The sequence below is a fragment of the Haliotis asinina genome, chromosome 4 (genome assembly GCF_037392515.1).
Source record: "Haliotis asinina isolate JCU_RB_2024 chromosome 4, JCU_Hal_asi_v2, whole genome shotgun sequence".
NCBI lineage: Eukaryota > Metazoa > Mollusca > Gastropoda > Lepetellida > Haliotidae > Haliotis > Haliotis asinina.
This window is the reverse complement of record NC_090283.1, coordinates 45,281,791-45,353,879: the sequence shown is the minus strand read 5'-3', so window position 1 is coordinate 45,353,879 and position 72,089 is coordinate 45,281,791. Positions and strand designations below refer to the sequence as shown.

General features: G+C 41.5%; 1 protein-coding gene across 1 annotated transcript; it reads left to right on the top strand.

Moving 5' to 3' along the window:
- The first annotated feature begins 51,183 nt into the window (after nucleotides 1–51,183).
- Nucleotides 51,184–63,562, top strand: LOC137282510 (monocarboxylate transporter 12-like). The gene is made up of 6 exons (XM_067814265.1): nucleotides 51,184–51,234; nucleotides 58,882–59,090; nucleotides 59,504–59,647; nucleotides 60,328–61,113; nucleotides 62,218–62,268; nucleotides 62,645–63,562. Exons 2-6 carry the CDS (start codon nucleotides 58,907–58,909, stop codon nucleotides 62,968–62,970), a joined length of 1,491 nt encoding a protein of 496 aa, XP_067670366.1. The 5' UTR covers nucleotides 51,184–51,234; nucleotides 58,882–58,906; the 3' UTR covers nucleotides 62,971–63,562.
- Nucleotides 63,563–72,089: the final 8,527 nt, after the last annotated feature.

The following is a 72,089-nucleotide window of genomic DNA, read 5'->3' as shown; positions in this document are numbered from 1 at the left end:
CAACCTCCCCGACTTTTCAAGGTCCAGGTTAGAAAGGGCCTTTAGCGACCCATGCTCGCCATAAAAGGAAACTCTACTCTAACGGGACCGGGTGGCCAAGCTCGCTAACTTGGTTGACGCGTGCCATCGGTTGCCATTTGCGCAGATCGATGCTCATTATATTGATCACTGGATTGTTTGGTGCAGACTCGATTATTTACAGACCACCGACATAGTTACAGCTGGAATATTGCTGAGTGCACTCATTTTAGAGACTTGATGTTAGTCTAACAATGGCGTAATATCAGACCTTTGGACAGGTCGTTAGTAGTAACAGCCATCATGTGGTCAGTCGGACAAGACATAAAAACTGTCTCTGGCATATCTTACCTTCTATAGACTGGTACTCTGCCTATGCTGCGCTCAGCAAGCTGGCTACACAACTGTAGTGCAGCGATAGCGCAGCGCGGAATAGGGCAGGGGAACCAGTCTATACCTTCTACGGGCGGCCTGAAGCCGGTGACGTCAAATATGCAAACATGACGTCATTACCCTTGTCCCCACATCTTGGCAGTGACTCAGCTGACTGTGGCAGACGTCAAATCTCAGTGTGGCCTGGAAATCGGGGCATTATTGAAATCTTGTTTTCTAAAGGGTGACTGTTTCAATGACGGGTTTTGGATCTAGATTCCATAGATCCCTTTGAGTGAAAGGAATACACGAATGACCAGGCATCATTACCTGATCCTGGGGAAGTGGCTTACCAACCTTATCAGTTACAGCCATCTGTGCTGTGACCACCAGTGTTGAGGGCTGAGCGTCGGACTTTCAAACATATACAATCTGCAGTGCTACATCTTAATCCCGCATGGCTTTACTGCAGTACTACAAGAAAGTGTGGCCACACAGAAGCAGCGGAGGGCGGTAGCATTTAAAAAAGTCCGGCCGTCTAATATTTTTGGAAGTAACCCTCCGAGGCCACAAGCAGCAGCTAAAACATTAAAATAAGAGTGATTGTTTGCTGCTTGCTGTCCCATCGCATTAGGAAATCCCCTCTATGTAACATCTCTATGCCATTAAAGTTTGTTTGTTGTTTGCACGGCACTCAGCAATTATCCAGCTTTATGGTGGTGCTCTATAATCGAGTCTGGACCAGACAATCCAGTGACCAACGTTATGAGCATCGACCTAGACAGCTTCAATGTGATTTGAAAACTGTGTGTTTGCTGCAATGTGATGCAGCCTTAAGCTCGTTGTTCAGCGTCGTACCCAAGTCAGCGAGCGAGAACACACGACCTGTTTGTCCCCTCATTGGCTGCTGAAGATCGATTCTTTCCGTTGTCTTCACGGACCGTTGGTGATACTACTAAACTTAGTATTGCTTGGATTAAATGTGCAGTTTTAGCGAGTCCGTGAATTTATCGTTAATTAAACTAACTAAATAATATGGAATAAAAACTAGTTAAAAAAGTGACTTAGTTCATTTTCAGAATCTGTAGCAATCTAGACTTGTCATATATTAGAGACTTGCATGGGCTTTCGTGCATATATTCGTTTGAGGACGTCTCACTTACATTCACCAATTGCTACGAACTGCCCAAGTTCTATAACCTGACCGAGGTCGCCTGAACATAGGTATCGGAGCCAAACAGCTTCAGGCGCTTGTCTACAGTCTGCCCAAGTTCTATAACCTGGGTAAGGCCGTCTCAACATAGGAGTTAACTTCTGCCCTGAGTAGGTGCAACTGTGTTGCACGAAGTTCACGTGACTGAAATTGACACGACACACCGGGACAGACAGCACTGGAGAGATAAAGTTTTAAATTGTGTGCTACTGTGGTCTGAGTACACTGCATCTAGCCGCAGAAACGGAAGGGGTACAGTAGCATACATTGTACTCTCCCCATTGTATACTCTGGCAATCGCTTTAAAGATTATAAAGCTTTCGAATCCTCACTGATTTATACCCCTGCAATGCGCCCATATGTATTGTCGTTGAGCTTTAAATAAGTAAGGCAGAATGAAATATTTAACCATGGCCTCAACAAAATCTGATCAAATCCTGCCACGTTTTGGTGCTAAGTAATCTAATAAAAGCTTCGGTAAGCTTTAGTCTAATTGTCTGTAAATCATCGACCAGACAATCCAGTGTTCAACAGCATAATAAGAATCGATCTACGCAATTGGGATACGATAACCTGTCAATCAAGTCAGCCAGCCTCACCACTTGACGTATTTCTATAAAATCATTTTTATGTTTGGCATCTGTATATTTAGAGACTATGTTTTAAACAAGTGAGTGAACATTTAAAGGCACATGGGCAATATTTCCGAATATGAAATCTATGGACTAATAAGAAACTCAATCTTGAAAGATATGAAAACCTGTCAATAAAGGACAGAAAAATAAGTAGAATATCACAACTTTACACACATTAAAACTAGAATGTAACCAACGATACTGACATAATAATAAGGTCATATTCTACATGCAGGTTCATTGGGTTTAGTTAATGTATGTTCAACATTTATCATCCCGCACTCGATCCGCTTTAACACCAAGATGGAAAAAGCAAGCCGATATGGCCACTGTGTGAGTAAGCTATTTCTGCTAGGAGTGAGTGACTTTAGTTTTACGCCGCACTCAGAAATGTTTCAACTATATGGCGGCGATCTGTAAATAATTGAGTATGCACCAGACAATCCAATGATCAACGACATGAGCATCGATCTGCACAGTTGGGAACCAATGACATGTGGCAACAAAGTCGGCAAACCTGACCACCCGATCCTTTCAGTCGCCTCCTATGGCATAGTCGCCTTTTATTGGCAAACGTTGGTTGCTGAAGGCCTATTCTACCTTCAGGGGTCATTTCTATTAGGAAGCAATGTGACGAGAGTGATGGACCAAAACTTACTCACCAATTCACTCTCTCACTCAGCTGCTCTCTGTGTAAATTAGCGAGTTTCGACCAGACAAACCGCTGAATGATATTTGCACATGGGATTTATGGTTACTACAAGTATGAGCTGTTCAACATCAAATCTAACCCAAATCTTGACGGGTCAATATCTATATAAATCTGTATATGGAAGTTGATGTCTCCCATGAAGGGAAACTGGTTGTCTCCACACAACATGAAGCCCCGACCTTCTAGTTTGTTAAAAGGTTATTGGTTAAGGCCGCGCCCAGCACTACTCCAGCTATATATAGCACGGTCTGTAAAATTATCAACTCTAGACAAGATATACCTGTCATAATGAGCATCGGACCTGACCACACTATAGCTCAATCGCCTTTCATTTTAACCCAGATCTACACGGGTGAGACCCTGTAGTTTACAAACACATGCGTAGAGTAGAGTTTAAGAGTCCATTTGACGTGGCTATATAGTGCTACACATCTGTACCTATAGATGCAAAACAAAATTCAACTTCCACCCATCTATGTCATTTGAACTTTCAAATCAAACAAATATACTGATTTTGAGGCCCCATCCAGCGGCCTTGTGTATGGACCAGACATTCCAGTGATCGACACCACCAGAAGTCATTTAGCAGCCTCTCGTGCCGAGCTTCCAGCCCCAAGGGAGAAAACAGCTTTAGACGCCGTGGTCCCAGGGCCACCCTCCCCGATCGAGTCTTGAACCCAATGCATGTTTGCAAATTAAGAAGGTCTCAGAAAAGTCACTGACACGGATATATTCATACCTGTTTGTGTGATTTTAACGGAGATCGCGAGAGTGTGATATTAGTAACGAAAGCCAGAGTCACAAGGTATATGCGTGAGAGAAGGCAAATAAATGTTGGACAAGACCTTGTGGGTAGGGATCTTTACTTCTGCCAGGAAAACCACAGATCAAGGGTGCATGGCTACAGTCCCGGCATGGTGGACAGAAAACACAGTGACACCCACACGCTCAACATTTCACCCTAATAAAAAAAACACATCTACGCAACATTCTTGTCGTCCGCAAGTGTTCTTGAACGGATCAGACAACCCAGTGATGGGCATCTTGACCATCGATCTAACCAGGTATTCAACAAGGTTACAGTGATCTACATACATCGCCCTACCCATGCTATCGCTACTTATAACAGCCATATATCTCCAGGCACCTAAATTCGAAACTGGAACCCTCACAGGTTACCCGTTGTAAAAACACTTGTGTGCCAATTCCATTGTTTACACACTCGCTCTCGAGATATCTATCTTTATTTTGACGTCCTTGAAAACAGAAGTAGCCTAGTGGTTAAAGCGTTCGCTCGTCACGCCGCAAACCCGGGTTCAATTCCTGTATGGTTGCAGTGTGTGAAGCCCATTCTAGTGTCCGCCGCCGTGATATTGCTGGAATATTGCTAAAAGCAGCGTAAAAATATACTCACTCACTCTCTCCCTGGAAAAAAAGAATGGGGGCAGTGTCGTTCCCTTTGGCACAGGCAAACATCTGATATCTAAAATTTCAAAAATTTACTGAATAACTATCAGTCTTTAAATTCACTTAATGAAAAAGAGCCAAGAGACTCTCTTCTCGTATTCAGAAAAGGCAGTAATCTAGAATTGCCACATATTTTATAGAATTGCATGGGCTTTACATCGGCATCAGAACCAAACACTTTGAGGCGTGTATCTACAGTCTGTCCAAGTGTTATAACCTAGCTAAGGCCGCTTAGTCATAGGCTGCTCGTCCCCCGTGAGTGGGAGCGACTGTGTGTGAATGGTCGCGGTTGAAACTGACGCGGCAAGGTGAAACATGCAGCATAAGAGAGCCGACACTCACGAAGTCTACCTCGAGCATGCCACTTAAATGGAAGGAGTGATTTTGAATATCACTGTACTCTCCCCATTTTATACCCTAGCATTCGGGTTTGTAAGGCTATATAAACTTTCGAATCCACATTCTTTCATACCACTGCAGCGCCTGTGTTTTCAATCTGACAAAATTTAGAAATTTTATTGAGCTTAAATAAAATATTTTAAGACAAATTGAAATGATTAAACAACGGCTAAAATAAAGTACAAAGAAACTAGGTGTAATTTAAACAGTATATTAAATTTATGAATAAGAACGCATGACATATGAAACTCAGTCACAATCACTCGCCCAGTATTTCACCCCGACTGCAAATCACCATATATAAAGGATCTATGAATTAGCATAGGTTCTTGTTTATTTAGAAGTTAGCAATTTAGAATTTTTGAAAGGAAACAATATTAACTGATACGTTTTGATATATGTAGCTAAATACTCCATCAATCGAAAGGTTTAATTTTGTAGAAACCATTTGTAATATTCAGTTTCAATATCATATGAAAAAGGCACAGGGTTGTAAATGATACTGAATCACGTTCAATCACTTCCGACCACCGCTAACCACGCCCCATGTACGAAGAGTGCAAACTTAGACTCACAATCCCTGAATTGCATTGTTTCCTGTTCCTGCAATGCTAGAGACTTAAACGAAGCAGTTCGTATTTCCTCTCATCTCGCTTGGGCTCCGGTTCAGTTTAAATATAATCGTATGTTTTGTTATACCAATGCCCCCAATACTCTGACCCCAATACTTCTGCTGCCTTCAAGGTTTGCTTTGGGTCAAAGTGTCAAAGTGGTCAAAGCGTTCGCTCATCACCTGGAAGGTTCGATTCCCACATGGTTACGTTGTAAGAAGCCCATCTCCAGTGCCCTCAGCCGTGATATTGCTAGAATAGTATCAAAAGCGGTGTAAAACCCAACTCACTCACTCACTCACTCACTCGTGCTGCTTCATGCATGATTCGACCCGTCAAGGTCAGGAGTGGATTAGGCCTTCAGCAACCCATGCTTGCCGTAAAAGGCGACTATGCCTGTCGTAAGCGGCGACTAACGGGAGGTCAAGTTCGCTGACTTGGGTGAAAGATGTTGCCACTTGCGCAGATCGATGCTCGTGATGGTGATCACCGGATTGCCAGGTCCAGGCTCGATTATTTACAGACCTCCACCGTATAGCTGGAATATTGCTGATTGCGGCGTAGAGCTAAACTCGCTCACCCATCTCACTCACTCACTCACTCCTACATGATTCCCAATAGGATTATCGTCATTACTTGGTTGTATGCAGAGCTAGGCAATACTTTTTTAAGAAAGCTGTAATCGAGTAATTAGAAAACTAATTCATGTTACATATGTCATGTAAGTTTTTACTTTGACACCTTGAGTGGAAATACCATCAATTATCTCAGTAACATCACACAAAATTCAATACAATTCAAATATTCAAAATTTTGTCAAATATTTTATTTAAAACTTTAAAAAAGCATTATTTGATAGACAAGGAAAACTATCAAGGCCCTTTGTGCACTGTAACGTGTGCACATTTTCATGAAACATTTCTGCTGCATTGGTTGCAGATTTTTTAAAGAACATATTCTATTGTCTAAAATATTCTGTTTAAACTAAGTTTGTAAATTTGTTCAGTTTAAAGTGAGAGTGGTGTTTGGTAGGTGTCACTACAAGTTGCTTTATAGATTTTGTTGCGATTCTTTCACTGTTGGGGGCGGTGGGGTAGCCCTATGGTTCGTCACACTGAAGACACGAGTTCGATTCCTCACATGGGTACAATGTGTGAAGCCCATTTCCGATGTCCACCGCGTGATATTGCTGGAATATTGCTAAATACGGCGTAAAACCATACTCACTCACTTTGACTGTTGTTTTACGCTGCACCCAGCTAAATTCAAGCTACATGTGATGGTGTTTTGTGGAAAATCAAGTGTGGACCAGACAGAGATGCCACCATGAGAAGCCAGCAAATTACAACTGTTGACTGACTATACATGTGTAACAACACCACACAAGACATTTATCAAAATAAATAAATTTCATACCTTGTGGCCACAACATATTAACATCTCTTTCCAAATTCCTGGCTGGTCTGCGTAGCTGTCGACCGGATGGCTCTTTGTAGGTCATCTCCATGGAGACGTCTCGATGGTTCAAAAGTCCCCTGAGCTTGGGCTATGGCGGGATATTTATTTGCGTCATGTTATACGCAAGGGGAATTTATTTAATAATTTACACAAATATTATATAAAATAAACTTACGACATGAATTATAAAAACTTTGCAATAATTAATATATGGAAATAAGTGAAATGTTGTAAGGAATCAGATATTAACAGAGTACAAAAGTAGTAGATGTGTATACATCAGAATCAAGTAAAGTAGAATGTCTGTGTAATGTTTTGATACCAGTTGACCTGCCTTTGAATCCCTCACCACATAAGCACATTTACTTTTTGTTTCACAATATTGAAGTTCCTGACTTCATGTCCCGTCCATATGCCTAAATATGACGTTGCAATATTGGTGTGCAAATGCCCCGGCTGTGTTCCAATGGCGACAGACATCGTACTTGACTTTATAATTATTGTTATGGTTGTGTAAGGCTTCAGTGCAGTGTTGTTTACATTACGGAATTACAGAGATTCTTTTATACTTCCATTTTCAATTTGGAGGATTACGGTCATGTTAAATTTGTAATACGGGATTTAGGGGAGCTTGTCCCTTTGTGAAAGGAGCCAAAATAATTTTAGATTTGCTATGGGAGCGAAAAGAGATTTGTCCTACTGCCTTTACAATCACAAAGGCATTTTTTGTTTTTACTGGAGGGAGGGGATAATTCAAAAGCATTTAGTAATGATTACTTATGTCATATGTGTCCTGGTGTAATTAGTGCATCAGACGATTTTTAAAACCAGATGACACAGTCCACATTCAATTTCGGTTTTGATATTTTATCACCATTTACATTTATGTTTCGTTCTATAAATGTGCTGTCGAACTCCAGGCCTTAAGTCCCCGTACTCCCACCGCATCTCCGCACCAGCTCTTATCCCCGTCTTGGTCACCATGCAGAACCTCGGCCGGTCCTCACCCCTCCTCCCCACTATCCGGGTTAGTTTACAGTCGTCGTTATTCCTAGAGTGGTTCATAGTAGCCCCCAACTTTGAGTTAAGGTCGATCAGATCGCCCTGTTCATTTCTATGGCCATCCAAAACAAGTCCAGGCAGCCACCTAGGCATTGTACTCTGCAAAGAGATCCAAGGCGGGGATGACACTTGATGGCATGATGCTAGTGTCTTCGACAGAAAGAGCAGAATGGTGCAATAACGCAGGTGCTTTCCTTTATAGTCCCGCTAAAAACTGTACCGATTGATAGGCAAACGCGACAGAAATATATGCCATGGTCATCACTGATTGGCCAGCTGTATTCACCCGACTTTACATAAGAAGTTGTTTCCATGAAGAAAATATTATTTGTTTTTCGGTTTGCAGTTCTAAATCTTTACAAGTAAAAAAATTGAAGACATTTAGATGAAAATGGTGACCAAGACGTTGGGGAGGTGGTTTACTATTGGCACTCGCTAAACCCCTCTACAGTACCACAAGTGACTCAGCTTGGCATCGAATTTGTGATGGTTTAATCTGTTCATTCAACCGGTAAATGTCAGACGGTGTAGGACACACACCCAACCACACTGACCTCCAACCGCAAGAAAATACCCTGCCCCTGGGCCCTGCACACCAAAGTGACCATAGCGCTCCTTCTAACCAAGTATTCCCCACCCCCGTGGATAGCTCACGAAATTCACACTGCACAGTCCCTTCGTCTTAAGCCACTCAGGAACCCCCCGGACATATCCTTGGGGGCACACTACATGGATTTCCAACCCCGACTATGCCATTAAGTCTGTCGCCACTCTCAGTCCCCATGCATGTCACAAACACACACACACACACACACACACACACACACACACACACACACACTCTCTCTCTCTCTCTCTCTTTCTCTCTCCCTTTATCCCCCCAACAGGCTAGTCTTGTGGGGTATTAGTCTTCTGTTGCGCTTGTTTCAGTAATAGAATAATTCTGGTAAAATCGATTTGTAGGAAATAGCGAAGGGCACAGATAACCGAAAACAAAAATTCTTCGTTTCAGGCCTAACCCAGCACGTGTCATTTTGCAAACTTTGGCTGCATGGATTTTCTGCCAGACGCAACAGGGGTGTTTGGAACACTGTTGTCACGGTTCAGGAACGGCATCTCACTTCTATCAACTTCCAGGAGCGTATAATGTATGAATTTGAAACTATTTCACATGACAAGTTATGATATGTTTTCTGCTTGCAAATGTGGACGAGGATAATAAGTTTCTGACGTCTGCTAAATATATTAAGAGATCTGGGAACATACTCCAGTAACAACGAGCCAGGCGTTCAAACGCAGCCATATATGTGATAAGTAATACAGCCCTGCAGGGTGTAAAAGTTTAGAAAAAGACACATTTGAAATTTGGTTACTTTATGTTACATTATGGAATATTCTTTACTTAGAATTACAATGACCTTGTACAAATGAACTTATTAAACAAACGGACTTCGTTGTGTTGACGGCCTTTTGATAACAATCTGACATTACAGAATTTAAAGTGAACAACGAGGAGAAATCTGTAGAATAAATAACTTTTTTACCATTATTAATATATATGTAAATACCTAAAACGCCCTCGTTAAAAACACGAACTTCTAAATGCCACTCAAAGAATACGGAGGTTTCGAGTTATCACTCTTCTGCGAGTGCAACCCCCTCCCTCCCTCCCCCCCCTAAAAAACAAAACAAAACAAAAAAGTAAGCTGCTGCCTTTCGAACGCACTACCGTCCTTATGTGAGCAAAATCAAACAAAACAGACAGCAATTGATCTTCAGTAACTCAAGATAGTGGCTAACTAAAATAGAGGCGACTCGTCAGGCTCTCTGTCTAAGTTAACAGTCACCAGTTCCCAGTTACGCAAATCGATACTCATGCTGTTGAGCACTGGATTGTCTGGTCCAGACTCGATTATTTACAGACCACCCATATAGCTGGAGCATTGCTAAGTGCAGCGTAAAACTAAACTGGCACACTCACTAGTTAAGTCGTACCAGACAATCCAGTGATGAGCACCATAAGCATCGATCTGTAGGAAAAATTGGGATACAGTCTAGTCAGCCGTTTGTCGCCTCTTACGACAAGCGTGGGTTGCTAAGGACCACCTCTAACCAGAGTCTTCACGGGTCATTGGAAATGACACTTTGATCCATAGATGAGGCAAAAGGATTTACAGTCCCATTCCTACTATAAACAGTAAGAGAATGAATCTTAATACCGGAGATTCTGAATGAAAGAATTACTGAAACTATGAATACATTGATATTGCTGACACAGAATTGTAAAAATATCATATTTTGTAAGTTGTAACACTCATGTTTATCTGTAAATTTATAAATCCAGAGAATACCTTTAACAAATCACACTGAAGACACCCGGTAATCTAGATCTACCCAAGCCAGCATGTATCTTTCCTCTGACTGAGTGAGTCAGTGAGTGAGTGAGTGAGTGTATGTTTATGCTGCACTCAGCAATGTTCCAGCTTTACGGAGGTGTTGTCTTAATAATTGAGTCTGGACCAGAGACAATCCTGTGATCAATATCATCAGCATCTATCTGTGCAATTGGGTTATGAACTTTGATATGAATACATGTATGCTTGCATGCGTGCGTGCCGCTTTCGTCAAACATATATGATGAAACATTTACATGTTCTATAAATAATGGAATTATGGTCGTACAGGCAGAGAGATGAATGAGCGCAGATTATGAAATATTTCATTTCCTCGACCAATATATGATGGAAGGGATAACAGTTCTGGCTTCACACAATATTTGTCAGGATCAATCTGGGCAAACCAGCTGATCCAGCCAGCACCTTAAACACTAGTCTGCTACAACTATCCCCTTGTGTCTCCAGCGCAGGAACTTTTATCCATATATAAATATACATTAAAGATTAGTTTTGACAAGGGAACAGATTCGGTTAATCAAGATTCATAATGAGGTACTCTCCAAATGATCAGCAGAACTTCTGCTGGAAAACATGTGTATGATCGGCATGTGTGATCGCCAAGTGATGTGGGGTTGGGGTGGGGTAGTTCAATCTGCAGTAATACATAATTACATGTGGCGTGTGGTCCTGCGCAGAGCGCCTAAGCCACAAATCAGTTGAAACTACGCAGCACTGGTACTGGGTGTGGGAGTTTATTTTTACGCCGCACTCAGCAGTATTCGAGGTATATGGCGGCGTTCTATGAATAAGCGAGTCTTGACCAGACAATCAAGTGATGAACAGAATGAGATCGATTGACAACCACTTTCAGGTGTCAACCAAGTCAGCGAGCCTGACCGCCCGATCCCGTTAGATGCCCTTACGACATGAGTTACTGACGATCAGTATTCTAACCCGGACCTTGACGGGTATGGTCACTGAGAGCCCTTGAACTCTTGAGACTTCTAGGACTTCGGTCCTACCCCACAACGAAGCACGTGATATATGTGGTATCACCTTAGGCAAGTGGGTGTGCTCCAGATCTTTTCTGTTTTCTCAGCAGAAAATGGGTACCTGATGGGATATGTCATGTGACTATTAACCTTCTAATGTCTATCATGCAGCTGGGGTTATCCTCGGTATTATTGTGTTAGAGCGTTATAAAGTATGTCAACTTGCTGCCAGATGGGCGGGAGATCTGGCACACGCCTCTATATCCGTCAATGAAAAGTTTATAATCTTTTAACTGAATGCACCTGACGAAAGAAACCTTTCTGGAACTACTTCTGTCTTAACAAATTGACGGCAGTTTTGAGTGAGTGAGTGTGTGAATGCTGCATGAGTGGATTGGGGAGGGGTGTGTGTGTGCGTGTGTCTGTGTGTGTGTGTGTGGTGGGAGGGGAGGGGGGAGCGGAGGGGAGGAGAGCGAGCATTGAACGGCTGTTATTCCTGCCTTAGTAGGCCGTGGACACTAGAACTACTTGATATTGTATACCTTAGTACCTGTCAACTTTAACTTCTAGTCTGCCTGGCCGTCTCATGGAGGTTTTAATCTAGTTATTAACAGAACTCTATGTCATGTCAGTAAGTTCGTTAGAGCTGTTAGCATTATAAAATTGAATGAGTTAATCACTGATTCCACTTTCAAGTCTCGACAGAAAGCTCCATTCAAGACGGATAATAAAGTGCCGTGTTTAATGCATAAACAACTATCCTCTATTACAGCATCTTGTTTGAACTACATCTCCACTTACAAATAATATGGATTATTCATACCATGATGCAGAGGAGGAAAATGATGATTGTGACAACTTCGACTCGGCTGATGCTTGAATTTGAACTTTCTGTGAAAGAATTAACGGACACAATCTTTACTTCACAAGTTAATGCTTGAGAGTTCTTTTAATCATCCTACTCCATAGATTTTGTTCTTCCATTTTATTTAAACTCAGCAAATGACTAGGGGCGTTAGAGAGACTCAGAAATGGAGACTGCTGCTAGTTTAAGAGGCTACCAAGAGATCAGGTGGTCAGACTCGCTGACTTAACTGACATATGTCACCGTATCCCAGTATGTGTAGATTGAGCCCCATGTCCTCAATAACTGGATTATCTGGTCCAGACGTGATTATTTACAGAGAGGCGTAATATTGCACATTGTGGCGTTAAACAACACATAAGCCGTCGGATATACTGTGATGGAAAAGATGACAGATTGTGTCGATATTGCAAATAAAGGGGATGTACAGATATATATCTAATGATAATTGTATTGGTAGTTTTCTTGAATGTTTACCTCGCATACTGTAGCTACTCCTTTTCCAATATGAATGAAGATAATGAATTAATCTATCACACTGGCTTATTTCTGTATGATCTCTATAAAGTTATCTATGCTTCAAGTAGTTTTAACAGACGGGGGATGTTTGTTAATAAAACTAAAATATTGAAATGTTTTGAGACACTTTAGTCTCTGGCAATGGCATATTTATGAAAAGAATGAATAGAAGTAAATAATTTTTACGCATAGATTACATTTTCATTAGTGCTTCCCTTATAATGTTTATCACTACTTTTCTTTGGAGTCCAATGATTTTTTTTTGTAGGCTTAAATTGTTTGTTTTGTTTTGTTTGTTAGTCTATTATTATACTTTGGCATTGCACTATTTGAATATTTATTGTATTGAATTCATATAATCATAACAGTAAGCTACACCACATAACCTATCTTTTGGTGCAGAATGACAGAGGGTACATGGCAGTATTCACTTCTCAGGTTTAGGTGTATTGCTGAATGTTCCCCTATTAATTCCATTAGTGTATTTTCAGAAAACATGTTGGAACCAGTGCTAAGTCCATGGAAATTAAGGTTAGAACTGGCGTCCAGAAACTGTCTTAAGAGACAACTAACTGATTTGTGTCGTCAGGGTCACAAATGACACTGTATCCTAATTGCATTGATCGCTGCTCTTGATATCAATCACTGGTTTTGAGGTTAATACACAGTTATTTACAGAGCACGGTGATATATACATGCAGCTAGGAAAGCGTAAAACAATAAAGCCAGACAGACAAAACAGTCTATTCATGTTTCACTTGAATGTACATGTCAAATAAAAAGGCAGTGACAAAGAACCCCGAAAATACAAACACCAGGCCAGGTGGGATGATACCTTGCACCAATACTAGTTTACCTAGAACTCTATGGTGCCATCTTGGCAGTGCAGAAGTTTTGTATGGTCTGGAGAAACAATTTACTTACATTGTCTATTAAACAAACAGAACTCGAGTAAATCAGATTACCCATGTTGCAGCGTCATCGTCATGGCTGTATACAAGCAAGATCGGAAGAACGTTCAGGATCAATGGTGATATGTCATACACCTTGACGTATATCTTCAATAGAAGGAACAAAACTCTTTCCGCAGTCATTCAACATCTGTGCCCAGTGTCGATTGTACAATTGTGACTACGTGGCAGGTATGAAGTCATGCTTCTTTCGAGTGAGTGAGTGAGTGAGTTTTAGTTTTACACCGCACTCAGCAATATTCCAGCTATATGGCGGCGGTCTGTAAATAATCGAGTCTGGACCAGACAATCCAGTGATCAACAACATGAGCATCAATCTGCGTACTTGGGAACCGATGACATGTGTCAACCAAGTCAGCGAGCCTGACCACCCGATCCCGTTAGTCGCCTCTTACTACGAGCTGAGTCGCCTTTAATAGCAAGCATGGGTTGCTGAAGGCCTATTCTACCCCGGAACCTTCACGGGTCGCTTCTTTCGAAGTTGTCATTGTCTATAGTTTTAACTCAAGTAGTGTCCTTTTTAAGTGTTAGACTATGGTTATTTTTAGACTGTGCTTAGTCCATTGCAGGTATATGGGGTGTCAAGAGATTGTGTCATGGCTTGTGTTGTGTCCTCTGACTTGTTTGACCCTTGTGTCGATTGGTTCTCTTAAACACAAAAATACTACTTGCATGTCAGCCATTACACTTCACTTCAATTCGACAGCATCTCAGAGCAACAGACAGAGAACATCTCAGATCCAAGTTAGGAACAATATTCAAGTATTGTATATGTGTAATGCATTACATGACAATGTTATTAGTATCAGTCATACTCTTCATGATAATGAAATTACAGTACATTGGTACATTGTAAATAGTATGCACAGGCATTTCTTGTAAGTAGACTACCATGGTGTATTATTCACATATAAGGCCAATGCTTTTAGGTTTGATGAATTGTGTGTCTGTATATTAGTTCATATTGCATAGAAAAGTTTCAGCATAGGTTACTCTCAATGCTGAAGTTCAGGGTGTTATTTGATTTGACTCCACGTTGTTACTTCATAAGCTGGCCGTGCTAATGAAGTATTCTCATGCGGCACAACATTCAACTGTAATCACATCTATGTACGGTGTAGTTTGCATATATACATATTTAGAATATTGAGACTTTGGTTTGCTTGTCCTTGTAGCAGCCTTCTATTCATCTTGGGAAGCATGGCTTTTCTACATCCCAGTGTCACTCACCGAATATGAATAATATTATTGTGTCACATGTATAAAGTATCTATGTTTATCACATAGTTGATAGATTTTGTCTAATGTGCTTAACACGTTCATTACATTTGTGTATACGTTGGTACGACGTATTTGAAACGTTTGTATAGTGCCGGAGGAGTTATCGTTCTTGGCGGTTTCAGTCCTCGTGTTAATGGCAATATAACTGTTACCGCATTGCTTAATGTGCGTCTGTTCGTAGTGTTTTCATATTAGATTTATCTCTTATATGTTTGAAATGATCTGCGAGATGGAATGATTCTATATAATTATTTATATTTGTATGTTTATCCTGAATTTGGTATATATTAGCAAAACATGTGTTTCAGGGTGTCTGTCAATAAAGATATAGACTTCACAACCAGCAATCAGTGTCTGGTCGCCAATATAGCCATACACATCCCGGTTACAACTATACCATGGGCATAGATTTGTTTCATCAGTGTTACAACTCTATGTTGTTTGTAAACAAATCGGGTCTGAATCAGCTAATCCACCATGCCATACTATGACAGAGCATGTGTTTATGAATCACTATGAAATACTGATGACACCAGGTGTTCCTGAAAGGTGAGTGTATCCTGTCTGCCCCATGGGTGGCACCCGCTATAAACATATAGTAAGTCTTGACACGTGTTCGCCTGAAATACGAAAATACACCGAACATGAACATTTAATACTGAGAGATTCAGGACCATGGAGTAAGTGCCATGGATGGCGCTGTCTGTTAGATATTTATAAATACATAGTGGCAACATATGGAGCCTATGGAGTCACTTCATAAATACACATAATGTAAATAACGGCAAAAACATGTGTCTCTATATATCCAAGAGAATCATGATATGTAAACAAATACACAAATTGTGGAATACGCATATTTCTTGGACCAACCCTTGGATGTTTTACATTCATATGATGATCTGGATATCCTTGCAAGACTGGGGCTGATGAAAACTCAGTAAGCGAAAGATATTGCAGCGACACGTGGGCCATATTTACATTATCCTCTCAGGAGGTGGACATTTGTATAATTTTGGTAGAGCTCTTCTAAACTTGAGTTGTAACTTAACCACAGTATAGTGAATGGCCGTTGTGGCAACGATACATAGAAAGATGACTCTACATGTGTTCATGCAAACGGTACAGATGTAGCTGACTATGTAATATCATAAAATATGTTTACATCATGTTAACAGTTGGATGTCGTATCTAGGTCAGATTCAGAAGGCATGTCATTCACGTGTCGATTTCAGTCACGTGATTCCTCCGTTCACGGCCATGACAAGCAGTCCTTGCTTTGTGTGGAACGAAAGAGACAACTCATAGAGATTGTATTTATCATTTGACCGACTTCCGTGTTTGATAACTGTATTGACGTTGTTCATTCAGGACATGCTGATGGTGAGGATGTGATTTTGAGACGGTGTTAAAACTCACACAGGTATTGAAAGGCAAGAAAGAAAAGACAAACGGTTCTTTTTCAGCAGGAGTTATGCAGGATTATCATTGATAGAAACGATAACAGTAAATTGTTGTGGACTTCTTTGTAACAAGGGTAATCTGTTCAAGCCAGATATTACCATTCATCAGAAGTATACATATGTTAGGGAAAACAGAATCAGCTGAAAACGTTAGATTTTCATGTGAAATGTTTCAAGGTGCACGGGATATTTTAAATCCTGTCATGATGTTGTTCTTAACTGATATGCATAGTTCTGTATATTTCCGCCTCAGTGTGTCTCAGGGCGTTATCGTTCCTCTCTCCTCTCGACCTTCTGAAAAATGGCCAAGAAAGGGTATCAATTCATAAGGTACATAGGTCGCAAATCAATCGAGTTCGAATTTTCATACTGTTTCTATGGCTTGAAACACCAACTCAAAAAGTGATCATTAAGTTTCAATAAAATACACCAATTTCATAAGGAGATATAGCACTAATAGAAAGACCACCGTTATGTAGGTGGTCGGCTCGACTTGAAAATTGCCGAAAACAGTACCTATTCATGATGTACAGAGGTCGCATAGCAAAATGTCATCACTTTCTCTATGGCTTGAGGCACCAACTTCCACAAAGACACCAAAGTTTGTTTCAATACAGTACACTATGTCGAGATCAAAGATAAACCATTTCTGAGTTATTTTAACGCAAATCCTACACAGTTATGTCGTGACAGTAGTATCACTGGAAACTCTGTTTCGTCTCAGCATATACGTATATCACCTTCATAACTTGACACAATATAAAAAGACGGCGGCTCTAGGCCTGTGGAAAGTAACATGATTGGGAGTCCCTAACTAAGCGACATTCGTCGAGCTCGAATATAGACCATTTCTGTGCTGTTAGGCAAATCTTACCTACTTTCTGCGCAACAGTAGTATCACTGGAACCTCTGTATTGACTCAGTATATACATGCACCAGATTCATATTTTGACACAATATGGAATAATGCCCTATCGAGGTATGTCCTAATTATGGTTGTTGAAGGTCAATAATTATGTGGACTTCGTCGAGCTTGAAGATAAAGAATTTCTGTGTTATTTTAATGCAATTGCTACACAGTTCCTGCGCAACAGTAGTATCACTGAAAACTCGGTATCGTGTGGGCATATATATGTATCAGATTCATATTTTGACACAATATGGAAGGATGGCTTCTGTAGGCATGTGCTAATTATGGTGTTTGAGTGTCAATAATTATGCGGCCTTCATCGAGCTCAAAATAGAGTATTTCTGTGTTATCTTAAAGCGAACCCTACACAGTTCCTGCGGAACAGTAGTATCACTGAAAACTCGGTATCGTGTGGGCATATATATGTATCAGATTCATATTTTGACACAATATGGAAGGATGGCTTCTGTAGGCATGTGCTAATTATGGTGTTTGAGTGTCAATAATTATGCGGCCTTCGTAGAGCTCAAAATAGAGTATTTCTGTGCTATCTTAAAGCGAACCCTGCACAGTTCCTGCGCAACAGTAGTATCACTGAAAACTCGGTATCGTGTGGGCATATATATGTATCAGATTCATATTTTGACACAATATGGAAGGATGGCTTCTGTAGGCATGTGCTAATTATGGTGTTTGAGTGTCAATAATTATGCGGCCTTCATCGAGCTCAAAATAGAGTATTTCTGTGTTATCTTAAAGCGAACCCTACACAGTTCCTGCGGAACAGTAGTATCACTGAAAACTCGGTATCGTGTGGGCATATATATGTATCAGATTCATATTTTGACACAATATGGAAGGATGGCTTCTGTAGGCATGTGCTAATTATGGTGTTTGAGTGTCAATAATTATGCGGCCTTCGTAGAGCTCAAAATAGAGTATTTCTGTGCTATCTTAAAGCGAACCCTGCACAGTTCCTGCGCAACAGTAGTATCACTGAAAACTCGGTATCGTGTGGGCATATATATGTATCAGATTCATATTTTGACACAATATGGAAGGATAGCTTCTGTAGGAATGTGCTAATTATGGTGTTTGAGCGTCAATAATTATGCGGCCTTCGTAGAGCTCAAAATAGAGTATTTCTGTGTTATCTTAAAGCGAACCCTACACAGTTCCTGCGGAACAGTAGTATCACTGAAAACTCGGTATCGTGTGGGCATATATATGTATCAGATTCATGTTTTGACACAATATGGAAGGATGGCTTTTGTAGGCATGTGCTAATTATGGTGTTTGAGTGTCCGTAGTTATGCGGCTTTCGTCGAGCTCAAAGTAGAGTATTTCTGTGCTATCTTAAAGCAAACCCTACACAGTTCCTGCGCAACAGTAGTATCACTGAAAACTCGGTATCGTGTGGGCATATATATGTATCACATTCATATTTTGACACAATATGGGAGGATGGCTTCTGTAGGCATGTGCTCATTATAGTGTTTGAGCGTCCGTAATTATGCGGCCTTCATCGAGCTCAAAATAGAGTATTTCTGTGCTATCTTAAAGCAAACCCTACACAGTTCCTGCGCAACAGTAGTATCACTGAAAACTCGGTATCGTGTGGGCATATATATGTATCAGATTCATATTTTGACACAATATGGAAGGATGGCTTCTGTAGGCATGTGCTAATTATGGTGTTTGAGCGTCCGTAATTATGCGGCCTTCATCGAGCTCAAAATAGAGTATTTCTGTGTTATCTTAAAACAAACCCTACACAGTTCCTGAGCAACAGTAGTATCACTCAAAACTCGGTATCGTGTGGGCATATATATGTATCAGATTCATATTTTGACACAATATGGAAGAATGGTTTCTGTAGGCATGTGCTAATTATGGTGTGTGAGCGTCCGTAATTATGCGGCCTTCATCGAGCTCAAAATAGAGTATTTCTGTGCTATCTTAAAGCAAATCCTACACAGTTCCTGAGCAACAGTAGTATCACTGAAAACTCGGTATCGTGTGGGCATATATATGTATCACATTCATATTTTGACACAATATGGAAGGATGGTTTCTGTAGGCATGTGCTAATTATGGTGTGTGAGCGTCCGTAATTATGCGGCCTTCATCGAGCTCAAAATAGAGTATTTCTGTGTTATCTTAAAGCAAACCCTACACAGTTCCTGCGCAACAGTAGTATGACTGAAAACTCGGTATCGTGTGGGCATATATATGTATCAGATTGATATTTTGACACAATATGGAAGGATAACTTCTTTAGTGGTGTACTCCCGCTTGCGTTCGCCTGGTCTAGATTCGGATATATATAGACTGTCGGCGATCCGTGAAGGTCCGAGGTAGAACAGGGTTTCAGTAAGTCATGCTTGCCATGAAAGGCGACTATGCTTGTCGTAAGAGGCAGCTAAGGGGATCGGGTGGTCAGGTTTGTTGACCTGGTGGACCCATGTCATGGGTTCCCGATTGCGCAGATCGATGTTCATGCTGTTGATCAGTGGATCATCTGGTCCAGGCTCGATTGTTTACAGACCACCGCCATACAGTTGGAGTATTGCTGAGTGTGACGTAAAGATATGAGAGAGAGGTTGATGGAACTACATTTGACTTTACTGTCCACACAAAACTTCACGAATATCGAATATCCCCTGACACTGATACAAAAAGGATGCTCATACAAATACACTAATGGCGAATTCTGTTGTTTAAAACAGATTTTCTTTTCATGTGGCCATAAGGCAGCTCAGTTAAGTCAAAACATTGTTGTAGGTATTCCTACACTGTATTAATGGAGGGGTGGAATAAGCACTCATATCACATGTTTGGCCCTGTATAATGTTCAGACATGTTATTATAGCCATTTGAGCAGGATTCATCAACTCAGATGCCGATAGACTTCAATGTTTTTCTTGACAGAGGTGAACTTGTGCTCATGGTGTCCCTGAACTGTTTCTAATACCAACGAACAAAAATTGAAGGCGCAATGGACACTGGAACTTTATGGTACCTAGTAGTCCTAAACTGAATTCACCACACCTGACCACTGTAAACCATAAAGAAACTATGAGTCTAAGAATTTGTAACGGTTGACGTTTGTTTGTTTGTTTGGTTGCCTGATTGTCTGGTTGTCTGGCTGGTTGGTGGGCAACTTAGAAAACGTTTTGGGTTAGGTTCTGACGCTTGCTTGTGTTAGACGCTACACTGACACATCCCTCCCACTCTATCAAAGACCCTGTTCGTCTATATGTCTTTATCCTTCTTTTTGATCTAAATAAGATGTGGTGGACAGGTTCGAACCTGGTTCATTGTGCCTCATAGCTCCTATTCTGAAAACATCCAGGTTGTTAGAGGCTGTACTAACTAACTGAAGCGGCCTACAAATATCTGAAAAACATCCGTTCACGAAAACTAAGACGACGTGGCTTTCAGCCCGATATAAGTACGAAATGATTCATTTTTCGCAGCACAACAATAGCCATGATCTTGTTTATATCAGTGTATAGAAGTATTTTAGTTACTACATGTATGTCTATATACATGTAACCATATATTTTGAGCGTTTTGAACTAAGTTATTAATTAATGATGGTTAGTCATGACCGATCTCTTAAAATGCTAACAAACATTGGCACTTTGAGAATCTTTCGTAACCGTAATTGAAGTAATTTATCAATAAGGTATGTTTTACATGGTATGCAAGGTAGGTAGAACGACCAACGGTGCATATGGGAAGACAGCACCCTCGTGACATAAACTGCCGTTGACAATTACATGACGTCACGGTGGAGCGACTCAAACGTTGATGTAAATGTTCCTGATGGAAAATAAGTATCTTTAGTTTTAAAGCTGCTGTATCAATTTCTTACGCTAATTAGTCAAGGGGTATGAGTTAATGTGAATAATACTGGTGGTGTTGTTTAGAGCCGACTATGTTGACGATTCATGTTCACTGGATGCATTTCTTGACTGATGGAAAGAACTGTACAACTGTAGTCTTCACTTGGCTAGACTGACGGTAGTGTACGCTTCCGATGTGCAAATAGGGCTTCGTTCTACAATATACTGATATATAGTGAGCGTGCGTGCATGCGTGCGTACGCGGGAAGGAAAGAGAGTCAGTTAAAAAATTCAACGGCACGGCACGGTACGCACGCTGTACAGGGGCTCCTTTCATGAAGCAACCTCTACTAAGGTTAACCATTCTTTAGCAACGCACTAATTTAAGGGAACCTTAGTGACCTGCGATGACCTTAGTGCTTTGTGAAAGGAGATGAATTCATTGAATTATTTTTCAGAAAATGCAGTTATCAAAATTTTGAGATGCCAATGAGTTTACTTTTTACACAGTCAGCGAGCGACATAGCGACGGTCACGTGACCTGAGAAATACTATTTTATGTGTGCCCAAATCAATCAAGTATGTGTTGTTGATGCATTCAGGGTATTTCCGAGGTAAAATGGATGCTGGAATCAAATAATTAGAGCCATACATTGAAGATTAATTTGGGTATGTGAAAGGGCTATAAAACTGTTTCAGTCAAAAGTCGGTCGCCGAACGAGTTACTGAACAACTGGGTGCAAGTACACAGCCCAAGGTCGGGCCACTGCCATGACGTCACGTATAGTTAGATATGACGTCATGGCTCCAAGGTAGCAGGTCTGGCAGACGTCTAGATGTTCCTGCTGTTGTTTGTAAACAAGACACTTTTCTTTTGTGAACAGCAGCTGGGTGCCGAGACCGGGGATAGAGTCATGACGTCAATATAGCCAGATATGACGTCACGACGCGAGCACATCAGTTCTGGCGGCAGACGTTCAGCTGAGAGACTGTTTTCATCTCGGAGAGAGATAACAGTGGTTGGGTGTGTCATGTCAAAGCAATCGGTCTCTGGTTGACCACTCGTAACACTCAGATTGACACAAAAGAATTAGCCATTGAGGAAAAATGGTTCCAAAATTAAAAATTGGTGACAATATTAGCAAACAGAAGCATGCATTGTTACCCTTAGAATAAACCCATGTGTTTAGCAATTCCGTTTGTAGTGTCGTTTATTTTATTGCATTTAAGTACGCACGCGCACACGTGATTAAAGAAGGTGTAGTTTTTCGGGACATTTTTCATGAGTTGAAAATTATTTATATTTGAATTTATCTGATCGTTTGTTAAACAACATTTATTCTAAGTTGAGTACGATTCTGAGACTTAAATTTTCCTTTGGCCCGGTAAACTTATGAGGATTGTTGAGGATTGTTTGTTTAAAGTAAGCCATGCTATGCTATGCAACCAAAAAAAACATCCCCTCCCTTCCCCCAACACACCCCACACCCAACGCAATTGCATCTCATATCATATGGCTTTAGAAGACTGACTGACTGACGGACGGACGGACGGACGGACGGACGGACGGACGGACCGTTTGTCTCTGAATAATGTTGTACACTGTAACACAGGATATCCACTCCACTCCACACCACACCACACCGCACCACTACACTACACTACACTACACTACACTACACTACACTACACTACACTACACTACACTACACTACACTACACTACACTACACTACACTACACTACACTACACTACACTACACAACACTACACTACAGAGTTGCAAGGGTACATTGACATTACTTGTACACAGAGCAGTTCGCCTTAAAAATAGCATAGCCACAGCCAGTGATCATGAACAGTGCGAGGATGGGTGCCCTGCCCTGCCCTGCGTTGCCCTACGTTGCCCTGCGTTGCCCTGCGTTGCCCTGCGTTGCCCTGCCCGGTCATGCATGTTGTTAAATGAGTCTTGTAACAAACCAACCTCAGTGTATGCTGGCGGCACATTTAACAGATGTGGGATGCAACAACAGTAACAGACCCTGTTGAAAGACTTACACCATTGTATCAGTAGTAAAGAAGTATGATATCTTGGCTCGGTATTATGTTACAGAATGTTGGATAACGCGGACATAGTATCGTAGCCATGACGACCACATAGACATCTATGCTTTATTATATCAACTCGATTAATAATCGGAAAATACCATTCTTACTCAAAACACAACTGCACTTTCTGCAAACATGAGTCAATGAGCTGTGATGACCAAGTGCATGAAATAAGTGTTTTCCTTCCCTCCCTCCCCCTTCCAAACGAACTTCACTCACTCACTCATTGATCAAATGGAGGATGTTGTCAAGTAACTGGTGTTGTACATGGTCAAGACAGGCAATGAGGGGGATAAGGTCATGGGTGGTTCCTATTGCTTGTTTTTCACAGCATCGCTACATTTGGCCCGGGTGAAGCCACGAAATGTTTGCCGTCTCATGCAGTAGCAGGCGAGTATGACCTTGGTGCCACCTACGATTTATACAGACAATTTCATCAGCCACGAATGCAACACTGAAACACCTCCGTTCACATATTGTAGAAATAAGTGGTAGTGGAATAAAACTCATACCATATAGCCTTGGACTGCTGACTGGCTGTTTGTAGAGGGTAATGTTGTACAGTGTTGAACCTGAGAAACACAGTATGATAGCTTCAGAATCAGCAATAAAAAATCTTGTGCCCGATATTGCGTAGGGAGATGATTAACATTATTATCAGAGGATGTGATTAGATGCTGTTATTTATTTGTTTTGTTTGTTTGTTTCTTTAAATGCATGGGAATGTTTGAGAGGGAGAGCCGCGTGCATGAGAGTTACTGACTGACTGACTGACTGACTCACTGACTCCCATCCCCTACTCCTACACCCCCTTGCTTAGACACATGCACGCACGCACCGACACGGACGCACGCACGCACACGCACGTACATACACAAGCACACATAGCCATACTGTATGAACGGTCCGTAAACATATAATTAAAGACTTGTTAGCTATTCAACACTGGCTCCTCTCCTTTCGAAATTCAAACATGAGAAAACACTGTTGAAATTGTTGTTATTATCTACGCTTATCTACATTGTCGTAACGGAAGGGGTGAATAAAGCTAGTATCTAACGGAGGTAAGGCAGAATGGTTGCTTGACTCCGACTTACGTAGCAATATGTGTTGTCGCACATACTATTTACATTGTGTCACTGGCAAAACAGCCACACATGCTCTATTACTACAGCATGATAGGAATTTATAAGCTATGTATGTATTTGTTCTCTGTGCGTGCGTCTATGCGTGTGTGCGTCTGTCGACTGGCCGAATTAGTCGACTGGTCAGGCTCTCTCTCACATAGTTGACACATGTCATCGTATCCCAATTGCGTACATTCATATTCATTCTGCTGATCACTGGATTGTCTGGATCATTTACAGACCAATGCATAAAGCGACAACATTGCTGTGTGAGAACTACACCAAACCACTCATCCATAACGGGCTTTTTAACAAAAGCACATAAATAGAGTAATGCATACAAATCAATGAAAAGTGGCCAGCCGTTCGCCTGAACCAATTACTAGAGGCAAACCCTGGAATTAACTGATGTCCAGCAAGCAGGAGCTAGTTGATATACTTGTGACGGTGTAGTAACATTCAAAAACGTCTTTCTACATTGTATTCATGGAGGGTGTGGGAGAATGTTCATATCGCACGGGTAGAAAGGCACTCTGGCAGCTTGGTTCTCGATAATGTTGCACAGTTTGGAACATGGTATCAGCGGCCAAACATACACGAATGTTGTATTATGTCAACACGATCAATGCATGAAAAATACGATACCCGACGAAATCTTCTATTTGGCACAAACTGTAAGGTGTAGGTACTACGTAGCGGGTTTCATGAACTGCATGATGACATGGCTGCTCGTACAGGTACAATATATCAAGACTGACGGGGTGACTGCTTTTGCCCTTCTCTTCATGGCTTTCTGTTCGTGCTATCGACCACTGGTTTCCTTAATCCAGACTTCATGGGTTATCATGCCTGATCATCTGATTATCAGCATGCTTGGGGAGCAAACCACTGACGGAAATCGGCTAGCCGAGGGAGATGCTTTTTAATGGTTATTGTTTTTCGATTTACAGTTTTTGGGAGGTACATGTTCACATTTTGCAGTTGAGTGACTGTCGATGCTGATGTGTTAACACCATCATTCAACAACAGCAGTTAATATTAATGTAATTTACCCTGACATCTTGTGGCCGTGCCGTGCCCTACCGATTGATGTTTTGAGACGCTCGTGTATGCATGAAGTGTGACGAGCAAGGCAAACTCACTCAAGCGCCAGAGAAAGAGCCGTAATCTAAACCACAGAGCCCTCGTTTGAGACTATGGCAAGATGTCTGTTCAAACTTACGAGATGTGAAGATGACATGGCGTGCTGGGATATGGCAGGGTGGAATGTTGCATGGTGGGATGTGGCATGGTGGGATGTGGCAGGCAAATCAGGGAATCGGGATGTGACACCTCAGGATACAATATTTCTGGATGTAACAGGCTGCACAGAGCAGTATAGAGATGAAGTGCACATGGTGCCTCTTTGATGATTTGAGATTTAGACAAATACTGACTAGCAGTGTGTGTTTCCACAGTTAACTGAACTAAACACACAAAATATGAGGACATATACAGTCCTAATATGAGGTAACCTCTAGAGATGGTACAACAATGATCAGTGACCAAACACCCTGAATTACAAACGTAAGCTGACCTCTAGAGATGGTACAACAATGATCAGTGACCAAACACCCTGAATTACAAACGTAAGCTGACCTCTAGAGATGGTACAACAATGATCAGTGACCAGACACCCTGAATTACAAACGTAAGCTGACCTCTAGAGATGGTACAAGAATGATTAGTGACCAGACACCCTGAATTACAAACGTAAGCTGACCTCTAGAGATGGTACAACAATGATCAGTGACCAGACACCCTGAATTACAAATGTAAGGTGACCTCTAGAGATGGTACAACAATGATTAGTTATCAGACACCCTGAATAACAAATGTAAGCTGACTTGCTGTTAAATGTAAGGACCTTTGGCGAGACAACAGGCACTGAGAGAAAACAAGAGAGTAAGCAAAGATAGGTGATTGTGTTGTTGTGAAAGGGAAACAGGTGAGATTAACTGGTTAAGCTACTGAGACAAAGTTATTGACATACAAACTTAAATACACTTGACTGCGTAGTCCCATAAGTGTGGTAGAGGATTGTAATTACATCGTGTCTTGAGAGCAAATTTTATGGGTTCAGGTAAACATATTTCAGAGGAGTGGGCCAGTAGCCATATACACCATCAGGTTAATCACATTGTGTGTTGAGTGTGGTTTGCATAATTTCCTTTTCAAGACAAATGGACAAGTGGTCAGATGGACTGTGTTTGGTGAGCAGATTCCTGCCATGTATATTAATTACTGCGCTTTCTGTCATATGGACTGTGTGTAGTGATCAGACGCCTTCTATTATGGGTACCCGGTAGGTAGGTAGGTAGGTAGGTAGGTAGGTAGGTAGGTAGGTAGGTAGGTAGGTAGGTAGGTAGGTAGGTATTGACTACTGTGAATTATGGTGTAGGTTTAGGTTAAAGGCAGTCTGTGCAAATAGTCTAGTGGCCCATCAGACTGTATACAAAGACTAGATACACACCAGCACAGGGTTGTCAATTTATATACGTTTTGTTAAAGATTCTTCAATGGACATGGTCAAGTTGTCAAACACTCTGGGGAGGTGGGGTAGCCTAGTGGTTAAAGCATTTGCTTGTCACTGAAGACCAAGGTTGATTCCACACGTGGACAAACTGTGTGAAGTCCATTTTTAGTGTCCCCCGCTATGATATTGCTGGAACATTCATTCGCTAAAATCGGCCCAAAACCAAACTCAGTAACTCACTCACTCAAACAGATTGTTAAGTGACCAGCTTCATAATACCATGGATAAGTCTTCATTCAATGTATTGAGGATGCAGCTTCAGTTCAAAGGCTTTGGAACTGGTGACATGCTCATAAAGATACATCCAGTGGTGGAAAGCTTTATGTAAAGTGACTAATTACATGATACCATGGACAGATATTTATTTCAGTGGGGTTTGAGTGTCTTGTGCAGCTTCAGGTTAAAGGTTTTCTCTAAATAGTGACCAGAAAACTAGTTCCAGCGTGTGCCAAGTATGCCTTGTGTGGCCTCAGACTACAGGTATATCCCTGGAAATGGTCAGGTGCATAAAATACAATGTGTTCATTGCAAGTACATCATGGTAAGGGTAGATGTTATGTCTTTGTTCTGCCTTGAGGTTTGTTTGTGTAGCTTCAGGTTTAAGGTATTGCTCAAGTGGTCAAATCTCTAGTGACCAAGTGCATCATAACGCGGTGAATTTTAGCAAAAATGTAGCGGAAGTGATGTCATGAGATGGGGAATGTATTTTGGTGTTACCGTGTACCGCGATATGATGGAGTTCTCCCCTTTGGTAAACGTTAATCGACTCTGTTCGTCTAATGGCTTTCAATGAAACACTATCGAAGTTAAAATAATAATTTTTCCAGATTAAATGTCATGTTAATAGGATTCTACAATAAAAAAGGCCCCATAAGTTCAGACTTTCTTTTCCGATTACGGATATGTCAAGTACCGCGATACCACGAGGTCGCAGGCTATAGGGACTGGTCGAGGTGGCGCCAGTCTAATGGCTTTCTTTGGAAATGGTCAAGTGGTCAAACAGACCTCATTACATTGTTTGTTGAAAGTGGCTTTTGTAATTAACAGTTACAGGAATCTAGAAATGGTCAGGTGGTCAGACTCACTGTCTCCAGTGACCATATATTTATATGGGTATATCTTGACTGCAGTATATCTTGTGTACAGTATATCTAGATTACATTATATCTTGACTGCAGTATATCTTGTGTACAGTGTATCTAGATTACAGTATATCTTGTGTACAGTATATCTAGATTACAGTATACCTTGTGTACAGTATATCTAGATTACAGTATCTCTTGTGTACAGTGTATCTAGATTACAGTATCTCTTGTATGCAGTGTATCTAGATTACAGTATATCTTGTGTACAGTGTATCTAGATTACAGTATATCTTGTGTACAGTGTATCTAGATTACAGCCTATCTTGACTACAGTGTATCTAGATTACAGTATATCTTGTGTACAGTGTATCTAGATTACAATATATCTTGTGTTCAGTGTATCTAGATTACAGTATATCTTGTGTACAGTGTATCTAGATTACAATATATCTTGTGTACAGTGTATCTAGATTACAGTATATCTTGTGTACAGTGTATCTAGATAACAGCCTATCTTGACTACAGTGTATCTAGATTACAGTATATCTTGTGTACAGTGTATCTAGATTACAGTATATCTTGACTGCAGTATATCTTGTGTACAGTATATCTAGATTACAGTATATCTTGTGTACAGTGTATCTAGATTACAGTATATCTTGTGTACAGTGTATCTAGATTACAGTATATCTTGTGTACAGTGTATCTAGATTACAGTATAACTTGTGTACAGTATATCTAGATTACAATATATCTTGACTGCAGTATATCTTGTGTACAGTGTATCTAGATTACAGTATCTCTTGTGTACAGTGTATCTAGATTACAGTATATCTTGTGTACAGTATATCTAGATTACAGCATATCTTGTGTACAGTGTATCTAGATTACAGTATATCTTGTGTACAGTGTATCTAGATTGCAGTATATCTTGACTACAGTGTATCTAGATTACAGCATATCTTGACTACAGTGTATCGAGATTGCAGCATATCTTGTGTACAGTGTATCTAGATTGCAGCATATCTTGTGTACAGTGTATCTAGATTACAGCACCTCTTGTGTACAGTGTATCTAGATTACGGCACCTCTTGACTACAGTGTATCTAGATTACAGGATATCTTGTGTACAGTGTATCTAGATTGCAGCATATCTTGTGTACAGTGTATCTAGATTACAGTATATCTTGTGTACAGTGTATCTAGATTGCAGCATATCTTGTGTACAGTGTATCTAGATTACAGTATATCTTGTGTACAGTGTATCTAGATTACAGTATATCTTGTGTACAGTATATCTAGATTACAGTATCTCTTGTGTACAGTGTATCTAGATTACAGTATCTCTTGTATGCAGTGTATCTAGATTACAGCATCTCTTGACTACAGTGTATCTAGATTACAGCACCTCTTGAGTACAGTGTCTCTAGATTACAGCACCTCTTGAGTACAGTGTCTCTTGGGTACAGTGTATCTAGATTACAGCATCTCTTGACTACAGTGTATCTAGATTACAGCATCTCTTGGCTACAGTGTATCTAGATTACAGCACCTCTTGAGTACAGTGTCTCTTGGGTACAGTGTATCTAGATTACAGCATCTCTTGACTACAGTTTATCTAGATTACAGCACCTCTTGAGTACAGTGTCTCTTGGGTACAGTGTATCTAGATTACAGCATGTCTTGACTACAGTGTATGTAGATTACAGCATCTCTTGAATACAGTGTCTTTTGGGTACAGTGTGCTTTGAGCGCAACATATTTTGAGTTGAGAATCTGTGAATTCAGCATCGCATTTGTACAGTGTCATTAGTTTAGTGACTCTTGGGTACAGTGGCTATTGAATGCAGTATTATGTATTTCTTAAATACATTATACAGTGTCTCTTGAGCACAGTGTAATGAGTAGTGTCAGTAGTACAGTGACTATTGAATACAGTACCACGTGTCTCTTGAATACATTGCCTCTTGACTATACTGTGTATTGAGTAAAGAGTGTCATGAGTACAGTCTGTCTTGGGTATAGTTTCATGAGTACAGTGGCTCTTGAATACAGCGCCAGGTGTCTCTTAAATACATTACGCAGTGTCTCTTGAGTACAGTGTAATGAGTAGTGTCAGTAGTACCGTGACTATTGAATACAGTACCATGTGTCTCTTGAATACATTATGCAGTGTTTCTTGGCTGTAATGTGTATTGAGTAAAGAGTGTCATGATTACAGTCTGTCTTCAGTATAGTTTCATGAGTACAGTGATGATTGAGTACTGTGTGTCATGAGTATTTTGTCATGAGTACAGTGACTATTGAGTACAGTGACAACTGAGTACTGTGTGTCATGAGTATTTTGTCATGAGTACAGTGACAATTGACAGTGGCTTGAGGACAGCGTGTGTCGTTGGTGTTTCTTGTAGCTTCCAGTTTGAGGTGTATGTCTGGAAATGTTAGAAACACATCAGTGCACTGATTTATCTCAGTTAAAATAAAACATGGCCCCCTCCTGTACCTGTGTTTTATAGGTCACGGGGAAAGAGATGGTGGGTCCCTAAGAATAACCAGTTTTCATTGTCTTCAGAAGTAAATAATTACATTTGATGACATGGGCGGAATAGCAGTGAAAGTCAAAGTTTACACAGTGTTTTACTAAAGTTTACTAAAGTTTTGTGCAGTCGTGTGCATTTGAGCCTTTCATTTCACTGAACGTTCCGCCACATTACCATCTTCTAATCGTCCTCTAGCCAGCCTCCTGAGAGTTATCTCCCTTTACCCCGTGGCATTGCTCGCCTTGCATATTGCTAGAGAAGCTGCATCTATCTCCCTTCCATCAAATGTTTTACTAAACATACTGTACTGTACTGTACTGTACTGTATTGTGCTGTATCTTTCACAGTTTACAAGTATGTACCTGTAGGTAACAGCCGCTCTTCTTACCTAGAAAAGTATTTATAGCCCGACGTCACACCGTAGTACTCCACCACTCGCCAGTGGCCCGTAAACAAACTAGAAAGCCAAGTCATCATGGAGATCCAGTTTCTGTGCAGAAATTCCCATATTTTATTGTTTACAATGAAAATAACTCGGGGACTTCACTGAAAAAGAAAACCCCAAAGGTTTCTTTGATTTTAAATTGTAGAAACTGTAATCATTTCTGCATGGTATAGTCTACAGGGTCCCTAAACCCATGTTGTAATGAAACATGTATTATCACCAGTGATGCTAAATCCACAACTACGTCACAAACATATGACCGTCAACAAAATGAAATGAATGAACATACATGCGTAGCTCATTCCTTCAATTATGACACCAACTTAACATGGAAAGTATGACAGCACAGAACATCAATTGCCAGACACAATGCGTTATAGCTTTTCTTCAATTCACGGGAAATTAGTGAAATCTTGTCAATGTCCAAATTATTGAAAAGTAAGGGCACCAACTTATTTGTTAGTTACATGATCTTGGAATCTTTCATTGAAACGTATCACCCTAAGTGGACCTTTTTTCTATGGTTGCGTATGAAAACATGACAAAGAGCACCAAAACAGTGGAAACCCCCATCTCAGCACCCAGCTCAGTTAGAAGTCTTTCTAACTGAGGAACTCATGACAGTGGACACAAATAGTTGGAATGCCTGAGGACGAAGGTTATTAAAATGTGGCTCAGAAAAAAACGTTACATTTTTTGTAGGTGTCCTGTACAGCGGTTCAAATATGGGACTGTAGACTGTTTGTAAACAGTCTCTGCTGTTGCCGTAAGAGAAACAAATCCGAAGTCCATCAAAGAGGACACATTTCAAGTACTAGTGTTTGGGCCATTATTTATCTAAACTATTTGAAAGGCCGGCTCACTGCTCTACCAAGTAGGCATGATCATTGCTGATAGGCATATTAGCGTTAACAATCGATGGGATATAGATGGGCCTTTTTCATTTTTCTTGGCAGAACACAGCAAGCATAGAGTAAGATCACACAGGGTGCAGTCTTCCACTCACCATATCAGTCACTTGATTGTCTACTCCACACCTGATTATGTCAGTTCTAAAGTAGAATATACCCAGGAGTACAGGTGGAGTTTATGTAAGTGTTCGCTACACTACTATATACAGCATAGCAAGGGTCGAGTTAGATCACAAGTTGCAAGCTTTCACTCACCATATCAGTCACTTGATTGTCTAGTCCATACTTGATTATTTATGACTGCAAATAACCAGACGTTTGTGATTTCAGAAAATACCCGTAATTTAAGTTTGATTTGATCTGCAGGTTTGACTTAATTACATACAAAAAAGATGGCGCACTCAAAACACTCAAGACTGAATTTTCAACCACTACTCAGCTACCTTAAAAATTCTTTTAATTTAGTATAGAATGGAATAACAATAAATGCTTGTTTGTCTGTATGGTTGTTTGTTTTCTGCTCTCAGTAATATTTCCAGCTATATCATGAGAGTAAATATGTACGTCTGGATCAATCAATTCAGTGATTTAGACCCTGAACTTATCTAAACAAGTTGGACATAATGGTTTGCATAACACAGAAACAAACCTGTTCCACTTTGTTCTTATAACCAGCAGACCCGTGAAGGTCCCCGGGTAGAATAGGTCTTCAGCAACCCATGCTTGCCATAAAAGGCGACTCAGCTTGTCGTAAGAGGCGACTAACGGGATCGGGTGGTCAGGTTCGCTGACTTGGTTGACGCATATCATCGGTTCCCAATTGCGCAGATCGATGCTCATGTTGTTGATCACTGGATTGTCTGGTCCACACTCGATTATTTACAGACCGCCGCCATATAGCTGTGATATTGCTGAGTGCGGTGTAAAACTAAACTCACTCACTCTTATAACCAGCAAATGATGCTGGATAACTTCAAGACAATCACATCACTGGGATGAAAGAAATGTATTGAACGTGCATTTTCTTCAAATGGTCAAGTGGTTAAGTTGACTTTGGAAGTCGCCAGATATATCCTCTTATGGGTGGATCTAGATGACAGCCTGTCTTAACAGGCTTTGAGAAGTTACAAGATAGTCATTTTCTGTAAATGGTCTGGTGGTCAAATAGTCTTGAGAGTGACCAAACACATCAGAGACCATCCAAATAGTGAATTTGTAGAGTTTCTAAAGGGTTGCACGTATTCAAGGTGGTTTATGCAGCTTCGAGGAGAGTTGTGTGTGGCTTTGTACATGGTGGATGGTCAACATGGGGTGAATGGTCTCTGTAGGGTGAATGGTCTCTGTAGGGTGAATGGTCTGTAGGGTGAATGGTCTATATAGGGTATATGGTCACAAGAGGGTCCATGGTATCAGAAGGGTGGATGATGATATGAGGTAAGGATGCTACACTTGCAGAATATCTGAGGGATATAGTGTGTTGTGACCTTTGCACAGTGCAGGTGAACTGAATCTATAATTAAAAGTACTGTTTGCTAAAATTATGATATTTTTTTATTTGTTCACATATGTATGGGCTATTAAGTGTTGTGTGTTGGCTGTATTGTCTACAGGTATGGTTAACATTATGCCTCCATCAAATTCACACTGTCAGATTACATTAGAATATCTTCATTATTCCAATCTTTACTGTCATTACAGACAGGGACACACCAGCCACAATGACGTGTTGTGTGTTTGACAGTCGTATGGTGTCCTGGGAGGGAAATATATTTAAGCTGTGGTTTGGGTAGAGTTGATGAGAAATGATGTTAGTAAGTACATTACATATTGGTGGCGTGGACTTCAGAAATAAAAGCATTAAATTATTTGTTTGGTGGTGTTTATTGGACGTTAAAGTTAATCCTTGAGTTGGGACAATAAGCTTGCACACTCACTGCGATGTAACAGGTGACAAACTTTACACTGGAAACAGCCTGCTCACAAATCATGTCCCAGTTTATTTGAAGAATATGGCTTTAAACAGATATTCTTCCTGTGTATCTACTCCTCAAGTCCCCCGTTGGCACAGGAAATTACACGTATTTGTTCCACTTACGAGCACTGACAGCTAGGCTATGTTTTTAAAAAAAATTGTAAGAAAATACTTCTTGAAAATACGGCAACACTGAAATTACGGTTGAACTTGAGTTTGTATCACATGTCCTTGTTAAACATTGCTGGTTGCAGCAAAAACAAATGTGCTATATATTACCAATGTTCCAAATGTGAACTGGTATCATGTAACTAGCTGTGGCCCTCTCGCCGGTTCTCAAGTATGGCGCTGATCACGTGACTTGGTAGATCGAACGTTCAACGTAATATAACTCTTTTTCCAGATATGTCTCCCTTTGAAGAATCACCCGTATCTATATTAATACTTGAAAATTAGGAGAAAAATTATGGCAGTTGTTCAACTCCAAATGTGATAACATACACATACACGCTAGGCAGAAAACGTTTTCTAAAATTACATGTTTTCTGGCAGAGGCGGTTTGAAATTTGGTCACACTGAGTGACGCTTTCACCGGCCACTGCACCAAGGTTCAAGTACAATGGTCATGACGTCACCATCGCCTGTTCTGACGTCACGGGGTTCCAGTCGGCTGAGGGCTTGATTATTCTGGCGCAGCCATGTGGCCGTGCCCAAGTCGATGCTGTAAGCTTGGTTTGAAGCGTCCCAAATATCACTAGTTTCTAATCGACTCAACACTTTTATTTACAATTAATCGTTTGTATTGCAAATAAATCGCCACAGAACATAATACTTTCAAAACATTTTCAGGACATTTCGTAACAGTTTCGTTTTTTAAAATATCTGTAAGTACTTGTTGCTTTTCAAATAAGTTTCACAACTCTTAAAATGCTAGTGAAATGTTACGGAGAAATTCTAAAAATATTTTATCATGGTTAACAAAACCATTCTGGACGCTACCAAATCGTACAAATAAGATGTGAATGTCTCACAACTACTGATGTATTTGAAATCCTACATCATATGTTAATTGTGTCTTAAACCGTCCGAATTTCAATCTCTTGTATCAGTAATTTCATGAAAGAAAACCTTTCCTGAAAGAGAGAGCGAGTGTCAAAGACGATCCAGCAGACTGGAGTCTTTCCAATATTTTCAAGTCCAAGCACGTACTGCTGGGGATATACAACTATCCCATCCCAAACCCAAGCACCCCATCTTCTCAAGTTATTTGATTCCGGAATACAGCTGATTTGTCAGACATGTCTGTCGTCGCTCTCTGTCCGTCCATCAAGATTGTCACTTGGTGCCTTTTATTACCTACGGATCAAACAAATACGAAGCACGGCATCATATTATGAATACATAGGCGGTTAGTCGTGCTTCAGGGGTACCAGGCAGTAAGAATCCACGTACATGTCGCGGCAAAGAGGAAGTCCGCACGCTCCCGCGCATTAAAGCCAGGGCTGGTGTTCACACGTATCCCGGCCTTCGTGGCATATATACACCTCACCTTTCTACCACTCACATCCATCCACAATTCCCCATCCAAAATGACTGGTCCGGACAAACCAGTGATCGATATCATGACGATCTTTCCCAAACGCTCAGTAGCGATCCTTCTGTCAGCAGCAACAGCGGCCATTCTAAACATTCTCCAAACTATCTGTAAAGATTGTTTGCCCATATATCGTCATCTTCGTCAGGAACCTTTTATGTCTGGGGCTCTGCTGTAATATCATACATGAATGCATGTGATATTTGTTCCTCATCTGGTTGGTTGGCACCAGCACATGTCTCTTTAGTTTGGATCCTCTATGGTACAGCCCGGTGACTTCAACACGTGACTCCAACGTGGCTTCAAACATTGCCTGAGCAATAGTGGGCTTCAAACATTGCCGGGTAGTCTAGTGGGTACAGGAACCTTTTATGTCTGGGGCTCTGCTGTAATATCATACATGAATGCATGTGATATTTGTTCCTCATCTGGTTGGTTGGCACCAGCACATGTCTCTTTAGTTTGGATCCTCTATGGTACAGCCCGGTGACTTCAACACGTGACTCCAACGTGGCTTCAAACATTGCCTGAGCAATAGTGGGCTTCAAACATTGCCGGGTAGTCTAGTGGGTACAGCATTCTCTCGTTCGGCTGATGGCCTGGGTTCCGTTACACACATTGGTGCAATGAGCAAAGTGAGTTTCCCGTGACCCGAGCCTTGATATTGCTGGAATTTTGCTGTAAGGGCGGTGGGCAGGATAGAAATCCGGCGAGGCTGAGGTGTCTGGTTCGAGCCCACCTGTGACCGTGTGTATAAAAACTTGGAGTCAACTTTTGCGTGCAGACTCTTTAATTACAGCGCTGTCACAACACTCTGTATACAGTGCAAATCCCTGTGTACTTACATGAACCTACGAAACCGTTGGTATATGACCAGACGATGACCACATGAACATGTGTAAACACTTAGTTGTGGGTACAGCAACGTTCAGTGAACATGGACAACGGACTGTGATTATGCTGTGAATGGGTACCTCGTTAGGATGCGATAGCCACAATACATTCAGTGCACCTTGAGACAGCAACAGTTGTATATTCCCCGAGGGGTTGAGACTGATAATACAATGTGACGAAATTGACAGCCAATGACCGAGGGAAACAAATAGCAGCACCTTGAGCAGGCACTAATTGCACGGGTATGTGAGCTATATAAATATCCTTCCGAAGATTTTGTGTATAAATAGTAAACTTTACAGTGTGTAGGGTAGTGTGGACTGTGGTGCAGTCGGTAGCGAGTCGGATTCGAATTCAAGTTCACTTAGAGTTTGAAACGGCTCACAGAAACAAATGTATGCATGTGTGTTTTGTGTAACATATGTGTGCCTTGGTGCATGAACGTTTTGAACGTGTCATCATTGAAGATACGGATATGATACGTAAAGATCAGGAGCAATATGTAACAAAATGTTTAAGAATAAGGTTAAGTCACTTAAAAAAATATGGGTAAGAACCGAGATAAGAATAATATATACCCTGTATTATTTTGGAACTGGCACACCTGTTTGAATCAGAAGCTGTAAATAACTCACGATGCCTCGTACTGCCCGTGCTTGTGTCTGTAATACAAATACAAGGATTATCTGGCAATGTAAGTCTTTTACCTCAAACCAAAATTGTAAATTAGAAGAGAGAAAACGGTGACAAATACTCCCATGATTTTTTCTGTCGCCTCTTGGTTCAGCTTCGTACCATTATGGCGATGGTCACGTGACTAGCTATAGATTAATTTATCAACACATAAAACTCATCTCCTGGCCACTTTCTATAGGCATTCCCTGTCAATTTATGAGTGGAAAGTGGGAGTTAATTTATGGCATTTCTTTGACTTCAAGTCTAGTGTCACACACTCGCGATCGCTCGTTGGGCAGAAAACTTCCTCAAAGGTTCAGTGGTTTTCATGCCGAATTTGACTGAAATGTGTGCACAGAAAGCGTCGCACTGAGCCGTCTCAGGACCAAGGTCGCAGAGTTCAAGTCACACTCCGGCGCAGAGAAGTCCTTCGCATAACATCACTGCCACAGGCTAATTTGCATATCACGTGACCGGACTTTTCTCTTCTTTGTAAACAAATGCGCACATTCATTAATAAGTTGAGGCTGGCATAAGGCAAGCGATTCGACAAGGTTTTCATAATGTTATACCATGTTACGTACATATGTTTCTAGCACTGCATCAGTAAGGTTTGACAATACATATACATATATTTCAAACCGGCTGCATCGTTTGCTATCCATTACGCTTCGATGACAGCACGCGGAGCCTTACAACCCATGTAAACAAAGGGTCGCTCCGCAAATCGAAATACTGTTACATATTTAGGATAAGTTCTCAGTGAAACTGAACCATTTTAGCAGAGATGTTTAATTAGATGTGTAGACCCATGCAAAAGTTCAACAGTTATAAAATGTGTACGTTATATTGACTGAGCTGTGTTTGATGTGACGAATTGTCATCTCTTTTTAACCTGTGCTGTTCAAGTACAAATAATGTGACGTCATCATCGCCAGTTCTGACGTCATGTTTTCAAGACGGCCGCACATCGTGTCGCCTCATACTCCCGCGCAGCCATGACTTGACAAAAAATGGTTTGCTGAGTTTGTCAGCGTCACTCACTAACTCACTCACTCACTCCAAAGGTAATGCCTCGTTTTTCACTCCTATAATATCGGTATTAACTATCAATGGTGAAAAGATAATGATTTCTTGAGAGTGTTGACTTTTAAGCACCAGCAAACCAAGTCTTGGTTTTGTCTACAATTCACGATGTGCCAAGTAGTTCGGTGAAAACAGTTTTAGTCACAACTACACCAGAAAAATACCACTGGTCGTGAAAGGCAGTTGGGGAAAAAAGATGTGTGGGTGGATAGATGTGATGGCGTCAAGTGGTGCCCCATCTCACCTCACCATGCCACACCACATCCTCCTATGCCACCATGCCACATCTCGAATATGCCACATCCCCTAATGTTATATTACGACATGCCACTTCCTCTTATACCACATCCTGCCATGCCAGACCACATGCCCCATCAAACTATGCCATGCCACATCCCACATGTCAGACCCACCATGCCAGACCCATCATGCCAGACCCACCTCGCCACATTTCACCATGCCACATCCTACCATGTAACATTCCACCATGCCACATCCTACCATGCAAGACCCACCATGCCAGACCCACCTCGCCACATCCCACATGTCAGACCCACCATGCAACATTCCACCATGCCACATCCCACCATGCCACATCCCACCATGCAACATTCCAACATGCCACATCCCACCATGCAACATTCCACCATGCTACATCCTACCATGCAAGACCCATCATGCCACATCCCACCATGCCAGACCCACCTCGCCACATCCCACCATGTCATATTCCACTATGTCATACCATTTTCCAAAATGCCATGCCACATTTAACATGACATAACCCACCATACTATTCCTTATGCCGCGATACCATGATATTCCACCATGCCATGCCACGTGCCGCCATGACATGTCACATCCCATCATGCCATGCAATATCCCACCATGCCATGCCACACGAAGCCATGCCATGCCACATTTCACTTTGACATCCTATAGCCCACCATTCCACATCTCACCATACCATGCCTATATCTTACGATACCATGCCATGGCGTGCCTTGTCATGCCATGCCACATGCTGCTACCCTACTTCCAACCACGATTTTTTAACACATGCCGCATCATACCAGCATTCGTGTATGTGTGGCCGCTGATACCATGTTCCAAATTGTGCAACATTATCTAGAACCAAGCTGCCATAGTGCCTTCCTACCCGTGCGATATGAACATTCTTCCACACCTTCCATGAATACAATGTAGACAGACGTGTTTGAATGTTACTACACCCTAACAAGTTTATCAACTAGCTCCTGGTTGCTGGACATCAATTAATTCCAAGGATTGCCTCTAGTAAATGGTTCAGGCGAACGGCTGGCCACTTTTCAATGATTTGTATGCCTTGTCCATGACTTAAAAAGCCCGTCATGGATGAAATGGTTTGGTTTGGTTTGGTCGCTGTTTAAAGTCTCACTGAGCGATGTTCTTGCGACGGTCTGTAAATGATCCAGACAATCCAATGATCAACAGCATGAGACTCAATGTACTCAGTTGTGATACGATGACATCTGTCAATCATGTGAGGGAGAGCCTAACCACCCGACCAGTTCTAAACCCGGATTTCCACTGGTTGTCATGGACAGACAGACACACAAACAGACAGACAGGAAGACAGACGCACACACACGCCCAAACGCACGCACAGAGAACAAATACATACATAGCTTATAAATTCCAATCATGTTGATATAATAAAGCATGTGTGGTTGTTTTGCCAGTGACACAATGTACATAGTATGTCCGAAGTTGTCCAACATGTTGCAACATCAGTCGGAGTCAAGCAACCATTCTGCCTTACCACCCGTGAGATACGAGTTTTATTCCCCACCTAAGTTACAATCCATGTACAAAGCATTTCAACAGTGTTTTGTCATGTTTAAACCTCGAAAGGAGAGGAGCCAGTGTTGAATAGCTAACAAGTCTTTACATGTATGCTTACGGACCGTTCATACGTTGTGGCTAAGTGTGCGTGCATGAGTGCATGTGCGTGCGTGTGCGGGTGTGTGCGTGTTTGTGCGTCCGTGTTTGTGCGTCCGTGTCGGTGTGTGCGTGTGTCTGAGAAAGGGGGTGTAGGGGAGTCAGTCAGCTGTAACTCTCATACACGCGGCCCTCCCTCCAAAAAATTCCCAGGTATGAAAACAAACAGTAAAACAAACAAACAAACAAACAGCCTGTAATCACATCCTCTAATATGATAATGGTAATCATCTCCCTACGCAATATCGGGCACACAATATATATATTGTTAATTCTGTAGCTATGATACTATGTTTCTCAGGTCCAACACTGTACAACATTACCCAGGCGCAATCAGCCAGTTAGCCTTCCAAGCCTGTATCATATGAGTTTTATTACCCTACCATTGCTACAATGGAGGGAAGGAGGTGTTGCAATCATGGCAGATGAAATTGTCTGTATAAATCGTAGGTGGTAGTAAGACTATACTCGCCTGCTACTGCATGAGACGACATTTCATGACTTCACCTGGGCCAAATGTAGTGATCATGTGAAAACCAAACAATATGAAACACCCTCACTACCATGCACAACACCAGTTACTTGAGTGCGTGAGTGAGAGGAAGGCAGGTGTGTGTGTGTTTGTGTGTGGAGGGTGGAGGGTGGGCGCTTTTCATGCGCTTCGTCAGTATACTTGTGTTTGCTGAAGGTGCGGTTGTGTTTTCAGTATGACAGGTATTTATTTACCGTTTAGTAACCGTGTTGATATGATAACACATTATGTCTATGTGGCCGTTGTTTGTTTGTTTGTTGGCTGGTTGGCTGACTGGTTGGTTCGTTGGATCGCATAGCATAGCATAGCATAGCATAGCATAGCATAGCATAGCATAGCATAGCATAGCATAGCATAGCATAGCATAGCATAGCATAGCATAGCTTAGCATAGCGGCTGCTCTTGGCTGTTCCCCGTGAACTAATCTCGCTAAACTGCATTTGCTGTTATTTCCGCTTCACATTTGCAAAATGTTCATGGCAATGAAGTGGACCTCTCTTCTCAGTATTAGTGACGTCACCAAAGCTGAATAAAAGTAAAACAAATGCCTGTTTTCAGTAAAAACGTATCGATGAATTTTACTTTAAACAAACAGCTAAACCAAATAAAGTGAAATTTAGATTTCAAAGCCTCATACTTTTACCTGGCCAATGGAAAATTTAAGTCTCAGAACCTTATTCAACGTAGAATAAATCTTCTTTTACAAATGATCAGATAGATTCGAACTGTAAATAATTTTTAACTTGTCCCGACAAACTACACCTTCTTTAATCACGTATTTTCCAGTGTTTCATTTCATTTAAGAGATAGTAAAATGAACTACGCCACATACGGAATTGCCAACACTAGGGTTTATTTTAATGTTTGTCTTTGCTTATATTGTTACCAATTTATAATTTTGGAACCATTTTTTTCAATGACTAATTTCGTTTGTGTCAGTCCCAGTGTAAGTGTCATGGGTGTTCATCTTGTGGAACAATAATATCCAGAGACCAAGTACTTAGACATGCCACACACGCCCACTGTTATCTCTCTCGTATGTGAAAACAATCTCTCAGCTGAAGATCTGCCGCCAGAACTGTTGCGCTCGTCGCGTGACGTCATATCTGGCTACGATGACGTCATGACTCTGTCCCCGTCTCGGCACCCAGCTGCTGCTAACACAAGAAAAGTGTCTAGTTTACAAACATCGGCTGGGAACAGCTGGACGTCTGCCAGACCTGCTACCTTGCCGGCGTGACGTCATATCTGGCCATACTGACGTCACGGCTGTGTGTTGACCTTGGGCTGTGTACTTGCACCCAGTTGTTGTTCAGTCACTCGTTTACAAGTCGAGTGACTTGTTTACAAACATCAGCTGCGAACGACTTTTGACTGAAATAGTCATGTAGTCCCTTGCCAAACGCAAATTAATCTTCAAAGTATTGCTCTACGTCAAGTATCCATATTTCCACCAGAAATACATTGAATGCATCAAAAGCGCATGGTTAATTGAATTAGGCAGACATAAACTACTACTTACGAGGTCACGTTACCGTCATCATGTCGCTCGATGACTGACTGTAGAAAGTATAAACGGACTGGCATTCCACATTTAGTAAGTAAGTAAGTAAGTAAGTAAGTAAGTAAGTAAGTAAGTAAGTAAGTAAGTAAGTAAGTAAGTAAGTAAGTAAAAGTAAGTAAGTAAGTAAGTAAGTAAGTAAGTTGTTCGAAATAAAATAGCCTACAGTTTCAGTAGCCTACAGTTTCAGCAATAGTAACAGACAGATGACATAAATGTGTAATTTCAGTTTGTGTATTTTAGGAGAGGGATGCTGATGAGAGAAAATATTGCCAGAACTCGGGCAAAGCCCATGAATTCTTCACAATTGAGTGGACAGCCGCATCCGTGTGTTTATTTGAAGATGAAATTAATAAAGTAAATTCTGCCGTTTTTGTACTTTCAATTTTTAAAATTACCTTTCTGCTGTCAGTATTATGACATAATAAGGTTCTGGGATACGGATTTTTATACTGAACGAGGTCGTCTTTATGCCAGACCAAAATACGTTGCGATAACTATGTATCGGTTCCGAAAACATGATTGCTGTTCTTGTGATTATTATTTATACTTGTTGATATAAAAACTGTGCTTACTCTGATAGCTTTTCAAGACTAAGTATATTACAGTATATCAAGCCATGTAAATGTAAGGACTGATGAAAACAGGCCGTGTACGGCTTCAGAGGCAGTGTCTATATTGTGTATCTAGAGATGTAACATTTTAGTCCAGATTGAAGCACAGGTCTGCAGCAGGTCTGACACAGAAAATGACACACCCACCGCTCTGCCATGTGATGTCAGCCACTACCAAACATTCTCCCACTGCCAAACATTCTCCCACTACCAAACATTCTCCCACTACCAAACATTCTCCCAGTGGTGAGAGTCCCGATATGAGAATGCGCTACATGCATCGCCATTCACCACAAATGTAAGCATCACTAGGAAAATTGTGAAGTTCACTGACGTCCATGGAAGAGCGTGGAACTCCCATCCAGAACGTCCTGGGTTGGAAACGCTCAAGGCATGTTCCGGAAAATATTGTTACACATACAGTATGAAAAATACTCCTACATCCGGATATTAACAAGATCATCACTAAAATGAATCGTACTTGGATCAGGCGGCACGCGATTTCCGAGGACGGACGTTTTTCAGATATTTGTAGGCCGCGTCAGTTAGTTAGCACAGCCTGTATCATCCTGGATGTTTTCAGAATTGGATACATTAGACACAATGAACCAGGTTCGAACCTGTCCACCACACGTTATTTAGACCAAAAGGGAGGGTGAGACCATATGGACGAACAGCTTCATTACTAGATAGGGAGTGACAAACGAAAAAACAAACAAACAAATAAAGTCCAGTGATACTGTACTCGGTTAAGTATTTCTTGGTACCATAAAGTTCCTGTGTCCATCACGCCTTCAACTTTTTTTCGTCGCTAATACAATTTATCCTGCTCAAGTGGCTATAATAACATGTCTGAACTTGTCGCGCATTGTACAAAACTATGAACCATTATTCAGAGATTAAACAGCTGTACGGCCTTTCTGCCCATGAGATATGAGTGTTTATTCAACCCCTCCATTAATACGGTGTAGGAAGACCTACTACAATGTTTTTAACTTAACTAAGCAACGTCATGGGCAGATAAAAAGAATATCTATTTAAATCTATTTCAACCAACAAAGAAAAATGCACCAATAATTTATTGCTAGGAGAATTCTCATTGTATCAGTATCACAGGGGATACCAACATGTGTCAAGTTTTGTTTATGTATTGGAGCCTCCCTTTCCCCCAGCAAGCCTGTCTTCCTTCCAAGCCATGTCATATGAGCGTTTTCCCCTCTCTACCATTCATACAATGTAGGGTGACTGTTTCAGTGTTGCACCGTGCACTGCTCATTGTCTTATGTTGCACTCAGTACCTTTCAAGCTCGATGCTTACATGTACACATTCGAGTCTGGACCATACGATCGAGAGATCAATAGCATGAACATACATCTTCACGGGAGGGCAAAGACGACAACCACGTAAGCGAGCCAGACCACAAGCTGGGGTACTAATGGGGTAATGTTTCAAAAAAAAAAAAAAACACACATAAAAAACAAAATACTTCGAGGGATTCGAACGCTGTATGCAGTTTTCTTTTTCGTCCCAGGCATTACCTTTGCATGGTTGGGTATAAGACAGATAACAACACTGTCTGTCCCTAAGTATATTGTTGGTTTATAGCGCATATGAGTATAAGGCAGATAACAACACTGTCTGTCACTAAGTATATTGTTGGTTTATAGCGCATATGAGCAGATCGGAGTCATCTCCATGTTTGCTCTGTATGTTGGTGTTTAACACCCGCACGATGGCTTCGCGGCAGCTATTTACAGTTTCCTGACCCACACCCACGCCCCACATTCACCACAAAATGAAAACCAAGACTCGCAGTTTAACAGTCTGTCTAATTTGACTCAGGCGCGCATTGATATTTCTTAATTCCACTGAATTAATATTCTTCCTACAATTAAAGTTTAACTCTAATCACAGTTTCTTTATTGTGGTCTCGTCCTCCTGTGTCACACCTCCGTCTATTCCAGCGTCTACTGTTGCAATCAAACCTCACATCACAGCCACGCCAATCATGCTGATGTGGAGGGAACCCAATAATAACGGCAGTGACATCATCTCATGCAACACTGACATGACAGTACACAACTGAGGACCTCCTTCCAGAGACCACCCACAGGTGGGTTTCAGAGAAACCGCACAGCAAAAGAAATACAAGTTTAAGACACACATGTCATAGTTTTCCAATCGCACAGATTGATGCTCATGTTATTGATCACTGGATTGTCTGGTTCAGACTTGATTATTATTATACTTTCATATGAGTTTTATTATTTACTAACAATTTATACACCTCTATGATACCCAAGTTGAGTCCTGAGGTTATCAGTTATCAGCACATGTTGATCAATATTTCAGAATCCGCATTCAAGCCGTCAACAGCATTGGTGTGGGAGCTTTCAGCACCTCAGTAAAGTAACTACTAAAGCTTGGCCTCCAAATCCACCAAAGATTGAGTGTGTCAATGTCGTGCCCAACAGTCTCAAACTGAAGTGGGGTGACGGTCGAAATCCAGATATGATCACTTATCATCTGGAGATGGAGAAGGACGATGGAAGGTTGGTAGTAGATGACATCATCAGGGATACGTTAACAGGTTATGGTATACCAGCCAGAGGCTAGTGGAAACTGGACAAGATGAAAGAACCACTAGTTTAAGCGCCTTGAGCATGTACCAGCTTGCGTGGATATCTGTGCTATATTGTGGTTATTTTGGTAGTAACAGGCCTGGAATATCTATATGTGTGGCGTGTACTTCTACAATCCACCTCAAAACAAAAAAAGGATGGACACAATATGTCAACATGACTACACAGTGTTATTTAGCAAGTTGTCAGATGTAACATGTACATCAACATGTGTGAAGCCTGCCATGATATTTCTGGAATATTACGACAAACAGCGTAAAAACAAACTGCTCACTCACTCACTCATAAATTCTGAAACATTTTCTTGTTTTTCAGTCTTCAAACAGTATACAGTGGTCCTGCTCACAACCATAAAGTAAATCGCCTGACTGAGATGACAAGCTATGATTTCCGCATCTACGCTTGCAATAGAGCTGGCCGGGACCCTGCTTGGACACGATCTCCACAACATAAATCACCCACGCCAGCAGTGCAAAGTAAGATCATGAATGCTTCTGTCATTAGTCTTTCCACCATATATATTGTACATAGTCATTCGTCGGGAGGCATGGTAGTGACAATATGTGTGGAGGGGGGTTGGGGGGGGGGGGAGGGGGGGGAGGCGAATGGATGCGGCAGACAGTGGCAGTGACAGAGATGCAACAGCGCAGAAGGTATTCAATCTCTTGATAATATTCATAAGACTTCCAACCAATTGTCCGTCAATTTTGACGAAATCAATAACTTTTACGGCCGACGCCATCTTTGTTTACACTCACGAGAGACCTACTAGACGTATTTGTTTACTTATTTTTATAGATTATTTTGTTTTCGTTTTTATTACAGAAACTTGAGTTATTATAGAATTGAAAATAATGCTAGTAACCACGCTAAATGAAATAAATTTTATGTAATTCCGTAGAAATGTTTTCGTTTTACATGCTCTCAGATGTGAAAACTTTTGAATGAAAATCATGAATGGAATGAGTGATGAAAGTAGTACCAGTATGTCAAAGTTCACGTATTAGCCAATCAAATCACTCGAAGGTGTTATGACACATATATGTCATAACACTTTGTTATGAAACACCTTTACGAAGTACCACGTGGGGAATAAACGTCTTTCTTTCTATCTACAGCTGACAGGCTGCGAGGCTGGTCGGGGGTGCCTTACGTCATCGCTGGCGGCGTGACGTCATACAGCTGGAGGTGCTGACGACATAGCCTCTGTACTGTAAACTCACCACTATAGATAAGTGTACCCAGTTGGTATGGCAAGACACTGATATGCCCGTGATGGTCTGCAGAACAGAAACCGGCATTGGCGGGTAAAATATTACTTTCAAATACTTAAAGCACTCAACACTACAGTTGTGATCACATCTCCACTGAAATGGTACTGAATGATTGTTTGGGCTACAGAAAAATCGTTGAGGGCACAACTAACACAGACATAAACCAAACCAAACCAAACCCAGAGTCACACAGTCCTCTACAAAGAACAGAATATTGTACACAGTTCAGAATCTATGTTATTATTTTAGTCTTGAAATAAACACACGAATGCGGCTGTTCACTCAGTTATGAAGAATTGAGAACTCTTACCCGAGTTCTGGCAATATTTTCTCTCTCATCAGCATCCCGGTCTCAAAATAAACAAAATCAAATTACAAATTTATGTCATCTGGCTGTTACATATTGTTGAAACTGTAGGCTACAGAAAACCTGTATTTTATTTCGAAAACCTGCATTATTTATTCACTTCTTGTAAAGATGTGTGTTAGATTTGTTAAAGATATACTCTCACATACAGAACTGGATTTCGCCGTAAATAACTTTTCTTCTTGGCGAAAATAACTATGTAGCATAACTTCATGGAACAGTGTTACAAGAAACAAGCTGGCTGACCGCGAACTGGTCGCCAGATACACGTATATATTGACCACTGTCAACTTGCCGACTGGCCAACGACAGACCGATGACCTCGTGTGATCAGAGCATATTTGTGATACATTTATCCTGAAATCTGCAAGACGAAAGGGTTGCAAGATGGTTAAAGTGTTAGTGTGTTTCTAGAAAGTTTGTATTGTCATGTTAGGGTGTTTGTGTTTTGCGTCACTACCTGCAAAACAAACCTTAAACACATATCATGGTAACTGCCATCATATACAAAAGGTCGCATGGAATGTCTGCTGGTCTAGAACGGAATATTATAACATGACACTGACTGACTGACGGACTGACTGACGGACTGACTGACTGATTTTGCGTTAGAGGGCTGAACCCCATACAACAAATACGCCGGCAAACCATCACTTTAAGTGAGTGAGTTGAGTTTTACGCCGCACTCCCATCACTTTGAAACACTGATAAAATGAATTCATTGAATTATTGTTCATAGAATGCAATTATCAAAGATTTGAAATGCCAATGTGCTTACTTTGTACACAGTCATCTAGCGATGGTCACGTGACCTGATAAATAATATTTTATGTGTGCACAATACGTGGAGGATATCTTGTTAGTGTTGTCAAATGGCATGTATATTTCATCTCGTGGTCTGACAAAGCTGGTATGTTATTTGACAACATTCACAAGATATTGTATTTTGTTATATTTTTAACATTGTTTGTAAATGATCGAGAGATCGGGTAAGTCTGCAAAAGTGATATTCTACTCAGTGAAATAACATGTTATTCTACTCAGTGAAATAACATGTTATTCTACTCAGTGAAATAACATGTTATTCTACTCAGTGAAATAACATGTTATTCTACTCAGTGAAATAACATGTTATTCTACTCAGTGAAATAACATGTTATTCTACTCAGTGAAAATATCATTGTTATTTTCATCAGTATTTACAGTATTTCACTTTTACAAATATAATAAAACTGATGTGTTGTTGATGCATTGACGGTATTTCCGGGGGAAATATGGATACTTGAATCAAATAATTAGAGCAATACTTTAAAGATTAATTTGGGTATGTCAAAAGGCTACAAAACTGTTTCAGTCAAAAGTCGTTCGTAGCTGATGCTTGTAAACAAGTCACTCGACTTGTTACTGAACAACTGGGTGCAAGTACACAGCCAAATGTCAAGACACAGCCGTGACGTCAGTATGGTCAGAGTCATGACGTCATCATAGCCACATATGACGTCACGTCGCGAACACAACAGTTCTGGCGGCAGATCTTCAGCTGAGAGATTGTTTCCATCTCGGGGAGAGATAACAGTGGGCGTGTGGGGAATGTCTAAGTACTCGGTCTCTGGATATTACTGACACTTACAATCGGACTGACACAAAAGAAATTAGCCATTGAAGAAAAAAGGCTCCAAAATTGAAAATTGGTGACAATATTAGCAAACAAAAGCATGCATTGTAACCCTTAAAATAAAATCTAGTGTGCTGGCAGTTCCGTCTGTGGTGTAGTTCATTTTACTATCTTTTCAATAAAATGAAACACTGGAAAATACAAGTGCGCATGCGCACACGTGATTAAAGAAGGCATAGTTTTTCGGGACATCTTTCATAAGTTAAAAATTAGTTACAATTTGAATCTATCTGATCGTTTGTTAGACATCACTTATCCTAAGTTGAATAAGATTCTGAGACTTAAATTTTCCATTGGTGAGGTAAAATTACGAGGGTTATTGAGGACTGTTTGTTTAAAGTAAGATTAATCAGTACGGTTTTCTGCAAAAGACTTTTGTTTTACTGTCTATTCAGTTAATGTGTCCCTAACACTGAGAAGAGAGGTCCGCCCCATTGCCATAAATATCTTGGAAATGTGAAGCCTAAATAACAGCAAATGTAGTTTAGGGGAGTGAAAGAGCGAGATTAGTTCATGTGGAACAGCCAAGAGCAGCCACTATCCTATGCTATGCTATACTATGCAACCAACCAACCTTACTCCCCCCCCCCCCCCAACGTGCCCCCCTCCCACCCCCCAGCGTGCGTGAAGGGCTGCCCTGCCCTGCCCTGCCCTGCCCTGCCCTGCCCTGCCCTGCCCTGCCCTGCCCTGCCCTGCTCATGCCTGCCTGCTCATGCATGTTGGTGAATGTGCCTTGTTACAAACCAACCTTGGTGTATGCTGCCGGTACATTTAAGAGAGGTGGGATGCAGCAACAGTAACAGCCACATTGTATTAATGGAGGGGAGAAATGCATCTTATATCGTATGGGGTGTTATTGAAGGCTGTTATTTATTTGTTTTTGTTTGTTTGTTTGTTTGTTTGCATGCATAGGGATGTTTTGGAGGGAGGGCAGCGTGCATGAGAGTTACTGACTGATTGACTCACTCCGAGCCCCCACCCCTAAACCCCTTTCCTCAGACACACACATGCACGCACGCACCGACATGCACGCGCGCACACGCTCGTACATACGGACACACACTTAGCCACAACGTATGAACGGTCCGTAAGCATACATGTAAAGACTTGTTAGCTATTCAACACTAGCTCCTCTTCTTCCGAGGTTTAAACATGACAAAACACTGTTGAAATGCTTTGTACATGTATTGTAACGGAAGGGGTGAGTAAAGCTCGTATCTTACGGGCGGTAAGGCAGAATGGTTGCTTGACTCCGACTGATGTTGCAATATGTTGGACAACGTCGGATATACTATGTACATTGTGTCACTGGCAAAACAACCACACATGCTTTATTATATCAACATGATTGGAATTTATAAGCTGTGTATGTATTTGTTCTCTGTGCGTGCGTTTGGGCGTGTGTGTGTCTGTCTGTCTGTATCCATGACAACACGTACAAATCCTGGTTTAGAATTGGTCGAGTGGTCAAGCTCTCTCTCACATGGTTGACTCATGTCATTGCAATGCGTACATTGATGTTTATGCTGTTGATCACTGGATTGTCTGGATCATTTACAGACCGCCGCAAAAAGCAAGAAAATTGCTGTGTGAGAACTAAACCAAACCATTCATCGAAAACGGACTTTTTAAAGTTATACACATAAGTAGAGTAATGCATACAAATCACTGAAAAGTGGCCAGCCGTTCGCCTGAACCATTTACTAGAGGCAAACCCTGGAATTAACTGATGTCCAACAACCAGGAGCTAGTTGATATACTTGTTAAGGTGTAGTAACATTCAAACACGTCTGTCTACATTGTATTCATGGAAGGTGTGGGAGAATGTTCATATCGCACGGGTAGAAAGGCACTATGGCAGCTTGGTTCTGGATAATGTTGCACAGTTTTGGACATGGTATCAGAGGCCACACATACACGAATGTTGTATTCTGTCAACACGATCGAAACATGGAAAATACGACGACGAAATCTTCTATATGACACAAACTGCCGGATGCAAGTACTACATAACGGGTTTCATGAACTGCTTTAAGGCATGCCTGATCGTACACGTACAATATACCAAGACTGATGTCTTGGGATGTACCATGGTGGGTGTATCATGGTGGGATGTACCATGGTGGGATGTACTACAGTGGGACATAAATAACAACTCTCAGTTCAGTGTGCAGGCTCCAAGTTTTTGAGAAACCAAGATGGTGTCTCCTTCAATGAGAAAGAAGGGTTAAAACCGCATGTCGAGAAAACTACAGTTTCAGGGCTCGGTTTAAGCCTTGTGCGTGTTTTTCTCACACATGTACAGAATCTATCGGGCCGTGTCGATTCAACTGCCATCCTTCACTGGCACTCCTAGTCTATTTTCTCCAACGCTTGGCAAGGTAAATAACACATTGTGCATTTAGAGACAGTTAAACATAATTTCATTTTAGTTGATGGATGGGTTTAGTTTACATCATTTACCAAAGGAAATACGCGAAGGCGGGTGAAATAGTGTAAAACATTGCTATATCCCATTCGCTTTACGAGTATGGCCTGGGTGCGCATTTCGGTAAATCTCCATTAATATATATATTTACAGTGTATACATATAGAGTGTAGCGAGAACGATGTTAGTTTATAGAGGCCTTGTGATCTTGGATGAGTTCCCTGGGATATACTGGAGCTGAGTCATGCTGGCATCTGTCGGCATAGCATAAGGGTTTACAAGGGTTTTCTACAGTCAGGTTTCCGTTATTGAATTCCACGCAAAAATCGATCATAATGAACGGGACTGTCGTCATGTTGTTGATGTTCCCAATCCTGGATTCAATTGGGGAATGACATTCAAATTCCGGCTGGAAGTAAGATCGTGTTCGTAGCTAATAAAAATGGGCCAAGGAAATCAAGTGTAATGTTTATCAGAGGAATGTGGAGAGTATTCAGAAATGATCTATGTATATACTTATATCCTCATTAGAATCTCTCTGCCTCTCTCTCTCTCTCTCTCTCTCTCTCTCTCTCTCTCTCTCTTTCTCTCCACCCAGGGCCCATGCAGGAAGCAAATGTACTGTAACAGCTGCAAGTCCCCATTGTCCCAGGTGTGTAGACCTACCTTCAGTTCTTGGCAATCTATAGCCCTGGGCCCCCTTGCACAAAACGATCTTAGCGCTGCAATGATTGTAACTCCTATACTCTAACATAGGCTTAAGATCGTCGTTGCGCTAAGATCGCTTAGTGCAAGTGGTCCCGGGTTTTATAGTGTACTGTCGGCTTTAATTAAAATGTTTTAGTTTTCCATGCTTGTTTTATATCCATGTCTGTGATACCCTAGTATTTTTACTGTCCATTATCAACAGATTTATCTAAAATTCTTTTTCATATTACTTGTGTAAATTGTTGTCACGATATGGCTTAGATAATGCCGACGTAACGTTTAATATTAACTAACTCACTCACACTCACTCACTTACTCACTCCCCCGCCCTCAAATATAATTCCAAACCAAAAATATTTATTTGTTCATTGTGCCGTTAATTGTAAGCAGCAAATGAAAAAAAACATACTACAGATATCAACAAAAACTACATTTGATGTTCCCAGTTGTTTCCATTCTGACACCATTTGCACGAAATGTCAATATCGTCACATCAATATCCTTCCTACACCAGCCAGTTCTCAAAGATGTGCGCAGTGCTAGTTTCGTTACCCTGGTAACCCATTCTGCGAGAAGTAGAGCACAAGAGGTCATCAATGTAACGCTCACACTGTCCAAATCGACAGTCAAAGCCAGGTCGAAGCGAGTAAAAATCAGGGCCTAGATTTTGGAAGCTCTCTTAGCACTAAGATAGTCGTATGCCATACATTAACATCAACTTACGACGATCTTAGCGCTAAGAGAGCTTCGCAAATCGAGACCCTCCTGGTCGACGGCACAATGAGAGAAGGAGTTAGAGCTGGGTAGATTGCATGGATGTTCTTTAGGGTATTGTATGAACAGCAACCCTTACCACAAATGACATAGTTGTAACACTCAGTTTAGCTACTGGCTCGCCGACATCTCGAGCATGTTATGTTGCAGAACTGGAGAAAAAACAATCTGAATTGAAATCAGGCAAATGATCGACGGAACGTCATATAATTGTACACAGCTTTTTGAGATCCATATCAACTTTTCATTATGCAAAATGCATACTTTCCATACCTGATGATGTGACGACCAGTACAGCGAAAGTAGAAAGAACGAATACTCTTGGTTTTAGTTCCTTCACTGATGCAACCTTATCACTCAGCAGTAGCAGTTTTATCTGCACCAAGAAAGAATTCTAACAGGTTTCAAGAGACTCAAGATAATAATGAAATGTCTCATTCATATGAGTTTGTCTGGACCAGACAATTTAGTGATTGACAACATGTGCACCAATTGCAGTACTATTTTCATTGTTACACTTTAAATGCAAACGGCTTCACAAATTAATCATTTCAATGTTTTGTGCAACCTGACATCATTACTGACTTGGACATGCAGGTAATGTTAGGCGAAGTGTTGAAAGGATGGATAAGATATATTCCGATGCAAGTAATCGACTTTGACTCAGATGAGACTAACGCCTGTGGCGTGTACACTTATTTAGATGCAAATTGCTCAGTAGTCACCCGAGTGGAATATGGTGTAATGTCATGAACATTGCTACCAATCCAGATGGGAGTACCCACATGACCCTTCAAAGCGAGAGATTACCCTCTAGGATCAGTTATGTATTAGGGTGACTGGAGACCCCCCCCCCCCCCCCCCCCCTCAACATTCCCCACCAATTAAAAGAATTGTGTGTGAGTGAGTGAGTTTAGTTTTACGCCGCACTCAGCACTATTCCAGCTATATGGCGACGGTCTGGAAATAATCGAGTCTGGACCAGACAATTCAACAACATGAGCATCGATCTGCGCATTTGGGAACCGATGACATGTGTCAACCAAGTCAGCGAGTCTAACCACCCGATTCCGTTAGTCGCCTTTTATGGCAAGCATGGGTTGCTGAAGGCCTATTCTACCTCGGGACCTTCACGGGTCAATTATGTGTGAACTGTATCTTATAAACTCTTTTGGGAATAGGTACGGAAACAACACAACACCACATTCGTAGACTGCGTTCTCACACGTCATCTGGAGTGTGGGGTTAATGAGGAGATTCCAGTCACATTGACCGTTGCTTGTTTGTCTTGTAATGTCTCTCCCAACATTTCTGAAGTTCCCAGTTTATCTTCATAATCTCCCTTTTGCATTGTCGCATCCTTTTGCATTGTCGCATCCTTTTGCAGTGTCGCATCCTTTTGCAGTGTCGCATCCTTTTGCAGTGTTGCATCCTTTTGCACAGTTGATCCTGCCTCCTAACTTTCACTCACGTGTAATGACGCATTTACATATCTTTCTTGGGTGTCTGTACATAATTGACTTTGCATCAGACAATCCAGGAACAGAGATAGAGTTAACGATCTACGCATGTTTGCATGCATCACCCAAGTCAGCCGATCCAGTTAGTCGTCTACTACGATAAGCATGGCTAGCTGAAACCCATTTCTAACTCGAATATAGTAATGTCCAGAGAATATAGCGTCGCAAACAGCTGTCCCCCTGATAACGGAGGGGGAAGTTCTGTCAACACGAGGGGGAGAAATTCATTGCTGTCGTCGCGAAAATAGATTTACTTCGTCAATTATAATGTATGTTTCAATGTATATAGGTCACTTGACTGCGATGCTTTACTGTGGGCATTTTTCTGCTTCCTAAATTATGTACAGGACATGCAGATAACTGCTCCCCGCATTCCCAACTACAAATTCTCAGACGTACCACTGCAGAACCCGGCCAAACCTTGCCGAGTGCTAAGCTAGTAAAGTCAGTCTGAGTTATAATTGTTTCCTTTAAAGAGGCTCGTCTAAATAATGGGCTCATCTAAGGGCCCCAGTCTGTTGTCTATATTTTTGTGACAGAACTATCATTCAAAATACTGCTTATTACCTTTGAGACCTGTGCAAGTCTAACCTGACAGCCTTCTGTGGCCAGTTTCATTCGGTCGATAACGGTATGGTGTTATGCAGCTGACTTCTGTTGTGGTAAGATACCAGGATAATAACGAAAAAGCATTAAGTTTGACGCTCTGAAAAAACGTGATCTGAGCCATTCTAGCCTTGTGGTATAGTGAGCAGGTTTGCTTGCAAACCGGAAACGGGGTCTTGTCACGTGATATTTAAATTAATAGCAGTGGCGTTGTGTTCAGTCATCCCACCTCGCAAGGCGTCGATTCCATGGTATTAACCTGTAGTTCTGCGTGCTGTGGATAACTTTTTCAGCTGTTCGTTTCGCAGGTAATGTCCGAAATGTGTTGAAATTGTGCTACTAAACTGGCATTATTAGGTTTGTGGATTACTACACGGTTGTGGTTGTTCTGTTACTAGGACTCGCTGCCATATAGCAATGGACAGCGCTGTGGTGGCGTTCGGTACAATACGCATCTCTAGTGTGCGTATTCTGGCCTTATGACCCCCGAAGATCAAGGTTAGAAATAAGCTGCAATAACCGATGCTTGTCATAAGAGGCAACTTTCCACTCGCTTTCGCCAAACTGTTATTCTTAAAGGAGACTGAAATATAGACTCTGCCATGCATGCTGAGTCAGTGAGTGAGTTTCGTTTTACACTCAGCAACATTCCAGCTATATGGCGACGGTCTGGAAATAATCGAGCCTGGACCAAACAGTCCAGTGAGGCAACAGCATCGATCTGCGCAAGTGGGAACCGATGACATGTGTCAACCAAGTCACCGAGCCTGACCACCCGATCCCGTTAGGCGCCTCTTACGACACGCACAGTCGCCATTTATGGCAAGCATGCATTTATGCTGATTTGTTTTAGAGGTTGAGCATGTTCGAATCCTCAGTGGCGGTGGACTAGGCTACTGGTTAAAGCGTTCCCTCGTCAAGATACCGGTTTGATTTCCCTCATGGTTGCAATGTGCGAAGCCCATTTCTGGTGTCACGCGTCGTGATATTGCTGGAATATTGCAAAACAAAACCCGGCGTAATGGAAAATTGGCGTCACGGAAAATGAATCTTTTATAATGTTGTAATATAACAGGGTCATCCATTTCCTGAGCTATCCATTACGGACAGGCATCAGAAATATGTGAGCCATGCCTTTGAAATATCTCGCTTGCACCCACCTGAAATAATATAACAGTGATGTGGTATATATGGAAAGCCTCTTGAATAGCAATTATGCAATATGTATTCAGTAATATGCCATCGTATGGACTATATTTCCTTTTTTGTTCTGTCAATAGTGTGTCATGTTTCAGCATTAATATGGAAACAGTTCAAGCTGTTACATTTGCATTTTTTAACATTAGCAGAACGTGACGTTATAATGACACCCACAAGAGGCATGTAACAAAATGGTTAGTTATATGTAATGAATAAGTGGTAGGTTTTCATTCATTGGTCAAAATATCAACCGAAATACATAAGCGGTTCATTCCGAAAGGCGGGTTCATGCAAATGTGTGTGGAATGCCTTTTTGGTTCACACGTCAGTGAACCAAAATGTACTCGGTCAGAGTCTCACGGGATCATTTCCAGTTGTAAAAAGTTTTGAAAAAAACTACATATACATTGCTGAAATATAGGCAATGCGTGAGAGAGAGAAATTATCGTCACACCGGTAATATTTCAGCCGTATTGTGACGTAAAACGTTTTGCTATTTCTTAAAAGGCAAAAGCGAAAATGCAAGACATGCTATTTATTGCTTAACTCCGCACACACCAATATTCCAGTTATGTGGAGAAATAATAAAATCCAGTCTGGACCAGATGATCCAGTGATCAACAGCCTTCGCATCCCTCTACGCAGGTAGGATACGATAACATGTCAACCAGGTCAGCAGTCTAATAGGCGATTCCGACCCTCGAGCATATGACAGAACCAGCATGACTCCGATCCTTACAACCCTTCTGAGCATAAGCAACTGTGGAAATATTTTCTGTAAACGAACTGTTTTCTTGTCCATGCCAACTGGCAGTATACGTTACCAGCAAACATGGTCCTTATGTGAGCGTAGAAACAACTTGACCATGTTGAATGATCAGTGTCAGCTTGGTGTTAGCAAGGTTACTACTGGCCGGGCAATTGGGACTTGTCCCTGAGTGTTGTTATTCAGCCACAACGCTGTAAATACAATGGCTCTTTTACTATAAGTCGGACACAATCCCACGAAACCCATACAGTGGTAAAGACTGCTAACCGATTTCACGAACACCTGCTGTCATTATTTATTCGCAGGGATAAAATGCTGTAAATGTAACGGCCACCTTGTCGTTTAGGCCTACTGCATTCTGTCTTTGTTATTGCCTTTTTCTTTTCAGTAACTATCCGTGAAGATCCCGGGGTAACATAGGCCTACAGTAACCCACGCTTGCCATGAAAGGCTAGTATGCTTCTCGTAAGAGGCGACTAACTGGATCGGGTGGTCAATCTAGCTGACTTGGCTGACACATATCATCGGTTCCCAATTGCGCAGGTCGATGCTCATGCTGTGGGGCACTGGATTGTCTAGTCCAGACTCAATTATTTACAGCCCGCTACCATATAGCTGGAATATTGCTGAGTGCAGTGTAAAACTAAATTCACTCAAAAACTAAATTCACTCATTCTCTCATTTTCCGTAACCAGTTATGCGCTCACTAAAAGTAGGGGATATTAAAAGAGTGGCAAAAACAGGAATGTAGATTTCTCCGTGTATTTCAGGTATTAGGATAACTATTGTCCACCTTAGCTTGTTGCACATTGACCACTAGGTATCCTTAGATCACAAAGGTTCCAACTGAGTTGAGTCCAATCAGGGATTCGAACCCACACCCTCAGAGTTAGGCGGCTGACCTTGTGTGCTGGTGATTTGGTGCCTAGCTCTGAGGATGTGGGTTTGAATCCCGGATGACATTCACCTAAAAAAATACTAGAATTTGTACCTTACTAAGAAAGTGTAACCCCAAATATAGCATATGTTACCGTTATTAACCGGTTTGGGGCATTTGGTTTATCACCTCTGGTGAACTTCGCGTTGCCTAAAAAAATATCTGCATCGTCATTTTATTTCATTTTTACAGATTAAGATAGATATGCAGCAGAGAGGGTTCGGGTGATCCTGGCACATTCAGGCTGGTAAAGTTCATCATCAGCTCAAGGCCCTCGCCCCCTCTACACGCAGCCCAGGCAGCGAATGGGACTTCTCCCAGGAAACACTGCCTAGTCGAACCCAAAAGAACTTTTCGGAGAATATGAAGGCTCCCCAACACTGCAGCTTTCTGCATTACCCAGATTGTCAGAAGGGCTGTGCTCCCGGTGGAGAACCCAGGCACTCTCCTGATCTGCGCCAAGAGATCTGGATGTACCAAACCTAGGGCACCGACAACAATGGGGAGCCTGACGACAGTGTACTGGAGATGCAAACGAAACATTTGAAAGGCGAGGTCTGCATGTTTATCACGCTTTTCCTGAATCTTGCCAATCACATTGCTGTCAAAAGGGACAGAAAATTCAATGATATAAATAATTTCATTGGCTTTATCAAAAAGAACAAGATCAGGTTTGTTAGCTGGAATTCGTCTCAGGCTGTCATAGCCACAGGCATGGCGGGGATGATAGTAAAAGCAGCGAGCCATTATTATTTGTATTATAGGATATTTATATGGCGCACATATCTATGCGACCATTGCTTGCTCAAGGCGCTGGTATTTGTTTCCCTCGATCAGCGTCACATCGTATAATAAAAAAAGCCAACGCCCTAAACGGACTGAAGTCAGTTCTTAATGGCAGTGCAAGTATCTCATGATATGCCGACTGAAACTGCAGTTCCGTGTGATGTGTGTCCGTTAGTTGTGTATTATTTGAAAACGACTTTCTGAGATAGATATTAAACGGTGTACTAGAATACTCGGAAGTATAAGCAGATGTCGACTGAACGTTGTACATATCATGCTTTAAGTCGTCAATATTTTCAGAACTGAAACCCTTTTTGACATCGATATGGGGAAGCGGAGTATTTACTCAGCAGTTGTCCTGTTCGCGTCCTTTGCAACAATGCTCTTTGGACCAAGCATCGTGTATGCAAGCGGAGTAATCCATGTAGCGTTGCTCGAAGGATTCCAGGAGGATGTGGCCATGACAGCATGGGTTGGATCTCTATTTTCCTGCATGTTTGCTCTCACAGGTAAAGAAATGAATAACGAGGGCGAATATCTGAAAGTACTGCTGTCAGTGTCAGTTACCAGTGTTTGCATGTTTGCATGTTTACAAGGAAATATCAGATCTTGAAATAAGAAGGGAAGTTGCTAAAAGTACTTATGTCGGTTTCATTCAGCACTGTTTGCGCTCACAGGTAAGGAACTGACGGAACCTAAATAAAGAGTTCGAGTATCTAAAAATATGTCTTTCAGTACCACTTCCCAATGTCTCTATGTTCGGAAGGAACTGGCGAAACCTGAAATGAGAAGGGAAGTTGCTGAAAGTATTAAAGGCAGTTTCAATGACAAATACTTGCATGATATCTTGCATGTCAGTTTCATTGACCAATGCTGATGGGTTGCTGTGATGGTATTTGTACATATTTCCTTACTATTCCAGGACCAGTTGCCAGCATGGTCATCAACAAGTTTGACTGCAGAACGTGTGTCGTGATATCAGGAGTCTTGATGATGGTTGGGTTCTCAGCCAGCTGTTTTGTGACTGAAATAAGGACATTGTTTGTAACCTATGCCTTAATTGCAGGTATGTGAAGTACGTGAGTCCTGGGTTCTGACTGGGACACTCCAATGTCGCTCATTCTCAATCCTGTACCACAGGTGTCCGGCCAATGTAAATTTGATCGTTTTCTTGTTTACGTTAAACGAGTGATACATAATGAAAACATTATCAAAATCTGTAATGTGGACACCTTTGATATATCCCTTCATGGACAAAATCTTATATTTTAGTTTGATGGTGAGGTAACTAACAGCTAGTAATAACGACAACTCCAATGTCAAATTAAGTTCAAGAAAACTGAAAGGCAGTAAAATAGAGAGTCTATTTTGAAACACTTCGGAACATTGTTTATTGTATGAATAATCAATCCTGCTAAATATTAATCAATGGGCAGAGAAATGACATTCTCTGAGTTTGAGAATTGTTGAATATATTCTTTTGGGAGACGTGCATTTCCAGAAGGCGCACACAAACACCTTTCAGTGTGACGCGTGACAGTAGAAGATGTCTGCTTTAGGAGAGCCCATGGAACGTCTGCTTGGGAGTATTTACTTGAAAAATGTGACAATGACAAAGAGAGACTCGCTAGTAACATGCCGGTAAAGGTTGGGTCACCCTTTAATTTTCCATGCATTCTGTACTTGAAAAAATACGTACAATAATGGCATGAGAACGACTTTGATGTGCTGTCGTTCATATTTCAGGTCTTGGCACAGGTTTGGCACAAACAGGAAGTTTCGTCATCATTGGCTATTACTTCCCTGTAAAAACAGGTCTGGTCACAGGAATATCTGTCTCAGGAATTGGATTTGGCATTTTCATACACCCCCCACTCTTGCAGTATCTGACTGAAACATATGGAGTCCACGGCGCCTTCCTTATCACTGGTGGAATAACACTTCATGTATGCATTGCGGGAATGCTCATGCGTCCATCCAACATAGAGCGCAAGAGAAAGCAACGGGTTGGAAATGAACTACCCGCTAGGAGAAATATAGCATCAATATGTCGGGATGTAACGAGTGTCTACCGTGTTTTAAGTAATGTATCCTTTATATTCTTTCTATGCAGTCTCTTGTGCTTTTCAATTGCTATAGCAACAGCATATCTCTTTCTTCCGGATTTCTTCTTAAAACAGGGATCAACATTCCAAGAGGGTGCCTTTGTTATATCAACCTCAGGCCTGGGAAGTATTGTCTCTCGGATTCTAACTGGATTTTCACTGAGTGACGAGAGGATTCCAGGTGCCACAATATATGCCTCTCTTAATGGTTTGATGGCAATTTTTACGTTCATGCTGCCACTGTTCAGCACATCTTCATTTCTGAGAATACTTTATGGCTTTATTCTTGGATTGTATACTGGAGGGACATGGGTTCTCCTCAATACTCTGAAACTTGAAATTCTTGGAATTCAAGACTTCGCCACAGGTGTCGGTGCAGCTTTATTTTCCTGTGGAGTTGGCTATCTTACTGGTCCTCCTATTGCAGGTACGTACACATACACGAGTGAGAGGCTTACAATTCATTGTCACGTAACACAATTATACGACAATGTTCAATATTTCTGAAAGGTGTCAAGACACAAAGGGATATTATTTATGTTTGGATGTATATTTCTGAATGACCAAACAGGAGGAGAATCTTAAGTGAAATATAATACTGTACAACCTAGGAATAATCTTCGTTGTGGACACGTCAACATCTTCCGACAACAAGACAGAAATACTCTTCATTAATATGAAGTCGAGTTGCAATTACTGATTTTGGGAAAGGAGTATGTTAAAGGGGTTTCCTCAGTGTTAGTCACGTGTGATGACAAGACCTTCGAAACTTATGCTGTATTCTTGCAACTTCTTGCATGAGTGAGTGAATGAGTTTAGTTTTACGCCGCACTCAGAAATATTCCAGCTATATGGCGGCAGTCTGGACCAGACAATCCAACAACATGAGCATCGATTTGCGCAATTGGGAACCAATGACGTGTCAACCAAGTCAGCGAGCCTGACCACCCGATCCCGTTAGTCGCCTCTTACGACAAGCATACTCGCCTTTTATGGAAAGCATGGGTTGCTGAAGGCCTGTTCTACCCCGGGACCTTCACGGGTCACTTCTTGCACGATAGACAACGCCTCGCTGCATAATAAATGTCCTGAAGTAAGAGTAAGATGTACCTCTTGTTGCTCATGACTCTGTCGTCGACATACTACGTTGGAATATTTAGCTTTAGTGAGTGAGTGAGTTTATATTTAACGTCACATCGGCAATATTTCAGCCATATCGTGACGAGAACATTTAACAATGAAAAGGACTATATCTACATTATAAAACCTGTCAACGAAGGACAGTAAAACAACCAGAATATCACAAATAGCATTAAGACTAGCATGGAAAGTTGAAACTGATATCACCATATGAACAATACAATATAAAACAGGCTATAGACCGCCAACAACTGGAGGTAGATCACCACACTAGGGACTATTTAGCTTTAAGACGAATGGAACAAAAACACAGGGAAGTTTGGTAGTTGAGTACTAGGATATCATTTTTTGCAACATTGTCTCAGTAACATTATCTCTGTTTACATTTCAGGTGCCATAGTAGAATCAAGCGGGTCATACTACAGTGCCTTCCTCCTTTCTGGTATGTCAGGGGAACTATTCCTAGTTGATAAGTAATTTATTTTGGCTCAGTGCATGATCAGTTAAATGTTCATTGCTTTGGATTGAATTACTGAGAACGGAAAAGCGTGGGCTTCTATGTTAGAGTTTCAAAAACGATGTGCTCTTATACGTATGAGAGCCAGCAGAAAAGTACGTACATAAACTCTGTCATCATCAGGTGAGTATCCAGATTGAATATACTGTACATTACATGCGTTTCAGTGCCATAGGATGTTCGGTTGTTCTTCAACCGCATACAGCTATATCCTTGCTTGATGGTAAATTCGCTTTTCAACAAAACGTACGTCAAACTCCTAGTTCTAGTTAATTTTCAAAGACGTACGAACTTTTTGTAGGTGCCATGTTTTTCTCGGCCGCGGTCTTTGAATTCCTGTCATCTCTCAGCAAGAGGACACAAGCAAGCACAAAAGACTCCCAGCTGACAGTACCTCTGAACGAAGATACTGAAGTATCGCCAATACAAACATCAAAACCTGAAGTAGCACTAATACAAGCATCACAACCTGTGACTGAAACAAAACAAACATCCAGCGAGCATTGTGATCATGACAAATCTACGGCAGCAGTAATAGATGCACTGATGCCAGCAATTGCATCAATAGAGAATTGTAGGGATGATTATGGTGAAGGGGATAACAAAGTAACCGATACAAACTACTGAAACAAAACACAAGTGAAGGCTGTCTTGTGAGGACACTGTAGCCGGTTACAGAAATATGTCACAGATATCAGTGTATACTATTTGATCAAGCTTATATGCAGAATCCTGAAGACCGGTACACTGAAACGGGTAACAGGCGTGTTTCGTTGAGAAGACAGTATTTTGATCATGTATATGTGAACCCATGACCATTTACTGAAGTGGGTAATATGTGTATGTCGCACGACGAACATGATGGTTCTGATGGTCAGTAAAGACCCGGATCAGAACTGGTACCTGGATCCGGATCAGAACAGGTCCTCAGTATCTTCATCAAGTCATTCCTGCCGTAAGAGGCACGTAACGGGATTGGCTGGTCAGACTCGGTGATTTTGTAGACACATGGTATCTCAGTGGCGTAGATCGATCCTCATACTGTTGATCAGTGTATTGTCTGGTCCAGATTGGATTAATTACAAACCGCCGCCATATAGCTGGAATATTACTGAATGCGGCGCATAACTACACTCACCGTTTGGTGGTGTTGTTCAGTGTGACGATGGTCCGTGCAACATAATTAAGTCACTGAGAATAAAATGTATTATTTTGATTATATTGTTGTTGATTATATTGTTGTCTCATGACAACGGGTATACGGAAGCGGGAAAAAATAGTAGTACTACGTTATTGCTTATGCTCATGGGAAGTGACATAATCCCAGTTCCATTTTCACGACCCTTTGTCAGCAAAGACTGGCACTTTTACTATGCAACTCTATATATTAACTCATTGTCACTGAAACTATATACAGGTCCCTGTTCATAGCTCCCTAAACTGATAATGACAGCGCGGGTTTGTATCTTTGACCATGCAACTCAACATAGTGTTATAGCGTCTAAATCAGGACAGCCATCGTCTGGACAGCATTCTGTCTTAGCTTCGTACCACTGTTCCCTTGATAATCATGGCATGCCGCAACTGTCGAACAGTGAATGACTCGGTGCATGCTTTCTTTCTAGGGATGACACGTCGGAATGCAAGTGCATAATTATTTTATAAAACGCACGAAAACCTCGTCCTATCATGATTTAGCAGCTTCGTTTTGACGACATGTACTTAGTATCAAATACAGAACCTGAGACAATAGTTACTTGAACTTTGGCTACGAACCATACCTAGCTAGCATATTAAGAGTGAAGAATTAATTAAAATTAGGATGAAACATATCTGGCAAAATATTGTGTAGGGTGGCGTGTCTTGGTTTTTTTTGCGGTTCCGTATATATATATGTGTGTATGTGTGTATATATATATATATATATATAAGCGAACGCTTTAACCACTAGACTACCCTACCGCCCCGGGAAGCTCAAGGGATGGGATGACGTTATTACCACCTACATGAGGGAGATGAGGATTGGAAGCAAGCAGAAAAATAACTGTGGAAAGACTAATATTGAGAGGCTTTAGTCAGGGTGGAAGCATCATTTGGAAGTTATGGAGACAGTTATGAAACTTCGACTTATTGTCTGTCGCCCGGCAGTCCGTGGATGTTCCAGTCGTTTAGGATTCCAATGAATTTTGTATGACAAATATGATCTAACGCCCTGAAGAAGATTCGGGTCATAGCCCACGCTCCTTGTATGAGGCGACAAACGGGATCAGGTAGTCAAGCTTGCTTTACCTAGGTTAATGAATGCCGTGTCCAACTGTGCAGATCGATGCTTTGCATGTCAATCACTGAGCTGACTTATCCAGGATAGACTACTTACAACTGAACAAATAACGAGTCTGTGTTAAACAACAAAAAACAATGGTGTGGTCAAGGTTGAGGTGCTTTTGAAAGGGACGTAGTATCATAATACCATGTTACGGATGAGAAATGACTGTGAATAAACGCCCGTGAGTCCTCTGTAAACCAGCCAAATATCACACAAAGGAGTCTAGAATATTTGCTTCTATATTGGATAAAGACAAAAACAAGATTACAATGACTGATCGTACCTACTATTACCAGTATTACCTAAGAGGGCGAATATATCAGGGATCATATTTTTCATACGGCGCCTTAGGGTAAAATATCACTTTGTCATGGTAACGTGACGCTATGAACAATGTCATCACATCACGGTTCTTCTGTGACGCTGCGTTCTACATCTGGCGACGCGGGGTAGCCAGCCCATGTTTAAAAGTAAATTTGAGTTTATTTCCTCAATTTAAGGACTTCGATAACAATCAGCATTATCTCATTTTACCGCACTAAGCTCCGATGTAATACAATTAGGTCGCTATTCTAACATATTAACACAATTTGTCACCAAAGTCTTGATCCTTGTAGACATGCTGGTTGGAGCTCGATGACAGCTGTTGAAAGTTCGATTTTGACAAGGCCTCTTTAGTGGTCAGTCTTGAAACGTGAGCGTTAGCAGAGAGGTAAGCATAAATATAAAGTCGTCCCCGCCATAAACATCAGCAACTGTTCCTTCCACACGTTACAATAGCGTGTGGTAACAAAGCTATGCCACACCACCATCTTATAATGCCACCCTGACACGTTCATCAATTTTGCTAAGGCGCTGATGCGCAACTCGTCGTGGCAATGCGTGTAATTTAGGTGGCCCGCTTGAATGCTTGAAGCCCAGTTAGCTCCGGTACGTTTCCTGCTTCCGCGTAAGTTACACACTTGGCACGTAATGCGTAACTGAAAATGGTGCTAAATGTCACGCACGACATAACAACAGATGCAAGTATTGTTGGTCCATAGTTTACGTCTAGTGTACAGCACAGTATGCACGACACGCATAGTTCGAGCACGGCTAGGTAATGCCACTGTACCTTTGCACGAAGCAGTCGCGGTATCATTTGGCCCCGCTTTGTCCCACTTCACGCCACGCTATATAAACAGTAGGCACCGCCACCAGCTTCATTTATTGCTGTACACCTACAAGATGTTGAACACCAGAGAACAAGACTGCAGAAAAGACAAGGTGTCAATGTCTCGCAGGTGCAGCACTGTTACTTCTTGAAGACCAGCAAATACAGCAACGACAGACCAGCCCCAACTAGGAAAAAATAACCGTGCGGACAGTGTGGGCATGTAGGGAATGGTTGACCAGATGACATCACCTCGGACTTCATGATCACTTATTGAAAAAAACCTCCGCAAGGAAGATCCAAGAGGCTACAGAAATTATCTCAAAATTTCAACGACTTGTGCCAAGACATGGTGAAGTTAACCCCTTATGTTTAGAAGAAGACCATATTCATGAGAGAACTGATTGAGGCGGGACTCTAGCTGGCAACGACACTTCGCTTCCTAGACACTGGCAATTCCTATGCAAGTCTAAAGTACAGCTTCAGTTGAAGCTTGCACAGTCCGCAAGTTCTTACTACAGGTTTGCAAAGCTACCATTGAGGTTTACAAGGACGATGTACTCAAGTGCCCAAACACTGGAGAGCCGTGGAAGGAGGTTGCTGAAGGTCTTAAATCCAGATGCACAACTGTCTGGGGGGTATGGACGGCAAATAGGTTGCTATGGGGAAGCCTGCCAATGCTGGAGCATTCTGCCATAATTATAAGGGCTCCCAGAGCGTTAGGTTCATGGTCCATGTAGGCCAAAATTATCTACAGCTGTAGGTTGTCACGTGCTCGTCGTGTGGTGAAGAATGCATTTGGAATCGTGTCTCGAGGTAATTATTTATACATTTATGAATATATAAACATAAATATCCGGATTGCTACAGTTGCACTTGCATTCCCTCTAGCGAACTAGATGTTGCATCTGTAAACATATGTTTACTACATAATCATAATCTGATGTCAGGTTCAGGCGTTTCTCTACTTCGATTCATTGGCGCCCAGAGACGATCAAAGTGATAACTATATGCGTCTGTGCTTTACACAACCTCGTCCTCAACAGATACTATCGTACTCTATCTGTTTTAGATTTAATTACTAGTTTTAAATATTTGTCTGTGATAATCTGGTTCTTTAACAGTCCTTCGTTGACAGGTTTTTATAATATTCATACACTCCATTTCTGTGTCAAATATGCTAATTCATTTACAACACAGAGCAGGTAAAGGGTACGATAGGTACCACAATATCAATGGATTCTTCAAAACAATAGTGGAGATACACACACTGAAGTGCAGAATTACCGACACAGTAAGTATGAGCAAGCAAAATTATATTCAGATAAACCAACCATTTGTAGGGCTTAAACATAAAACACTATGCCAATGCACTTTGCACGAAACATACCGTATGTACGAAAGCCCTATCTTAAACAATACCCCTTAAGCTATACTGTTCGGTAAGATGTCTCTTACACATTTTGAAATAATCATACTACGTATACATTGTACAGCTATGTAAATACTTTGCTTAACAAGACATTAACTTCAGACTTTCATAGCCAGCCAGTGTCCAGCCAAATGTAATATATGAGTGCGGTGACCCCTAACATACTTCATCACTATATGGCTGAAATATGCCGATGTGACGTAAAGTTCAACTTAACTAACATTCTAATCAGTAACCTCCAAATACAGTAATACGTTTGAACGAATACTAAAAATTATGTACAAACAATAGCAATATAACTCTGTTTAAAAAGGAGACAACATATACACAGACGATACATGTATCAATACACACAAGCCCACGTGCATACATCACAGGTGATGCGATATAACTCTGTGTGTATGTTGTCTCCTTTTAAACTGAAGATATATGTATTAATACACAAAAGCCCACGTGCACAGGTGAGTAGTTGGCACAAGGTGTTTTATTTGATCACTGCAGAGATGCCAATTTAAACTTCAATCTGCTAGGACTTGTTGACGAACACTGGAATCGAAACTCCCGGCCAGGTGTAGGGTTGAAATCGTGGTCCCGAACATCCGATTAACAGTCACGAGATCCTGTTTTGACTGTGTCCTTCTGTCTCTTCTACACCGAAGGGCTGTGATTGCCAGTCAAGTTGTTATCCATGAGACTTGTTTTGCTGCCAGTCAAGTTGTCATCCATAAGACGTGTTTTGCATTACCACACCAACTTCTAAATATCTTAGAAGACAATGAAAAGAACTGGATAGTGGAATCGAGCTTACCATTTCTTTCAGTTGTTTATTTTACCTACTCAAGCCAGTGCTTTGAAAAATGAAGTAAAATTGGAAATTTTAACTATACATTGTATATTTATATACTTATCCTATATCACGATTTGCACTTCTCTCTCTTGCTTCGACGCTGAGTGGAACGAATTAGAACTTTCCTGTAGGCCTCTCTTGTCCATATGCCCGTGTTCCCTAGGCTGCTCTCCTTACAGGACGGGTCCCTTAACCCATGCAGAGCATGCAGCATGCTCCCCCATCTACCCACGTGACTACCTCAGAGAGATCATTCTTTCTTGGAGTCCACGTCTAAATCTGTGTAGTGTGGAGGCTGGGTGGGCATACATCACGTGAGATAGGATAAGTATATAAATATACAATTTATAGTTAAAATTTCCAAATTTTTAAACTTATCCTATCTCACGATTTGCACTTATCCCACGGTTGGACGGCGGGTAGCAGATTACCCTATGTCTCAAAGCACTGCCAGTATTACTATGTAGGCTAATGACAATCGTAGGTAGCAATGAACAAGAGAGGTCGCATCCAACTAGCATAGAACCTATACTAGTGGTGGGTTCTCCTGAACCCCTTGGCTTACTAGACGCCATCTCTCCCAAGGAGTGGGTACTCCTGAGCAATGTGGTGTTCGGCCGCAACCCTCGCAAATGCAAGGAGACGCAACTAGGCGAGTCATGTCACTTCGTTGCGATTTATCAGAGTACCCCCGTAATTAAAGTCTTATGACTAGTAATCGGGCCCATACCTGCTTCGAGACAGCCCCCCAGACCCCATCACAAAAAGGGGAAAAGGAAACTGAATCAGAAAGCTCACAAGTTTAACGTTCAGTACCAAAACAACACCACATGGCTTCCACTACTTACCACAGTAAAACCACAAAGGTGTGCTAAGGAACTTAGTAGCTATGAACGCTACGAAATCCGTAAAGGAAATCGGGAAGGACTCACTACACTGACGTGATTGCTCCGAGGAGTAGAGGTCAGCAAGCCAGATTCCTGTTCCGTGTTTGGATAAAGGGTCTGTCACAAAAGCAGTCTTTCAAATCTGGGTTGGTTGGAGAGAAACGAGGCGTTCTGCGTTGTTTCAATGAACTTTGCAGCTGAGATTTCTGCATTTTCAGTAATTCAACAGAGACCTGAAAATGAGTGTCCTGACGCACCTTGTATGAAACTTCTCCAATGTTACCACCAAAAAGCATATCTGAGGAAAAAGGCTGTCTAAACAATTCAGCCTTGAAGCGTTCATCCCAAGATGAAATGTTGAGGGGGGCTCTCCTGCGCACTGCAAGTACGTACCCGAAAAAATAGGATAATTGGTCTAGAATGACCTGAAACTGGTCGAAGACCAATGCCATGCATCCCCTGATATAAGCATCTTGGTCAGTATATGCGTGATCAACAGCTACAGCAACAGCATCCACTGCCGAAATAGCACAATTGATAAAGGGTAGTGTGCGACGAATGGTCATATCCATATGTGCCAATTCCCTATCTTCCACAAAGAAATGTGAAGCAGCGCGTTTGCCACATAGGGTAGAAATATCCTCGTCAACTGATGGAGATGAAGCCAACACAGAAAATCCATGGCCGTGAGCAATGGATTGCATAAACTTGGGTGAAGACAAACCATCCTTCACGCGTTTCAATTTCTTAAACGCATCATCTAATTGTTGAAGCTTTTCAACAATCCAGGCAAGTACATGCGAAGGTTCTACTAAATCAAAACTACCCTCTGGGGTAGAAATATCCGAATTATTTGGAGAGCGGGATGAGGGTTGATGAGATACACCAGTGGAAGACAGGTTACCAGTTGATGCAACTGGAACTGAACTTTGACGTAGTCGAAGGTTGACATTGATTCCAAGCTACTGTAATAGCCCGAAGCATTGTATTTAAATCTGGCCCTTGAGAGGAATCCTGATTAGGATTCCATGATTCAGGTAGAATTGTCGCCCCCGTCATATGATCCGAATCAGTTTGCCGTGAAGGAGAGAGACGGTCCCTGGAACTATACCGGCGTCTGGATGGGGAGCGAACTGGTCAAACGAACCGTAGCATGTTGAGTAGTCGGGGAGACAGAAGAATGGGATGACCTAACTCGATCTGGCGATCTGGATCGATTAGTAGAGCGAGTAGATGATCTTGAGCGAGCAGGTGAACCTGAACGCTGAAGTGATCCAGTCCGAGAAACAACCCCAGAACGCTGATGCGAATCACATAAGTGGCGTGAATCGGGATGAGCTGACGAATCAAATTGATGAAGCAAACCAGTTCGTGTACTTGAATCAATTCGATTCCATGACTCACTTTGTCTAGAAGCCGTGGTTCGAGAAACTGCCTCAGTATGATTAAGTGAAGCCGAACGGTGTACTGAACTGGTTCGGCGATATGAAACATCACGGAAAGGTGAACCAACCCGTTCACCCAAACCTGTACATGGTGAATTGAAAGGGCCATGTGAATTGATTGTATCTGGTGAATTGATTCGACCATGTGAACTGATTCGATGTGGTGAATTGATTCGGCCTGGTGAATCAGTTTGGCGACGTGAATCCAAACGGGAGGAAGTGCCGATACCACCATTTGAATCAATACGTGTTTTAGTATGATCAATAGAAACAGACTGACGACCAACGCCACTCTGCTGGGGTGAACATGACCGCTCAGTCGATCTACGAAATGGATTCGAGACAACCTGTCAGGCGATCTAGACCTACTAGAACTTGAACGTTCCGACGAAACAGATCGATGAATCGAACGTGATCGCCTTGAGAGAACTTGGAGAAACAGAATTATTTGGTAATGCAGGTGATGCAGATCGGTGAACCGAAGCGACCGTTGTCACGTTTTGAGACGAACCAGAGGCCCTAGAAACCAAGAGAGTAGACCGCAGATCAGGGGAGACAGTAGATACTAAAGGTTTATCCATAACAACTACCCTAGAGCCGGCCTGAGACGTTGAGCCAGGTGAAGAATGCGTCCCCAAAAGCTTCCGAACATCTTCCGAAAGGTAAGAATCTGAAGAAGCGTCCAAAAAATCCTCCGCCTCGGAGAGCGGGGATTTCAAACGACGAGGGGTGAGGGTAGGACGATCCAGGCGTGGTTTCTTGGTAGGAGTGGGGCCTAGGTCAGCAGATGCATTCCTATCTGCAATCCTACAAGCACAAACCCGCTTATCAGCCTTGAAATCTTCAGTTGATAAACCTGCACACTTCTCACAACGTTTCTCCCAAGAACATTGACCCACACACGATATGTGTGGGTCCAAAGTCGAAAAAATAGTTTTACACTGAGCGCAAAACTTACGCTTCTTGTTCGGAGGATCTGTTTTCCTCATAATGCAACACAACTCAAACTCTATACAAGAACTAAGATACGTCCACTCTGTCGTGCGACAAGAAGAAGAATGATCTCTCTGAGGTAGTCACGTGGGTAGATAGGGGAGCATGCTGCATGCTCTGCATGGGCTAAGGGACCCGTCCTGTAAGGAGAGCAGCCTAGGGAACACGGGCATATGGTCAAGAGAGGCCTACAGGAAAGTTCTAATTCGTTCCACTCAGCGTCGAAGCAAGAGAGAGAAGTGCAAATCGTGAGATAGGATAAGTTTAAAAATATGACTTCTCATAATATCATAAAAAAATGTTTATCCCATCTCTTTCTGTGGATCAAACATGTAGTGAATCAGTGTCCCCTACTGATTCTGGGAGGATCCATCGAAGACAAAATACGTGATGTCCTGAAAGAAATAATATTACAGTTATGAGCGTAACTGATAAAAATTCGAACATATTGTTGTGTTTGACAAAATTATTAAAATGTTTAAATACTTACTTTACCATAGGTCTTATGCATATTACCTCAAGTTTCGCTAAACGAGATCAAACAGTCGTTGATTCGCCATTCCCTTGAATGGATCCCTCATGTACTGACGAATATATAGGCGCGGAATTGACGTGATCTCTGTACCGCAAGCGTGGGCCATCCAAAAATCACTTTTACTTCAA

What these genes read in the sequence shown, in the direction of transcription:
- LOC137282510 (XM_067814265.1), top strand. Translation starts at nt 58,907, where the DNA reads ATGGGGAAGCGGAGTATTTACTCAGCAGTTGTCCTGTTCGCGTCCTTT. An exon ending in CTGCATGTTTGCTCTCACAG is followed by an intron (nt 59,091 to 59,503) that starts GTAAAGAAATGA and finishes TTACTATTCCAG; the next exon opens with GACCAGTTGCCAGCATGGTC. An exon ending in CAGTGCCTTCCTCCTTTCTG is followed by an intron (nt 62,269 to 62,644) that starts GTATGTCAGGGG and finishes AACTTTTTGTAG; the next exon opens with GTGCCATGTTTTTCTCGGCC.